General features: G+C 40.2%; 1 protein-coding gene across 1 annotated transcript; it reads right to left on the bottom strand.

Annotated features, from left to right (window-relative positions):
* Window positions 1-29,994: 29,994 nt before the first annotated feature.
* Window positions 29,995-68,468, bottom strand: crb2b (crumbs cell polarity complex component 2b). The gene is made up of 13 exons (XM_017702828.2): window positions 68,323-68,468; window positions 53,881-54,570; window positions 51,791-51,986; window positions 47,522-47,661; window positions 43,068-43,250; window positions 42,817-42,930; window positions 37,011-37,940; window positions 36,358-36,917; window positions 35,355-35,520; window positions 34,147-35,014; window positions 32,976-33,092; window positions 32,706-32,832; window positions 29,995-31,230 (listed from the first exon to the last, which is right to left on the bottom strand). The coding sequence occupies exons 1-13, from the start codon at window positions 68,396-68,398 to the stop codon at window positions 31,009-31,011; spliced, it is 4,389 nt and encodes a 1,462-aa protein (XP_017558317.2). The 5' UTR covers window positions 68,399-68,468; the 3' UTR covers window positions 29,995-31,008.
* Window positions 68,469-72,089: the final 3,621 nt, after the last annotated feature.

Below are 72,089 nucleotides of genomic sequence, written 5' to 3'. Positions count from 1 at the left end.
TGAGGAGAAAATGGTGATGCCACCTCAGAAGGTAGGTATAATATATATATATATATATATATATATATATATATATATATATATATATATATATATATATATATAAATAATAAAACAACAGCAACAACAACAACAACAACAACAACAACCAGTACCTGGAGGAAGGATATAGAAATCTAGAGCTGGTGGGAAGGTGGCCAAAAAGGTACAGAGAGTGGAGAAAGAAACGATTTTCTCTGTTTTATTGCTTTTTAAAGATCCTGTGCCCCCCCCCCCAACAAGCGTTGCTGACACCACACTGCCATCCAGCGGCTGTTAACAGCAGTGCAACTAATTTGCCTTCATGAAATCCAGGCCCAATGAAGAGTCAAGGATGCTATGAATTAATCATGTGTGTTCGCTCAGTATTAACATACGTTTTACATAATATAGCAAGAGCGAGCCCAATCAAAAGATTTGCTTTGTCACCTGCTTCTCCATACCTCATTCAAATGAAGTGATTCCTCGATGGTGACAGACTGAGGTGCTGTCAGAGTCACGAGCTGCCGTCTTTTCTCCGATCTGTTCTTCCTCTTTCCTTCGCCCAACATTTAACAGGCTAATTAAAGATTACAGTGCTTGTTCTGTTATTATCTGCAAAAATGACCTCAACAAAGTGCCGAAGAGCAGCAGATGCTGCTGAAGAGAAATAGTTGGCCGCGACTCATTAAAAGGAGTAAATATATAAAAAAATAAATAAATAAATAAATAAATAATCGCCACCAAGAACAAAGGTCTGAAAATAGAGGAACTCACTGTTGTCACTAAAGTGAAATTCCACCAATATTTCGAAATTTCTGAATAAGTCATTGAGAGCGGTCTGATGGGAGGCGATTCATTACAGAGAAACAGACTCCGATTTATTTACAGTGATGGGAACCAAGGGTCACAATGTCTACTATAACACAGATGTCACCGTTTTATTTACTATCCAAAACTGCCAGTGAATCTACACATGTCTTCTGAGCTTTCAAATGTAATGATGGTTAAAATAAAAGTCAAAAATCTGAAAAAGTTCTCTCTGGGGACCATTTTGCTTTACACCACACTGCGTGTACCTTTCTGCCATGAATTCATTAAAAATAAAATATTCAAATATTTTTTAAGGCTAAAACTTTCACAAAACTATCATAAAACAAATTCTGACTCAGTTTGCATCTTGTTTACACACACACACACACACACACACACACACACACACACACACACACACACACACACACGACATAAGAAAACATGAAAAATGTGGTCTGTGCAAAAGTAATGGCAAGTTTTTTCTTCTGTTTTATTTTTTCTCAACATGTTAAACTCAGCAAATAAATAGAAATTGTGAATCGTGCACTAAAATTAGTAGAAAACTGCCGTGTTCCCTTTAAGCACAACTTGTAATTTGACTTGGAGAAGTCCGGTTTCTGCATAGTATAAAAATATGTTGTCCCATTACCACTTAGAAACCTTATTTGTGAAGACTGCAGATTGATGTATGTGCTGTAGCTCTGCCCAGACATCAGAGTTGAGGATGGGAAGACTGACAGAGCACTCCCATGGCGGCTATTCGGCCACGTGTGTGATGCTGAGAGGAGTGAGGGCTGAGAGGAGAGAGGAGATGAAGAGAGAGAAGGAGAGATAGTGATTTTCGATAGGTCTTACCCACAGCTTCGCATGGCCCGTGGCCTCTCCCCTCCCAAAACCGATCAATCAGCCAAACCTGCTGCCAGCAAGCTCCCACAACACACTCATACTGAAGAGTCCTGCTTGTGTGTGTGAGTGAGAGAGAGAGAAAGAGAGCGAGCGAGCGAGAGAGTGTCCGTGACTGAGTGTGTTTGTGTGTGTGCGCATATGCTTGTGCATTCAATTGTCTGTTCTCTATTAAAACCTGCCAGCAAAGTTGTATCATGTTTCCCAGTTTTATCCTTGTAACTGAATTCAGTTTCTGTAACAGCTTAACATCTTCACCACTGCATAAGTTACAGTTACAGCATGTTAGAATGGAAGGATTTCATTTCAAAATACATTATAAACTACTTCAAAAAACTAAATCTTTGAATGATCTACCTTGTTGGAGTGGGTTTCACACAAGCAAGAAATATCAGTGCTATATTATGATTAACTCCACCTTCTTGAGACACCTGCTGTTATTCTTTTCAAAAACTCACAACATCCAAAACTGTTACAGATGGATAAACAGCATTTTGGAACAAAGTCTTTCAATTTGATATTGTTTCGTACTCATAGCTCATTGAAACCAGTGGAAAGATTGAAAGTGTGGATTCTGAACTTTCACAGTCGAAACCACATCTGTGCAAGTAAGAGATCTTTATTAGGATTTAAATCTGAAGGAAAGTTCATTGTCATTTTTGAGATCAAAAAGTCAGAAGTGCAGACGCAAAAGCAGATGATACTGAATGTCAATTGTTGAAATTCTTTACATTATTAAAACTTGAATTTATCATTGCATAATTACATTTGAATATTACAGCAAAATGACAGTAATAACTTTGTTCTAAGGGCTACAGACTTGGCTTATTACTAAGTTATTAACTGTTAAATCCTGTTATCCAGAATCTATTATGAATTATTCAGTTAGTATTGTAAAACTAAATGATTAAGGTACATAGAGGCTTAGAGCTTAAGATGTTAACAAGCCTTTAGTGAGTTGTCCTGCTTTGAGGTTAGACTGGAAACCATTGTTGTAATGTAACTACTACACTTTAAAAGTTTGTCTTCAGTGTTTAAAAGTTTGGAATTAATGCTTTCAATAGAATAAATCCAATTTGTTCACATACATAAAGTGATACCAAAATCTAATATTCTATACAATTGTCATAATTTATAGGAAATTAATATGGAAAAAACTGAAAAACTAAACAGATGATATCAGAATAAGTTAATTACATTATATTGTTTAATCATTTGTTGTTGCTCCACAAATACCTTAAAAATGTGGGAACAAATCTAAAAATGCCTTTTGCTCTGATTTTTAGAATATTGACATTTAAATTCTGTATGTTATTGAATGTAAATAACAGATTATTTGGATCCTAAGAAGCAGATAATTCAACCAACTTCAGCAAATGGACTTGAGATTGGATCTTCTACAGAAGAAGAATTATACCTGGGTGTATTAACTTGTACACAGTTGTATGCATAAGTTTGGGCACCTCTGGTCAAATGTCTTGATTTTCTTAGTGAAAATAAGATCTACAGAGAATTACATTTGTAGAAGTTAATATACAATTACTGTTTAACATATTGGAACAATTATAAAATAGAAAATTTGGCCTGTTCAAAAGTTATGGCACACTTATATTGCATTTTCTATTTTCCCCCTTCAATGTGTTCGACACAAATGACTGCACACCAAAAGACTGTAGAGCAGGAGAGGAGTGTCCAATCTTCTCCTCAAATGGCTGGAGTGGCTGCAGGTTTCATTCAAGCAAAGCTGGAGATCGCATGATCAGCAGTTTGAAGACAGAAACTAGATTTAACAAGTAGATTCAGGTGTGCTTCAGCTCGGTTTGAGTGAAAACCTGCAGCCACACCAGCCCTCTGAGGATAAAAATGGACACAAGTAATGTGCCAACTTATTTTCACCTAGAAAATCAACAACAACAAAGGTATCATTTGACTAGAGTGTTCAAACTTTTGTTCTAATGGACTAGTGAGTCTGAATGTATAATCTGAATTAAGTGGATTATGAGAAGCAGATAATGCAACCAACTTTTAGAACTGAACTAGGACTATTCCTGCACACTTCCCCTTTCATCCAAAAATAATGCTGTAACAAAAGACAAATGGTGGACAAATTAACCAAAGAACAATAATATATTATATTATATTTAGTTATAATAATTTACATACATCTTTATTAACTCACATAAAAGCTTAAAAGTTTTATTACAACAGTAACAATACACATGCATTTTTACTGATGATGCACAGATGTGGTGAAGTTGTCGTGTAGAGTTAAAATTGGACCCCGCTGCTGTAAAGTATGCGCCAACTTATTTTCACCTAGAAAATCAACAAAGCATATAATTTGACTTGGGTCAAACTATTGCATACATTTTACATTTATGGCACTTGGCTGACGCCCTTATCCAGAGCGACTTACACTTTGGTCATTTTACACAGGTTGGCCAAGGTGGTGTTAGGAGTCTTGCCCAAGGACTGGTATAGTGTAAGTGTACTTGCCCTGGTGGGGGACTGAACCCCAGTCTACAGTGTAGAAGGCAATTGTGTTAACCACTACACTATCCCAACTGCATACAAATACATCTTGCTACATTAATCTACATTCTGTTGTTCAGTTGTTCTATTTAGTAACAAAAGGGATTAACATGACAAACTTTTGAACAGCACTGTACATGCATGCAATATCTTAGTTGGTCACGTTGACCTTATCGTGTGAACTAAATGCTGTGTCCCTCCCTGCACAGCATATGTTCTCAGGCACAGCGAGGAGGCCTCGTGGGATTGGACCCGGTGGCCCCCATGGCACCAGCAGGAGCTCAGATGTACAGCGCCCTGTGCCGGAGGTCCGTGCGGCCGGTGGCTGCGATTATGCAGCTTCATCATTAGTGCACATGCAAGAACAGCTGATCCCTGCACCACCCCCCCCCACCCCCCTTTACACCTAATTAGCCTCATTAACAGGCTCACCTGAACTCAGCACGCAGAACGGCCACCTGGGAGTGCAGACAGGTAAAAAATACCTCACACAGGTACCGCCCACACCTATTATTACACCAGCTGCCCACTGACGCCGTCACGCACACACGGCCACACACACACACACACACACACACTCGCACTCTCTCAAGCTCTGTCTCCACACACACACAAAGATGATGCTGTCCCACTCTACAAAGAGATAGAGAGCACACAGTCACCGTCATATCAGAACCGTGTACCTTTGTGTTTGAGAACATCACATTGTGCGAACGCTTCATGACGAATGTACATACAGAAATGGCCCAAAAAAATAAATAAATAAATAAATAAATAAATAAATAAATAAATAAATAAATCAGTACTGCAATTTTTGGTCATTTCTGTATGTACATTTGTCACGAAATGTCGCACGATGTGGATATCAGGGTGATATTTAGGAGATATAATAAAAACCCACTTGAATAAGGATAAAGCCAAAGGAAACAACAAACTCCTCACAACTGTGTGAGATACTGGTAGAAAACCAAAACTGTCACCATCTGATAAAAAGCTCTTAAACCTTTCATCTTCGAGAGAGAGGAGAAAATCAAGCTCCACTCTTACTTCAGATCTGAAAACATCCACAGGTGTTTGTCCATCATTCCACTGTGAGAAAACAACTCAGCGCTATGGATCCGAAAGGATGTGTTGCTGTCAAGAAGTCATTAGTGAGAAAAGAAAAAAAAACAAAGTTTATTTAAATTTGCACTAGAACACCAAAATTGGCCATCTGAGCTGTAGATTAATGTTCTAATGGACAAAATGAGTCCAAATGTATAATCTGAATTAAGTGGATTATGAGAAGCAGATAATGCAACCATTATTGCTATTGCTGCACACTTCCACTTTCATCCAAAAAATTATGCTGTAATAAAGGCAAATGGTGGACATATTAATCAAAGAATAATAATATTTAGTTATAATTTACATACATCTCTTTATATTAACTCACATGAAAGCTTAAAAAGGTTTTATTACAACAGTGACAATACACATGCACTTTTACTGATGTACAGATGGGGTGAAGTTGTCACGTAGAGTTAGTAAAGTGTGCATAGACAGTGATGTAGAAGTATGGACGTGCTGAAGAAACACAAGAACGCATGTATATGTTAACCTGTATATGCTACCATGGATACATTCACATGGATACATTAAAATCCCTTGGCTGCTAGAGAGACAGGGACTAACGTTGTTTGTGTGTGTGTGTGTGTGTGTGTGTGTGTGTGTGTGTGTGTGTGCGCGTGCACTTGCGTGTACAGTAGGCCCAGCTGCTTGGTGTCTCACACTGTTAGTGTGCTGATATCCCCTGTGGGCCTGCAACACCAAGCACTCCTTGCCGCTCTGTCACCACGACAACCAGCGCCAGATGAGCCTGCAGTGTGTGTGTGTGTGTGTGACTGAGCAAGCATGTCAGTCGTGCTGGCTGACTCTTGTCAGCTCTGCGTTGGGTGCTTAACGGTAATATGTCAATCTCCCTAAATATTATTAAGTCCATAAGAAGCAGAAAGAGCACTGAAAAACCTCCACTTATACAGAAGTACTGCCACTTTAGCACACAGCACTGTGCAGCTGAGAAAATGATATCAAGGCAAAAGATATCAACCTGGGCAGGAAGCATTATTTATGATAAAATCCCTAATTTTAGAATAAATAGCAATAAACAATGCAGTGAGTTTGTGTGCGTTAACCATATTCTTCTAAAAAGATGGCAACAAAAATTTTACTGGCATTTTTTTTTTTTTTTTAGAACATATTTGTAACAAGATGCACAGTTGTAAACAATTTTCTTGCACACATCTGTACAGGCAAGACACGTTTAACTGAAAATTAAACATTACTAATTAAGATATATTTCTATTCAAGTTCTATTCAAGACTGGCTTTCAAAGAAATCTGCAGGGATATATTTTTCCACACGTCTTTGACCTTGGTTGCATTTTCTGCTTCATACAGTTGAACTAATCCCAAACACATTCTGTGATGTTGAGGTCAGCCGTCAGTCCATTGTTGTGAGTGAGAACATCAGCATTGGCTTCGTTTGATGTGCAAAATGTTCTTTTCTGTCCGTTTCCTTTTTTCAGTAAAGACTGACAGCTACACATCCTTTCACACCCAGTGTCAGATGTAAAGCAACAGTAGAGCTTGATTTTTTACTACATCTCAAAGATGTACTGTTTATCGATGGTGGTCTACCAGGTCTTGCACCAAGTCTTGTAAGGAGTCCCATTTTCTTTACATATTTTATTGCCTTTTCCAAACCTGGAGTTTAAAACTCATTTTTTCTTTGACTTCACCTTCCTGATACAAGTGGATTAACTTGTATCTAATCTGTAACATGAATAATTTGTACATACTGGCCAATTAAACTGGAAATTAAAAATGAAAGTAAATTGGTCTAAAGTTGCTGAAGTTGTATATATAATTATTTTTTGCATAACTAAAATTTTAGCTAGAGCTTTCAAATGTTTTATAATTACATCAGGAAAGGACCAAAAGATAGTGCTACAGAATAACTAAAGAAAATCTTGCTTGATTAAAATTAAGAATATTGTGTGAGTGAGAGATATTACTTAAATACACTATCCATACTAAGCAATTTCAGCTCAATGAGTACTTGAATAATTATTAGGATCATTCCTTTTAACTCTACTGTACTATTTCACAGCACAGCGAAGTCACAGAAATAAAGAGCAGAATGTTTTTGCCGAACTTGTCCAGAACTCTGTTCTTTCATAACAATTAAATAATGTGGATTAAAAGTGTAAATGCAGTCTGTTCATGTGCACCACTGATTAATAGATGGACAAAGATAGAAGTGGAGAATAAACACATACGACTTTCTCTCCCACCTAATGCTAAGAACAAAGGTGCTAAAACCGCATGATTGTTGTCATGACAATCTCTCTCTCTCTTTTTTCTCTCTCTAAACACACACATACACACACACACACACACACACACACAGCGTCTCTCCCTTCCTCCCTTCCTCTCCACTCCCATCTCCCTTGATGACGTCTGGAGTTTAATTAAACAGAGTCTCAGTCATCTCACCTGTCAGCTCTGTCTCTTTCTGCCAGCGCTTGCAGGCTGCTGGGTGTCTGGCCCCCTGGGTGAGCGCCTCACTGAGCCTCTCTCTCCCTCTCCAACCGCAGGAGAAGAAGCCCCCTCAGCCTCTCTTGCCTCTGCTCAACCCACACACCCAGCGGGGGTGTACAGCTACGCTTTGGTTTCATGTTTTTTTATTTTTTGTTTTTTTTTGTTTTTTTTTTGTTTCTCCCATTGTGGTAATCATCACTAGCCACACTAGCGTACAGCAGCGCCGTGACGGCCGCTATCATTATCACACTGTCTTTACTGTAGCAACAGGGCCTGTCAGCTTCAGATCTCTCTCTCTCTGCTATCCATCTCTATAATCCACCCCCCTTCTTCCTCTTTCTACTCCCTTTTCTCTCTCCATCTCTCCCCCTTCACTTTCTATTCTCTCTTTCTCTGTTCTCCATCCCTCATTCCCTTCTTTCTTCTCTCTTGCCTTCTCCCACACCCTCTCATCTCTCTCGCTCACCGTCTTTTCTTCAACTTTTCCTCTCACTCCCTCACCCCTCTCTCATCTCTTCTGTTGCATCTCTCTCAATCCCTCCTCTTACCTGTCCCTTTCCTTCTCTTTCTGTTTTCTCTTCTTGCATCCTTTCTTTCAATACCTTTGCTCTCTTCTGTTTCTCTCCGTTCTCTGTACTTTGTCTCCTTCACTCCTATTTGTTCTCTTTTTTTCCTCTCTCTCTCTCTCACTTCCTCTGCTGTCATGGAAAGCGTTGTCTCCTCCACTCATCCACATGCAGTCATCTCTCTCAGTCCTTTGTTCTTTGCGTTCCTGCTTTTCAGGAGGCCTGTGTGAGTGTGTGTGGTGGGGGGGTCAGTCAGGCAGCAGTGGAGGAGACAGGAGTCCCCGGCGAGGAGAAGCTTCTCTCTCTGCCTTAATTGAGACATACTGTCACAGTGACAAACACATTTGCATGGAGAGTGTGTTGCGGGCTTTTTCTTTTTTTTTCGTGGGTTTTGGCGGGGGCGGCGGAGGACTACACACTGTTAATCAGCTGCTCCGTCTCAGCGTACAACTGAGAGGCTGTCCCGTACTGCCTCATCTCCCCAAGCCATGACAGTTATAATGCTGGGAGGAGGGGGGTGGCTGGGGAGGTGGTGAATATGCCTCTGGGTCCTTCTCTTCTTTTTTCTCTCCGTCTTTTCCACGTCCAAGACTGCAGTCAACTCTCAGACATGGCCATCAACTTCTCTTTCCCTTGTCTTCTCCTTCTCTTCTTCAGCTCAGGAAGCATGTGATGTTTTTTCCCCCCGTCCTCCTTCTTCAAACACTCACTTGAAGGCTCTGTTGTAAATATCTGTCCACTGTATGTGAAGCCTCTCAGACGTCCTTCTGCCTTTTGTAATCACACGATGCAAACAGTTTCTTTTAAAGCATGCAACAATTTTAATAGTGCACAATTAGAGATTTATTGTTAATTATGTGCTAAAACAAAGGCAGTCTATAATGCTGAGTCATGTTTATATCATAAGAGGTCCTTCAAACAGATTGCAATACAGTACAGGAAGTGATGAGGGCGATACGGTTTACATTTGTCTGTTTAAGTCATGTCGTGCATATGCATGTGCACTGCTGTCACTCATGTATATTCACTGGCCACTTTATTAGGTTCAATTGCTTCTTAACACAAATAGCTAATCAGCCAATCACATGGCCGCAACTCAAGGCATGTAGAGGTGGTCAAGACACCTTGCTGAAGTGCAGACCGAGGATCAGAACGGGGAAGAAAGGGGATTTAAGTGGCTCTGAACGTGGTGTGGTTGTTGATGCCAGACGGGCTGGTCTGAGTATTTCAGAAACTGCTGATCTACTGGGATTTTCACACACAACCATCTCTAGGGTTTACAGAGAACGGTCCGAAAAAGAGGAAATATCCAGTGAGCGGTCAGTTGTGTGGACAAAAATGCCTTGTTGATGTGAGAGGTCAGAGGAGAATGGACAGACTGGTTCCAAATGATAGAAAGGCAAAAGGAACTCAAATAACCAACCAGAATCTCTGAGGAACGTTTCCAACACCTTGTTGAAAGTGTGCCACAAAGAATTAAGGCAGTTCTGAAGGCGAAAGGGGGTCCAACCTTTTACTAGCAAGGTGTACCTAATAATGTGGCTGGGTGAGTATACTGCTTTACTTTAAGATACTGACATATCTGAACCACACATACGTGCATCTATATACATCTCAGCAGAGTAGCTTACCGTGTTTACTTAAGCAGTCTCATTCTCTTTGCTAGTTTAATGCTACTTAGAATTAAGTTTCTTTCTATGGATGAAAGCGTTCAGGATCAGGCACAGGAAAGAGTATCATCACTTTGGTCTAGCATGAGAGCAAGTCTGTGACTGAACTTCAAATTGCTCCCTACTTCCTATATCGGCGTTGGCAACCCAAACATTAAGAAAAAACATTTTGTCCTTTCAATAAAATTCAAACCATGAATTGTTACGGCTCTTGGGAGCCGTAACAGTTTATGTCCATTTTACCATCTTGCCTGTGAATATGTCTCAGTATGTGCTAATGCACTAGAATATGCTAAAAAATATATATAAACAAAAACACAGGCTTACTTTGCTCTACTATCAGCTATAGTTCAGCTACAGCTGCTTTTCTCACATCTCCGGCAGGCGGAAAGTTTTCCGTAAAAGTAGAATGGACACGAGATGCCTGGACCAAGGTTTGAACCATCATTGTTAAGGTTGACGGTCCGCGGTGCTACTGCTGCGCCACTAGAGCGTGCAAGTAGCAGTAGTCAAGTCACCTCAAGGAAGTTGGGGGAAAAGCATGGGAAACAAGAAGATCATGAGAACACAAAAGACGGGATTATGAGAGGAAAGCTTTTTGCTTCCCCTCACTTGTTTACACTTTAGAGCGAACCCCTTTATCTAGCTTGGTTTTTGTTTTTCCTTTTGTGAGTAATTTGAGGGCAATTACTCTCTTCTCAGCCCTCTTTGTGGTTTTGGGACAGTTTTGTTTACTTTGACTAAGTACTGTACCGGTCACCCCTCTACAACGGCGTGACAAACACTGCCGTTTGCCACAGCTTTATATAGGGAAGGCCACAGGTGTGTCCGGTTAGCCTGATTAGTCCATGGTTCCTCTGCAGGCAGCAGGCGGCGCAGACTGGGCACCTTGCTGCCGTCGCCCTCTGCTGGCAGCAGGCGGCGCAGGCTGAATCCTTACAGGATTCTTGTAAAACGTCTCTCAACGTTTGGCTTTTTATAAGGCTGAAATCAGCTTTGCATTCACCAGTTTCTTGTTCCAATTTTCCCGTTCCACATTAGATGGTGCTTGAGGTGTCAGAATGTAACTGCTGCACCATTTAAGGTGGAACAGAAAATTTGAACGAGAAGCTGACCTCATTTTTGTGACTTCTTAGTGTTTGACAGTTTCTCATTGGAGATTAAACATATCAGGAAACCATATGGAGAGCTTATATATGCTTAATTGCATATATTGTCCATTGTCTCCAAATTATCAATGTATGTCTTAAATCTTTCTCTTTTCTTTTTTGTTAGCTGCTAGCTGAGGTTGTCTGTGTGGCTATGGTGACCAGCAGTCCGCGCACCAACCTTGTTAGATAGGATGTTGTACAGCTATGACTAAATATAAATTACTTCTATTTACATTTAATACATTGTTTGTGTGTAGAGGCCATTATGAATTTGTGCACTACTTAAGGAGTAGGAAGCCATTTGAGATTGGGCCTCTAATTTACCCAGCTTTGTTCATCCTACAGGCTAAAAACGCTGTCTAACACAAAACAAAACTGCTCAGGTATATAACCACACCTTAAAATTGTTATGAACAAGTATGAAATCTGTCTAAGCGAAGAGTGAAAAATACACATGTAACTGCTGCTGAAGAACACGGCTGTTTTGTTATGGCCCAAATACAGTTTTACATTGCTAAAAACATGCATGAACATGAGGGTCTGAACTTCTAATAATTTGAGACAGTGATACAGTGATCTGAATGAATTTCCTCAACAACTGGTGGGCACTTCAGGGGTGTGTCAGTAGAACCCAGTAGAGAGTAGAGATAGAGGCCAGTTCAGAAACTCAAGGCAGCCTAATGCTGTTTTTAAACTTTTAAAACATCATCTAACATAATAATAATGTTTTACTAATCCTTATATTTCACACTCTGTGTGTTTTCGAGTTTACTCGCCTCATTATAGTGCAGTATGAGACATTCTGTTTGATGTAAATAATTTAATAAGTCTAATGCAAAAAAGGCAAGTAATTTTGCATGATGTCATCGTACACATTGTGTATACACACCTTAAAATTTCAGCACCTGCAACTTAAAATACCATGTTCAGTATGCAGTACAGATCTGGTAATGCCAGTAAAAGTAACGTTCTCTGGTGTGCATGTGTGGTGCAAATTGGGGAGAGGACAAATGACCATCTTCTGCTGCATCGCAATAAAAGAGCAGTGGTGGCTAATTAAAATATCTGAATATTTAAGAAAACTTCAAGTTCTGAAAATAGAGCAGACAAAATAAGCTGATTTTGATATATATGTTAAATTCCCTCCACAAATATTGGCATCCCTGGTAAACATGAGCAAAATAGGCTGTAAAAACATTCTTTAGTTATTTTTTAGTTATTCTTTTGATTGTTTATTCAAAATATTAACACAAGTCTAACCTTTATTGGAACACATTGATTGAAAAAAGAAAACAAAATCTCATCATGAAAAAATATTTTCCCAAATCTATGTATGCCACAACAGAACTTCTTAGTAAAATCTAAATTAAGTATATTCCCATCATTATTTTATGATTTAAAGCTCAAGTGAACTTATGTGAAATATTGGTGGTAATACATTAGATATTAGATTTCACTCTTAAGAAGTTTACTTTGTGATTAGGAACACTTACAAAGTCACCATATTTTTATACCCCAGGGAAACAGGAACTCATGGCTTACTAAGTGTTTCTAATCTTACTCTAATCTAATCTTACTAAGTGAACTTCTTCCTATTTCACAGGGGCATAAATATGAGATGCCACACAGGCCAACTTGTGTCTACAAGAAAGACCAGAGAATACAGAAATATGTAACAAAAGGTTGTTGAGGTAAATGAGACAATAATGGCTACAAGAAAATAACTAAACCGTTGAAGAAACCTATTTCCACTCTCAGGGAAATAATTAAGAAGTATAAAGCTGCTGGAGATGTCTATATTGACCCTGTGCACAGAGGACGGTTCAACTGGCCAAAGAGTCTCCAAGGATCACAGACAGATAATTAGAGACATTAGTTGTGGCTTAGAGTCAGAACATGTCCCAAACTACAATCAGACTCCACCTCCGCAAGCAAAAGTTGTTTGGAAGGATTGTCAGAAGGAGGACTTTGTAAGGACCAATAAATGCAAGCACCTACACTCTGACATTACTGGAGCATTCAGTGGGACTGTGTCCTTTGGGCAGACCAAAACAGAGCTTGTTGGTAACAGCAGAGGTAGTTTTGGCCTAAAAACAAAGACAGCCATGGAGAAAAGTATCTAATCCCCTCTGTGAAGTATGGTGGTGGATCTGTGATATAGTGTGTGAAGCTATGTTTCTTCCAAAGGCCTTGAACATGTTGTTCAGATACATAGTGTCATGGATTCCATCAAATACCAGCACTTATTAAATCAAAATCTGACCGCCTCAGCCAGGAAGCTTAAACTGGGCCATGGTTGACTCTCCCAGCAAGACAATGACCCAAAGCACACCCCAAAATCAACACAAAGACTGTTCACTGACTGCAGAATCAAGGTTTTGCAATGACCACCAGGTCCCCTGACCTAAACCCCATACAAAACTTGTGAGGTGAGCTAAAGAGGAGAATCTTCAGAACGTAAAGGATTTAAAGAGATTATGTATGAAGGAATGGTCTCAGACCCTTTGCCATGTGACTCTTTTTTGAATCTTGGCAAAGGGAAACAGCAAGTATTAAATGCCAACAGCTGTGGCACAGTATGGTATTTTATTTGTTTGTTTTTTGAAATATGTAAAATTCAGCAAATAAAGAGTAATTGTGCATTGAAGCATGCGGAAGTGTGTTCTCTGTACAGGATGCACACTTATTTTCACATAGAAAACCAACAAAATTGTCATTTAACAAGGGGCACCCAAACTTTTGCATACTTGCAGCTGTGATCTGCTATAGAAATAATTGTTAGTTAATTTTTCTGCTTTGCTAGCAGGCCTGATGTGAGTCCACATCAACCGCAAGCAACACTAAACTTTGATAGAGGCAGAGGTTCTTTCTTAGGAATTAATAATGTCCAACTTTGTAACTTTTAGTTCAAGATCTTAGAGTTTGATTGTCGTCAGGCCCAACAGTCACAAAAGCCGGGTCATAGCACAGTGCTTGATCACACACTGGCAGAAAGAAGAAGGCCTAATTGCACCAATGCAAAGATTCAAAGCGGGAGGGGGGACGCCCTGCCGTTTAAATGCATTAGCTTTAGCCTGCACTTTCAATAAAAAAAAATAAGGGGGGAAAAAAAATAGATCCAAGACAGATCTGTACCTATTCCCATTGGCAGAGGGTCTGAGGGAGAGCGGTCCCCAAGGGGGCCTCGACTCCTCTGCCATAAGCAGCCTGAATATGCATTAATGAATTCCATTGAAATGCAAAGTCTAGTAGCAGCCATTTGTTCCAAAAAGCTCTTAGGGAAATATGGATTAGAAAGGGGAGCGATACATTATGTGTTTTAAATAGCTTTGAGACATATTTTTTTTCAACCCTTCTCTTGCGCTCACTCACTGCTCTCTCTCTTGACTGAGAAAACCTGCTGTGGTTTCAATATGCATGAACCCCTTTTCATGTTGGGCACTCGCTCCTCTTTGTCTGGCCCTGCAGGTGGCGCGGAGAGGTCAGTCCACTGGCTGGCACAGAGCGCAGCGCAGCTTCCACATGTTTAAGGAGCTCCTAACAAAGCCTGGCGCTGAGTGAAGCTCACTGCAGACACGTCACGCATATTTACCAGGGAAGGCCCGGATTAGTTAACAGTAATCCAGGGTGACGTTCTGAACAAGCACAAACACATCCAGGAGCATGGCTCAAAAAATTACTGCAAATGGACCTGATTAAGAATTCGGAGCAGTTCACTCTTAGTAGTTTAGAAAACATGATGCTAGGCTGTGATGATAGGTTATTTCCCATTCTCACAACTACAAGCCTTACATATTAAGTCCATAGTGGTTACAGAGTAATTTCTTGGAGAACTGCATAATATGTCTTGAATAAGTCTCTAATGAAAGCATGGTGTAATTAAGCAATAGGATATGAGAAGGAGTGCGCTATTGCAAATAACATCGTTGTGGTTTGGTCGCAGGTATCAGCTAAAGGCAAGAACCGTAGATCATCACAGATATTAAGTTATTTGTGATCAGTCTTTTGTAAAATTAAGCAAAAAATGAAATCAAAGCAGCCCCAACTGTATCTAATGTGCTGTAATGTTGGCGGTAGCATATACAGATAGAGTCATAAAACCATCACAACATCAGGTTCATCTTAGCTTTTTAAATATTTGACAGTTTAACCTAAATATTTTTTTCAAACAGTCTGTAAAGTGTTTCGTAACACCTATTGTGTTTGCCAAATTGTACGCTGTTCATTTTTTGGCTAACTCTAGTTTGTTTAATTGTTTTGCAGACTGTAAAGCTCACATAGTAGCAATGACATTTTCAGAATTTTTTATATTTTTATATTTCTCAGTTTTCTCCCCCAGTTTAGTCTTGTTTAGTTCTACCTGCTAACTAGGAATCCTCAATCCTCAACCACATGATATCAAAATACAAGTCACATGAAGCCAGCCAGCACATCTTTTTGAACTGTCACTAACACAATGGCCCTGGACAGCTCATCAGGCTTGGAGGAGAACACTAACTGCCAATCCTGTTACATCAGTTAGCATCAGCTTGTGTTAGGTGGCATCAGGCTGAGCGCTTTGGAGAGAGGGAGGATAATCTCCCCCACTCACAGAGAGCAAGGCCAGTTATACTGTCTTGGACCCCCCTCCATGTATGGCTGTGGCATCACAGGGAATCAAATTCATGATCTCACGATGACCCATTGCTGATTTTGGCATTGTAAAGTTGTAGCATAAAGTCAAATGTTATTTAGCTTAGCAGGATGATACTGTTATTGTGAACAAAATATTGAATACTTCTCAACCAATTAGGCTGCATTGTTGATATTAATTTGATATGAATTATTTTTCACTTGTAGCTCATTGAAATGAGCAGAGAAATTCTATCCATCTACTATACAATTCTCTGTATGTCTTAACTATTGTTACTGACCACATTCAGTAAAAATGTTTTGGACACAGCTTATAGCATGACCATACACCATACACAACAGTCAGTGTACGCTATGGGGCCAAAAATGTTTGCACACCTCTCAACAGCCTTGGGACACCTTAGGGACCACCTGGGATACCATAGCAACCACCTACTATACCATAGCAACCACCCAGCAATACATTAGCAACCTCCTGGAACACCATAGCACCCACCTCGCAATACTTCAGCAACCACAACATCTAACTATTTATATATCTACTATTTTCTATTTTAAATATTTTTTTAATATTTAAATTGCATTTTTTATTTTACTTTTTGCTTTGTAAACGCTGGTATTTCCTTCAGGAAATGCATAATTAGTTACATATGAATAATAAAACAGTTTATACGATAATATTTATTGTACAACCCCCCTAAATCAGTGCACTTGGATTCACACTGACCTGTCTCCACAGTCATGTGAGCAGAATTCCCAATCACAAGCGTTTATGCGTTCTCTGTTGTGATTAATGATGGTGTTGCTCTTACAGCTGTGTACAAAGAAACACTCACTCAGGTGAGCACATACTCCATAAATGCATGTTAAGCAGCTGAGTCTCTAAGGAGGGAGTGGCCAGGATAGTCATTCATGCTGGAGAAGGCCGGTTGTGTGACAGGAGATGCAGTGTTAAAGCCTGCAGCACAAGCTTAATTAAACAGCATTCTCTCTCTCTCTCTCTCTCTCTCGCTCTCTCTCTCTCTCGCTCTCTCTCTCTCTCTCTCTGTCTCTTTCTCTCTCTCGCTCTCTTTCTCCCTCTCTCTCTCTCTCTCTCTCTCTCTCTTTCTCCCTCTCTCTCTCTCGCTCTCTCTCTCTCTCTCTCTCTCTCTCGCTCTCTCTCTCTTTCTCCCTCTCTCTCTCTCTTTCTCTCTCACGCTCTCTTTCTCCCCCTCTCTCTCTCTTTCTCCCTCTCTCACTCTCTCTCTCTCTCTCTCTCTCTCACTCTACCCCCTCTGTTATGGGGGTCCTTAATGAAGCAGTCTCCTCCATCGATCCCGCTGATGGTGGGGTCTCTCTCCTCTGCTGGGCTGGCTGGCAGCCATTTGGCTTCGCTCCGTCAGCTCCGCGCGCCTAATTAGCTCTGTTGTTCTTTTGCCTCCCTGAGATTTCCTCCCTGTTTCAAGTTCAGGAGGGGAAAAAAAAGAGACCGAGGCTGCTTTAAGCCAAGCTCCACCAGATGACGCACCCCACTGCTGCCACTCTTGAAGTGAGGGACGTGTTTGACCCAAGGTTGACCCCAGATTTGCCCCCTCAGTTAACCTCTTGGTTGAAGCAGTGACCCACAGTTTTCGCTGAACTGCTTTCAGAGTGTTTTACCTCAATCTACAGTTAGGCTTGTAGGCATCACTTGGGCCAATGCAGGAAAACAGTTCATATGATGCCTCTTACCTGTGTTAATTGGTTTCATTATAGATATGCTTGTGAGCATACATTTATTACTTCAGAGGTCAGAAGTTTGGTCTGTATACTTTTTTGTAGGGGTGGCAAAACAATCTATTCCAAGATGCATCTGAATCATCATATTTGGATTTTTATATAGGTTTTGCATTGCTACTGTAAAACAAACCCCCGCGCACAGAGACATGATAAGGTAGAATACTTTGGCAAAGCCTTTTTTGGAGGGAGAACAATCTCATTAGTGCACACATGAGTCAGAGACTGGGCACAGTTTTTGTGTATATGAGATAAAAACCACAGTAAGCGTTATCCTACACTCTTAAAAAATGGTGCCATGCATGTTCCTTGCATGATGCCATTTCTAGTTCAGTGGCAAAGAACCTTTACATTATGTTTACATTATCTATAAAATGTTGTTTACGTGCCCAAATCTCTTTGTCAAATGTGATTCTTTAGGAAAGCAAAAGGGTCTTCTATAGCATCCCTAAAAAACCAGTTGTGGCACCATTTTTAATGAGTATACACAATTTCTAGCAAGCTATCAGGCTAATCTAGTAGTATTCAGAGTTTGGTTTGAAATTCAAACATTCAGTGAAATTAACTGCAAATCTGAAGCATACAAAGTGAAAAAATCTGTCACAAGCTTCAAATGTCCACATTTACACTCACTGGCCACAATAGTTCAATTGCTTGTTAACACAAACAACTAATCAGCCAATCACATGGCCGCAACTCACTGCATTCAGGCATGTAGAGGTGGTCAAGACAACATGCTGAAGTGCAGACCGAGCATCAGAATGGGGAGGAAAGGGGATTTAAGTGACTTTGAACGTGGTGTGGTTGTTGGTGCCAGACGGGCTGGTCTGAGTATTTCAGAAACTGCTGATCTACTGGTATTTTCACACATAACCATCTCTAGGGTTTACAGAGAACGGTCTGAAAAAGAGGAAATATCCAGTGAGCGGTCAGTTGTGTGGACGAAAATGCCTTGTTGATGTGAGAGGTCAGAGGAGAATGGGCAGACTGGTTCCAGATGATAGAAAGGCAACAGGAACTCAAATAACCAACCAAAATCTCTGAGGAACGTTTCCAACACCTTATTGAAAGTGTGCCACGAAGAATTAAGGCAGTTCTGCAGGCGAAAGGGGGTCCAGCCTTTTACTAGCAGGTTCTACCTAATAAAGTGGCCAGTAAGTGTAGATACTTACATCATTAACAAATCTTCTGGTGATGTATGGTTAATTATCAACAACATTATGGTGTGGATTAGGGTTAGGAATAGATGTTGGTTTTGCCTTGAGGTTAAGGTTAGTCTTAGAGTTAGGGTTAGGCTTAGATTTAATAAACATTTTCACACTGAACTAGAGAAATGAAACAGACCTATACACCAAAACAAATGTGCAAAGTGTGTAAGGTAACACTACTTTTTATTTTAAAATATGGGGGGAATAATCTTAATCCAGGTCAAGGACAAAAAAAATGGAGATGCATCAAGCATAGTTTTTGGTAAAGTCATCATAGTCTAAGCAAAATTATCTTGGCCCAAGATTCAAAACGGAAGGTGTGATAGAAAATCACATCTGTAGTATTTAGTCATATAAAGTTTGAACACCTCCAGTCAAATTATAATTTCTGCTGAATACATATATGTTGATTCACACGTCCTCTACAGGAAACTGGCTTCAGTTTGCAGCAAAATTTAGTGCTCAATTTAGATGTATTTGCTGCCTTTAACATATTTAAAATTTAAAATGTTGCATAGATTTTGCACAGGCCACAGTTAATTCTGTTTAATTTTTTTCCGCAATGTGTTAAATCCAGCAAATTATTTGTAATTATATATTAAAATGTGCAGAAGTGACTTCTCTGTTGAGGTTGTAAAATTAGTTTACTTAGAAAATCAACAAACCTTTGTATATGACTACGTTTTTTGTGTATCCATGCGTGTGGGCAAGCATGTGTATCCAAAGCCTAAGCGTTCTACTTCTTTGAGCTTCATTTAATTACTTTTGTGTGTGTGTGTGTGTGTGTGTGTGTGTGTGTGTGTGTGTGTGTGTGTGTGTGTGTGTGTGTGTGTGTGTTTCTTGATTACACCTCTTCCAATGAATCCAGCACTGCCTCAGGCTGGGGAGGACCCTGCTCAAATAACCCCACTGAGAATCCCACCTTAAATCATCACTCAAAATTAAAACAATGACAGATTAATTAAGAGTAATTGCAGAAGCCTCTTGAAACAGATTTGTATTTCCAAACTTAAGCTTAAGCGAACGCTTGAAGCCCTGAAGCTAAACGACTGAGTTAAGCAGACAGTCTTCCACTGTGGCTGTTTCAGCAGTTATTTTTTCCCCTCCCAATAACCAGTCTGAGACAGAAACGGTGACGAGAAAATATGCAGGGTTACCTCAGATCAGACAAATTGCAGCCGAGCTGTCCTCGGAGCTTCATTCATACCCACCAAGCCAATTTAGCATCTGGAGAGCAGCCTAATAGCCAGATATACAATTATACGCTGGACTGAGCGCAAACCAATAGTGTCGATGGTGTGCTATGTATGTATTCAAATTCGTAGCGAGATATCTCCATATGTGGGCAAAATGAGAGGCGGACTGGCTGTGGAAGGATAAACAGGCGGCCAGGAGTCTGGTGCTCCAGGATACATAGCGAGCTGCGCTAAGGCTGCGGCTTTATTCAACTTAATTTTAGCAAGATGTAACTCGGAATATTTTACTTTTATTGGCGGAGCTATTCTTTTTTTAACCTCGTCAGTGTCACACCGATCTGGAAAAAAAACACATCTCAGAGAAATGTTCGTTAAATAAGCGTGCGGCTGTAAGACGACAAGGCTCGAGATTCCGCGTAACAAACGAAGGCTTCACTTTTTCGGCCAGCAGGCTTAATAATTCTGACAGAAATGTCATGTGTCCTACAAAAGAAAGCTATCTTAATTCTAAAGTTGGCCACTGGAGGTGAGTGACTCATTTCTGAGAGTTGTTTTTTGAAAGGGTCTCTCAACTCATTAATTAGCCTTCAAGGCATGCTAAAAATATTAGCCCAAAGCAGATCTCTGGTGTATGTGGTGACTTTTGCCTCAGAAAAAGTTAAAGACACTACATTCAGATAAAATAATAACATCTTTTGTTCTGTCTATAAATAATTTAACCTTCACTGGTTCGTTTCTTTCACTGGCGCCTGTGAAGGTGGGTGATTTTGTCTTCAGTGGGAGCTGTAGACTGCACTGATGAGCTATCGCTGCCCTCTCGTGGTGGAGGCCCTGTATTGCACTAATGACCTGGCCTTGCAGGCCTCGGCCTCGTCTGGCTCACCGTAGCCTGCTGGCTAGCGTCTGAAATGGCATAGTCCTGTGAATACGGAATACATCACACTAAAATATGATTTAAAATGATATTTGCGCCGTTTCTACACCCGCTTTCTTCAGAAGAACGGGTCTGGGCCTTCTTAATGAACCCTGCCAGTGATCTTGCACGTCCGTCAACAGAAAAACAGGCCTCTGTTTTACCTCAAACAACATCCTCATATGGATGGGTCATGTCTATACGTTTACAAAATCACTCAATCATCTTCATGTCCGCCTCAGTGTGAGCTCGGAGTGCCGTTTCAGTGCGCCTGTCAGCGCTGACAGTCCGATAGAAAGCCGCCTCTAATCATAGCAGGGTGTCTCAACACAGCGCCACGCTAACACTCAGAGAATGACAACCTGTGCCAACATTTCACATTCTCCCGCCTTATCCCGACATCTCTCTCTCTCTCTCTCCCTCCCTCGCTCTCTCTCTCTCCAGCTCTTTCCAACCCTAAAATCCTCCTCTCGCTCTCTTGCTCTCCCTTGCATTGTTTTTTTTCTTCTTTCTTTCCTTCTCTCCACGCTTGTCTCCTGGCAGCAGGAGCGTTTCTGTCTCTTAGTGTCAATTAAAAGAGTGAACTATCTGCATTTGTCAACATATCATCTCCGGGCCCGCGTGACGCGCCGCTGATTTGTCGGCGATTCCTGACACGGCGGTCTCCCTCATTAGAGAGAGCGCGAGCCATCATGGCTGACATGATACTTACCAGCCAAAAGCCCCCACCGTACCCCCCCCCGCAAACACACACACACACACATACACACACACCCCTCCCACCCCCAGCCTGTCAAGTATGTCACACGCTACAGTGTATCTCCGCACACACACCGACTCACACACACACACACACACACACACACAGTTCAGGGTAACAAAAAGGCATTGCAGACACTGCAGAGGCAGCCCTCAGATTAACCTGAGCGCATACACACTGAAACAAGTCTGATTATTTCCAGCACGGAATTACATTCAGAATAATCACCTGTTTTTGGCAGCCCTGCTGCACAAAATCACACAAACCATTAAAACTTCCAGTTTGTTTCTGGTGGTGTCCGGTAGTCAGTAATGGTAAAGGTGTTTTCCTGATGGGCTGACATCACAGTATAAGTGATTATGATGGTGTAAGAGGTGTTCTGGGACTGATTCCAGATGCATTTGATGATCCCTAATGGGATCTAAAGGTGTCCTACAGGAAACGAATGGCCTCTAATGGTAATCAATAAGCCAATTTCCATTAGAAAGCAAGACCATCAAGTTTTAGTCCAAGTGGTTCTTACGGTCTTTTTTCAGTGGGAAGTTTGGTCAGTAGAGCGTATATAGCAGGTGTGCTTGGTGATGTGATTTAAAGGGTCATTCTCTACCAGAGTTTCTGCAGTTTCTTCTCTGTGGACCACTCACTCCAGCATTTTTCTGCAAATTTTTGTAAGCAGTGCTTACATTTCTGCCATAGCTTAGCCCTAGAGTTGCTAACATGGGCATAACACCAACTACAGAATGATGAATGACTTCAGAGGTCCATAGTGCTTCTTTGGTTTCGTGAGGCCTGTCATACAGCAGCAGCAGCCCTCCAAAATAAAGGAAATGCTAATTGAAGCAGTTTTAAGAGGAACCTTTAAACATTTTTTCTCATGAAACCCAGACAGCATGATTCTCAGTCAGTCAGGGGACTGTATTATATTTACTTTTGTGGTTTTACAAAACTGCATACAACTCTCGTCAACCTCTCGTCAACCCTGCCTGTTATAAACATGCATTGTCAGATCAGCTTGTTTGGGTTCTGTTCAGCTGGCTACTGGCACTTGCTGCACGGTCAGCTGATGTTGGGATGCAGGGTAAGTGGATGATGCAAGACTTACACAGACAGAAACTATATCACTTTTGTGCTATTGACTTGATTTGACAGGTCTTGGTTTACCTCACATTCCTGTATCCTTTCCCACAATAATTTTATCTTTTTAGACAAAGGGTTAACCAAATCAATGAATCATTTAGCAACTTGACAGTAATGTGGCAGGTTTTCATGTCTAATAAGGAGCTAAAAAGCTGCCCCTTCAGATGACTGAATGCCAAAGCTGACGCTAAAGCCAACAATTGAACAGATGCAGCGGTGGAGGAGCACATGAGGTCTTTTAGCAAACTTCAGTGTAACAATAGAAATTACAATGTGTGAGTGAGTTAATATTTATCTGTACTTTCGATTGCAAAAGTGAGCAGACCTGGTTAATCTGACTGATTGAGCTAGTTTAATTAGCTGTAATACTTGGGAGCGATGAGGAGGCAGACGCATGTGCGAAGACAAGTGAGATTTATTATGGGCACATCCAAAGTTGGGGTCAACACAGTCCAGGGTCATAGAGCCAACATGGATCGAACAGGGAAAAGACATGACAAAAAATGAACACAGGGATAAACAAACACCAAACAATCCAAACACTTCAAACAGCACAAACAATACAAAGACCACCAAACAACTAGGGAAAAAACACAGGGCTTAAATACAATAGGGTTAACGAGGATTCACAAGGCACAGGTGGTAAACACAGGTGGTTACAATCAGGGGCGGAGTCTGAAAACAAGGGGGCCGGACGGGGAAGATAAACAAATGCACATGGACAAGTAAACAAAAGCACATGGAAGACTGAAACCAAAAACACAAGCGCATGGATAACTGAGAGGGGCCAATTGTGACATTAGCTAAGCTTTCGTTCTTTGTCGTTAGACATCATATTAAAAGTTAATTATTAGCAAATTAGCAAATAAAGTAACCCAAATAGGTAAACCTAGCTCACTTTAGATCCAGTAGTTATAATTGTTAATAGCTCTGCTTTGAGCTGTGAGTGTGACTTTCCGATTTAGTTTAATCCAAAACTTTTTCACCTTTGGTAATGAAGTACAAACAACACCTCCAGATGATCAGGATAGTGTGTGTTTTAATTAAATTTTCCTCACTAACTCCTCTTCACCATATGTGTTTTTTTACTTGTTTTTGTTTTGTTTGTTTCAGACAATTTTACAGCCACTGCTGTTCTCAGCGCAGGTTTCTGCTGAGGAGTTTAAGTTTTTCCATCGTTTGACAGAGGAAGCATTAGCATTCTGATTGGCTGAAAGGTGTGTCAATCACTATTTTGCAAAAGGTACATTTTTTTACAGTGGTGGTGATAGAAACCAGACATTCAATGAGCTTTCATGCATCTAAATGCTGCCTCACAGAAAGTGATTACATTAAGTGGTTCTGAATAAGTTGCCTGATATCTGAGACAATGTTTTATGATAGTATTGCAATAGGCTTTTAGTCTAAACCATCACTCCACCATTCATGGTGAAGAGGTACATTCAGGGCATTGTAAGGTAAAATAGTACCCGAGGAAAATGTATTTTTTCAGATTTGATCACTATTTTAGCATTATTTATTTTATCAACATTGCATATAAAAACTCAGATGATGTATATTCACTGGTCATTTTAGACAGTAAATGGTTCCTATCACCACCACTGTGAAAAAATAAGAGTTGGTATGATACAATGTATGATTTCAAACAGAACCATCAAACCACTCGGAATGCAAATCTCAGTGATTGAACTATGTATAAATGTAAAAAATTCCTCTTTAAGAATTAAGTGAGTGCATATGCATGCATGTGTCCAACTGTCTGTTATGTGTATTATGTGTGCCCATGCATAGGCCGGAATGTCACCGTGTAAGCGGTGGAATTCCTAACCTCAGAGGGACAAAGACAGAGCTGTCAGAGGGAAAAATTCCAAAATTTTCACTAGGTTCAGACCACAAATCCCATTCATTAAGGAAAAGGTGGCTGTCCAGCTCTGAAGGGCATACAGACAAAGAAATGCAAAAACCCATCAGAACGTCCAGAGAGAGAGAGAGAGAGAGAGAGAGAGAGAGAGAGAGAGAGGGGGGGAGGGAGGCAGGGTCTAAATGGATTAAGATTTTCTGCCCACAATGGCAAAATTCTGGCTGTGTCATCACTTATTCTAATGTTTGTTCTCATAATCTGTGTCAGCATCACCTTTTTAATGTGAGTATGATTTATTGTTATGCCTAAATTAAGCGCCTACATCAGTAGTCAGTGTGGAGCAGCCTTCATTTTTTATTGCTGAGGCTTTAAAAAGTATACAGGTCTGCCTGTCACTATTCTCGGTTGACACCGTTAAAAAAAATCTGAAAACCTACAAAAAACTTAAGTGCTTACCTGCTTACATCTGATCATAATCAGCACTTTCAGTAAAAATAAAAATGAAAATCCAAATGAAAGAACAATAGCAGGTGTGTAAGGCAGCCTGAGGGTCAAGAGATGAAGGACAGTGAAATGAGCTTTAGCTTCATTTCATCATCAAAGGGCATGAAAATTGCAGTGCTGTATAGGAGAAGCAGAACCAAAACTGGTGTCAGAATAGTGGAATGTTTTTCCAAAGACCCTTTTTATTTTCAGGTTTTATTTATTATTTTATTTTTGTTATATTTTAAGTAATAATACCTTTTCTCGCATAGGCTTCCATAGGGGGTAGACCAAGACAATTTGTCTTAGAAATTTGAATATGCTGCTCAATCAGTGATGCAATAAGCTACAACACTTTAGCTATTAAGAACAGAGAGCAAGTATTTTTAAAATTACATGATTGATTTAAAATCCATATTTAAAATAATTACTGGGACTCTTTAATTGCTTCCTACTTGTTTCAATGTGGTGGGCAGTAATGCGTGTACTCCCTCTCAGGTGTAGGTGTACATGTAACTGTACACTAGCTGTCAAGCTAAAAGGTAAAGTGTGGTTGGTTGCAATTTTTTTGTTGGTGAATTTATTAATACACTGTTTCATAGCTCACAATATCCCAAGGGTGACATCATTGAACATACAACCCCAGGTTGGGTAGGGTTAGGTTTTGGGTGAGGTTGGGTAGGGTTAGGTTTTGGGTAAGGTTGGGTAGGATTAGGTTTTGGGTGAGGTTGGGTGGGGTTAGGTTTTGGGTAAGGTTGGGTAGGGTTAGGTTTCGGGTAAGGTTGGGTGGGGTTAGGTTTTGGGTAAGGTTGGGTGAGGGTTAGGTTTTGGGTAAGGTTGGGTGAAGGTTAGGTTTTGGGTAAGGTTGGGTAGGGTTAGGTTTTGGGTAAGGTTGGGTAGGGTTAGGTTTTGGGTAAGGTCGGGTGAGGGTTAGGTTTTGGGTAAGGCTGGGTGGGGTTAGGTTTTGGGTAAGGTTGGGTGAAGGTTAGGTTTTGGGTGAGGTTGGGTAGGGTTAGGTTTTGGGTAAGGTTGGGTGAAGGTTAGGTTTTGGGTAAGGTTGGGTAGGGTAAGGTTGGGTGAAGGTTAGGTTTTGGGTGAGGTTGGATGAGGGTTAGGTTTTGGGTGAGGTTGGGTGAGGGTTAGGTTTTGGGTGAGGTTGGGTGAGGGTTAGGTTTCGGGTGAGGTTGGGTGAAGGTTAGGTTTTGGTTAAGGTTGGGTGAAGGTTAGGTTTTAGGTAAGGTTGGGTGAAGGTTAGGTTTTGGGTAAGGTTGGGTGAAGGTTAGGTTTTGGGTAAGGTTGGGTGAGGGTTAGGTTTTGGGTAAGGTTGGGTGAGGGTTAGGTTTTGGCTAAGGTTGGGTGAAGGTTAGGTTTTGGGTGAGGTTGTGTGAGGGTTAGGTTTTGGGTAAGGTTGGGTGAAGGTTAGGTTTTGGGTAAGGTTGGGTGAAGGTTAGGTTTTAGGTAAGGTTGGGTGAGGGTTAGGTTTTGGGTAAGGTTAGGTTTTGGGTAAGGTTGGGTGAGGGTTAGGTTTTGGGTAAGGTTGTGTGAGGGTTAGGTTTTGGGTAAGGTTGTGTGAGGGTTAGGTTTTGGGTAAGGTTGGGTGAGGGTCAGGTTTTGGGTGAGGTTGGGTGAGGGTTAGGTTTTGGGTAAGGTTGGGTGAGGGTCAGGTTTTGGGTGAGGTCAGGTGAGGGTCAGGTTTTGGGTGAGGTTGGGTGAGGGTTAGGTTTTGGGTGAGGTTGGGTGAGGGTTAGGTTTTGGGTGAGCTTGGGTGAGGGTTAGGTTTTGGGTGAGGTTGGGTGAGGGTTAGGTTTTGGGTGAGCTTGGGTGAGGGTTAGGTTTTGGGTAAGGTTGGGTGAGGGTCAGGTTTTGGGTGAGGTTGGGTGAGGGTTAGGTTTTGGGTGAGGTTGGGTGAGGGTCAGGTTTTGGGTAAGGTTGGGTGAGGGTTAGGTTTTGGGTGAGGTCAGGTGAGGGTCAGGTTTTGGGTGAGGTTGGGTGAGGTCAGGTTTTATGTAATGAAGTTATATATTAACACTGTATCTACTTCATGTACGTAATGTATCAACAGGACGTCTTCAAGATATTTACTTCAGTGTATTCAGATGCTGCACTACTGCTACTTCACTGATTTGTTGTAGACGTGTTACAGATAATCTGTTAGGAGTTTATTCATCATCTACAAAGGACCACTCCAAACAAAGTGTTTCAGAATTTTGTGTTTTAAATGATATGATGAATAATGTTTCATATGAAAAGGGACACGAACTAACAAAGCAGAATAGGTCCATTTCGACTTCAGGTTGACTGTAACACTACCATCTCGCTTTTAAGATTCCTTCTTCAAGAGCATGTAAAGTAAAAGCCCCTCTTACGTTCTGATGGAGTGAGCACCAATGTGTCAGGTTTCTCTGTTCCTGCAGCTAATCTCTTCCCAGAGGTTTTTCCACCAATCTGAGGTGTCCTGCACTATTTTAAGTGTAGTGCTCTGACATGGGAGGCTCTCTCTGAACTGTGTGGAATGTGCTGCATCACACTCCCTTTTAAAGTCAGGTCACTGTGGCTCTGTAGTTAGCGAGGTGTGAAGACTGGAGGGCATAAGAAAAAGGTTTTGTTTAGTGAGGGAAAAATAAGCATTCTCACAATGCGGAGTTGATTAATAATAATAAAATACAAAAATAAGGTACATTATTTGCCTTTTTGGTTGTTCTTGAAAGGCAAATATTATGTCACATTACTAATTCTTGTTGTTGATTTTAATGACTATCTCAATGTCCATCAAATATAAACAGTTGAATTAAAGCTGACAGGAAATAAATGACGACAGTCATGTTGTTTACATGTGAGTAATTTAAGGGTTTCAGATGAGGGCTAATTGCAGCTCGTCTTGAGTCTTTAATCAACTCCAGTCAAAGGAGATTTTCTCTAAAGTTAAACTGTGCTTAAGCTTTTGGACTGTGGCGATGGCCAAGCTGTTCACCTGTTCTGTTCAACTGACAAGAATAATAGTGCAGATTATGTGTCACATTTACAATAATAACATTTTAAAGATATAAACCTATAACCCATTCTACCCAAAATCAAATTTTAAAAATGTACACCAGGAAGGAAAATATGGTAAAAACATACAAAAAATATACAGATATCATCATATCTCACATTATAAATCATGATAGGAAAAGAATCATATACAGAATGTTTCAGTGTATCAACCTGTCCAGCAAATGTCACATATCACATTATATAACATGAAAAAATTCCAGTGTTAATCAGGTAATATTTACAGTGTCTACAGACCAAACCAGTAAGAAAAATAACCACTTCATTATGTGAGCAGCTTCATCCAGTGACCGTCACTATATGGGTGGTACATGAGCTTGAACATGCAGCCATAAACAAATGTTAATCTGTTATGATATTCTGTTAAATTTCACACCATAAGCATAAGATGGACAATCCTGTTGATGGAAATCAAAGTCACAGATTTCATAAAATTACACTGTAAAAGCATGAAAGATGAATTCCACTGATTTTTCAAAACTTCTGCATAATTACTCTATCAAGGTAAACAAAGTCAATCAGAGAGATTAATGTGACAAGCTTACTGAGTCAGAGTTGTTCCCAGGGGTGGTGATAGGAACCAGACGTCTGAAGTGTTAAATGCCTCTAAAGACTCCCTCACAAAATAATGATTACATTAAATGTTTTATAACTACTCTGCCTGATGCCTGAGACATTGTTTTATAATAATTTTAAGAAATATTTTTAAAACACATGTATAGCTACAGGTACATTCAGGGTGTTCTAAGGCAAAGTAGAACCCAATGAAAACTTACCATTATTAACATTAATTGTTAATAAATTAAAATTAAACCACTTTGAATGACTTTGTTTGCATATCTAAAAATAAATTAGGCAGAAAGTATGAAAAAAACTCTTTAAAAGTATTTAAGTAAAAGGCATGTGAACATTAAAAAAAAACCCAGAAACCAATAAGGTAAATAAATACATTTTCCTTGTTGTTGATATTCAGTTAATATTAATTAATAGTCTTTACAAATCACAATTTAAATGAACCCTTTCATCAAATAACATGCCTTGATCACATAATGTATCAACATTCAGCAAAGATGTATAGCATTCTCAAAGTAGGTAAAGACCAGGTTTCCTTTTTTGAATTATTCTGCTATATTATTATTTAAACCAGCTGAACCCAGTATTTTGGCACAAAGGGTTGACATCCAGTGAGTGGCAGGTCAAGCGCCACAAAATACCAAGGATGTAAAAGACTGTGACTCACTTGTCAATGATACACTGACGAACAACTCACAGACTTTGGTATTTAGTAATGACTTGCCCCGGACCACAGCTAACGCAGGTGTCATCTGGTGGGCCAAACAAGATCACAGTAAGGTGACGGTGCTGTTTGGGCCAGTCATGTCTGAGGATGATAATGTATTCAGCATTTCAGACTAATGTACATAGTCTAAATGGTGGTTATAGGCAGGTAGAATTGCAAGATACAGTACTGTCCAAAAGTCAGAGTCACTCTAATTTATTTTAGAGCCAAAATGGTCATTGAGTACAAGCTGCTTTCAGACTGCAAGGATTTTTTTTCACACCTCCAAAGTTCAGTCTCAGTGGCTGATTGCATTTCTGCCTCTCATGATTCAGGTAAACCCAAACACATTCAGTGATGTTGAGGTCTGGGCTCTGGGGCGGTCGGTCCATTCTTCTGAGAACAGCAGCAGCTTCTTTGTTTGATTTGCAAAGTTTCTTTTTTTTCTCGGTAACAACTTCTTGACAGCTACACATCCTTTCAGACTTTTTTCAGACATCTTTTTCTCACAGCAGAAGGACGGACAGAAACACCTGGAGATTTTTTCAGATTTTAAGTAAGAATGGAGCATGATTTTCTCCTGTCTTTCAAAGATGAAAGCTGTACCGTTTATCTGAGGGCAACAGTATGCCAGGTTCCATGGTTGTTAGGAGTTCCATTTTCTCTCTATCTTTTAACAATATAACTCCAGCTTGGGGAAACTCCTGTTTTTTTCCCTTCTTTTCCTTCGCCCTTCCTTATACAAGTACATTATCTTATATCTAGCATCCTCAAAAATATCTCTTGAAAAATGAATAGTGTATCTTTAATGGCCTTTTGACTGGACATTAAAGGATAGTCTCTGATTTTTGCACAGTACTGTGTGCACACAGTGTAAACTACTATTCACAGATTAAACTACAGGACCATGGATTAAACCATAATAAGGCCAAATAAATGACCTGGTTCTTTAAATGAATGGCACTGGAAAATAGGTAAAGAACAACAGTGTGTTTGTAAGTTTTGCCAACTAACTCATTAAGACATTATGAGCTGATTTAGTTAAATATCCTAAACTACATTTTAAACCCACAGAATACTATAAAACACAACGAGCATACATGACAAGCAAGCCTAGAAGAGGAAGGGAAGTAAAAATGAGTATTTTACATAGCATATGTACATCCAGCTTCAGTGGGTATTCCATAGTTCTTTGTTATAGGAAACGTAAACCATTGTTTGTTCAACCATGCTAGTTGAAGACTTTCTTGTGAAGTCTTATGATTTCAGTCAATTACATCCTATGATTTCTGTCACTTAAACATACATCTTATTCTATTCAGGACCCAGATTGCTTGTTCCATCACACCTCGCCAACCATATCTGGTGGCTTTGTCACAAATCGAATTACTTGCGCTAACAGTCCAGAATACTGTTTGGTGTCAAGGAAACACACAGGGTATCTACATTCAATACTTTTTTGAGTCCTTCAAAAGTCAGATGTTAAAGGTCTTACATCAAATCAGTCTCTCCTCAGGAGGCACTTTGAGCACATTGCCCATCTCCAGACGAGCTCCCGCCACCTCCTGCTGGCTGGGGCTGTACGTGCCCTCAGATTGCCGCTTTTTTCGGGCTGTGAGCACCATGCAAACCAGCCCCACAACTGCCAGAAGTGCACCTAGACACATCAGTGGGATCGCCACCACCAACCAGGGAATGCGCTCCCTATGAGGCTGCCTCTGTAAGATAAGAAAGGATAGATATGTTGAGAGCAGGCTTTTTTTTCCATATGAGCATTATATTTACATTGTTCATGCACCAAAGGCAATGCTCACATCACTGGGTTTAATTGGTAGAACTTTATGGCTTAATCTGCAGACAGATCTGATTTTGTTAGAGGTGTGTGAACACAGAAATCAGATTTTTTCCTTATTTCAAATCAGATTTGAGGCACTTCATGTAAATAAAGATTATGTTAGTTATAAGTACACACCCAGTACGTGGCTTTGCGACTGCAGATCAGAATTCAATTTTGTTTACACTGTACTTCACTGCACATATGCATATCTCTATCCTTATCATCCAGTGTCAACAGTATGTCAACAGCAGCTAACTTAATGATAAAATGTGGGCATATGGGTTCTCTCAGGGCATCTGTTCTATCAAGTACTGCCCGACCGATATAAATACTTTGTGAGTGATATCAAAAATTGTATGGGGCTAATAATATTGGCTCCAGTAATACTGGCTGATAAAAGTTTATATTCATTTTATATTTGTAATTTAGATTTTAACATTATACTCCAATAGTTTTACTTAGACAGTGATTCTCTGATTGTTAGTTATCAATTAGGACATTTCTTAAACTCAGTTAAACAACAGAAGCTGTCTAAATAACAGTCTAAAAGTATATATTGTAGCTTTGAGAGTGGAGCTACCCTCTTATTATTCAAAATTTTATTAGATTTCTTCAAGCTATTTATTTTGAGGTTTGGATGCATTTTTTAAAGTCTTTGTAATATGTCCATGATAGTATTTTGTGTTCAGATTCAGGACTTAAACCTATATTGATATCATATAGTTAAACAGAGAGTATTTTATACTGTGCTGACCAGTGGCATAAGTGTCTAAGCTTTTACCCTATCACTAGGAGCAGTGTGTGAAATACTCCCTGCTATTCTGGGTTCCCATGTTTGCTGGCTGCTGACTCTTCCTCATCTGGAAATGCTCTATTCTAGTTTGGTAATGTGCTCTTCCACACATTCTACACATCTCTGTGGCTGATCTGCTAGAGCACCACCAATGCTGCCCCTCTAGTTAGTTAAGACTATAAAAGACAGAAGCTTACTGATTGTGGGTGAAGCAGCTAAACAATGACCTTTCCCGGAATTTGTATTTGCACATCTATTTTTCCCAAATGAACAGCATAAACCCAGACATTTTTGGGACATTCGGATGGTTCAGAGGGTTAAATACTGGGGTCCCGCCCCCCAGGACCCCCTTTAGTTCGCAGACTGATTGGGAGATCTGTGAATTTGAATCCCAGCAGTGCCTTTTGGGCAATCAATACTTTAAGGCAGAAAGATCTGATGTGAGAAAAGGATCAGAATTAAGCAAAAGGCTTGTAATTTGAATGTATCCAAAGAATCCATCATTGCAATGACTTTCGATCCAAAGGGTGTCATGAAAGCTAACTGGAAGGGCTGGTACTCACAGTAGCCTCGCAGTTTTCTCCACTAAAGCCTGGCAAGCAGTCACACAGGTAATGATTCTGTCTGTCCATGCAGGTGGCTCCATTGAGACAGGGGTTGGACTCACACTCATCAATATCCACCTCACATCTAAAAAAAAAGAATGAGTAGTGAGCAAGGTGCCTGTCATTTCAAAATATCACTCTAGAGGTAAATGATCTGTGTTTTGACACTGGTAGGTCTGCAGAAAAGTTTTGGTGACAGGCAGCATATTTAAATAATGTTATACTCACTTTTCTCCAATGTACCCAGGTTTGCAGGTGCAGTTGGCCCCCCAGAGTCCATCCATACAGACCCCTCCATTAGTACACTGCACATCCACTTCACACTGCAGAGGAGGATAACTCCACCTGTTGGCCACACAGACAGACAGGGTTAAAAAAGGGTTATAAGAGCTTCTAGCACACTGACCAATGCCATGCTTTATTACAAAGACAGCACAGTTAGTCTGGTTAATTGGATTGCAGTGCAGTGCAGTATGTTAAGATAAGATAATCCTTTATTAGTCCCACAGCGGGGAAATTCACAACATGTTAAACGTTAAATGAAACTGATTTGTAGTAAAATATTTTGACAGTACTTGGTTACTAAATGGTTTTGCCTGTTCAGACATATTAAATATTAAAAAAAATGTGACACATCATGTATCGTGAAAAATGTATCACAATATTAGATTTTTGTCACGTTGCCCACTGCAGTTTTAAGGTGTGTGGATTGGGTGTGTGCTTTCTTCAGCTGGGTTGAGACAAACGCATGCAAATAAAAGAAAGCAGTAACTGAATTCATTTAGACAGAACAAGGGAAAACAACAACAGTCCTGACTTCTAAGTATTAACTGCTGGGAGGCAAGATCAGCTAATCAGCCACACTGGTCACATTAAGCTTGTGCTATAATAGTTGCAAACGATGAACAAGAAAAGACAAACTGGAACATGAGTTATCTCCTTTGGATAAGTAAAAAAAATGGCAATCTAAGACACTCACATGTGTAGCAAAGCATTTTAATAAAAATAAATGAATAATGCACTAAATCAATAAACTAAATTAAAATAAAAAAAGTTTAAGGTACAAGCACAATGAAGTGCAGGTACATCTAAAACTCTAAAAATCTTTACATCCATCACCTCACTTAATATGTTTACTGGTTACTTCTCTACTGTATCAGTGCAAATAACAGCAAAAACAACAGCAGCAGCAAGGTGTGATAAGTTTGTTTATTTGCATCTCCTTGTAACGGGAGGATGTTTATGTTCATGTGGGTTTGGGTCAGCTCATGTAGAGTGTGATAATATTTCATTCACCCAAAAAAATCTACAGAAATCAATCAGATATTGCGAGATATTAGTCTTTTTACAGTCTTTCAGGACCTTAAAAGTCATGAAGTGTATTCAAGGCTTTACTCACTGACAGCGTGGACCCCTGTAGTCTGGCGGACAGGTGCAGTTGAATCCACCCACTGTGTTCATGCAAGAGCCTCCATGCTCACATGGTTGCTCCTGGCATTCATTCACGTCCTCATCACAATGTGGGCCTTGATAGCCCTTGGCACATTCACAATGGAATTGCCCCAGCAGGTCCCTGCAGGTCCCGTGGGTACAAGGCCCCGAGACGCATTCGTCGATGTCATCTTGGCAGTGTTCACCTCCCCAGCCCGGAGCACAGTCACAGCTGTAATGGTTGAAGAGGTCCACACACACACCATTGTTCAAACATGGCTGTGAAAGACACAAGGGGGTGCCACTGCAGCCCAGTGTGGGCTCTGCCATGCCACCATAGCGGGTAAATTGCGGACCCTGAGACCCTTCCACCTGAAGGCCTTCCACCAGTGGCAGATACACTCCCCCAACCCTCACCTCACCAAGACATCCAGTGAAGTTCTCTGCCAACCACACAGTGGAGTAGTTGAAGAAGTCAAGATTGCCAGCAACCACTCTGCTAAAGCCAGCTGCGCGACCATCCACAATGAGATGCCAGCGTGATGACAAGTGGCGCGCACTCTTTCTGATTTCCACCCGGTGCCACGCTCCATCAGAAACCTCAACATCACTAGTGAAGGCCTGCACATCCAGGGTATTGCTGCTGCGGATCTTGACTAACAAGGAGGAGTTCAGGAGTCCCATGCAGAAGAACTCCAGGCCATTGGAGGCACGTAGAAGGGTCCCGCTCTCCTCACGAGTCCGCAGGTCCACAGAAACCATCGTCACAGAGATGGACAAAGATCCATTAGCTGCATACTTCAAAGCATTGTTCTCAAATGTGGCATTGGCCAAGCCTACGGCAAAAGGGCAGTGATTAGGTTTAGAGCTTAACAAATGGGGATTTGTAAAAACCAATAAGGTTAAGAACGTCACTCTTCCATGGTTACAAAAATTCTCTTGGTACAATTTATGTTAAAATACCTGCACACTACAGTTATATGATATAGGCTATAGCCCTATATACTGCAGACAAAACAATCTGCTGTGAAAAAGATTCATGCCATAATACAGATGTGCATACTTTTCAAACAGTTTTTAGACAGTGATGTGCTTTTTATAAACTTTTAAACCTTTTATATACACACAAATTAGCTCAGTGTATCTAAGCCATTAAACTTTTAACAATGTACTCACATTCATATCCATCAGGCAGGTCCACACACTGGCTCCCCATGACACATGGGTCACTAACACACCACACTCGAGTATCGCATGTCTTGCCAGTGTAGTTCAGGGGACAGGAACACATAAAGTCATTCCATTCGATCAGACATTCTCCTCCATTCATGCAAGGGTTCATCTACAGAGTGAGCAGAGCAGAACACAAGAGTAAAAGGCATAGCTCTCAAGGTCAAATATCATGTGGCACTATAGTGTTTATCCTACTCCAACAATGCTGATTCAGCTTGATATTTAGCAGAGTAGATTTAGATGCACTAGAACATGGTAACCTCTAAACTACATGGCAAACACATGTCCTCCAGGTTCGATAATCCTAGCAGGGGATAAGTTTAATACTACATGTGCAGATTACCTTGGAGCAGATTCTCAACTAAGCTAAGTACTCTGCAAAAATCAAAGACCACCCTTCCATTAGATATAAGACACTTGTACAAGGAAAAGAAAAGTCAAGTGAAAAAGCAGGGGTTTCAAAACTGAAAAAAAAATTACGGAAAGTTGTAGAGACAATGTGGCTTCTTATAACCGTCCAAGACCTGGTAAACCACCAAAACTGTTCGCCATCAGATAAACAGAACTTCAAGCTTGTACCTTTGAAAGATGAAAATCAAGCTTCACACCAAAATGGACTGATGAGTCTAAATTTGTCATTGGGATTATTTTAGTCTGAAGAAATACAACCAACTTTGATAATGTGGAAAAATATCCATGTACATGTCTTTGAAAAACTGAAAGTCTCCTGAAAAGAATGTAAGCTGGAATAAAGGGAAAGCTTTGGTGAAATTTTCTTTTAAATATTGAAAAATTAAGATCTTGGCAAATTTTGAGGGGAAAATTAAGTAAAAGTAACAGCAAGAATAAAACAGCATGGACAGCATGAATTTGATGCATAGCTGTCTGACATTCTTGTTAACTGATAGACACTTAGATTTATTTCTGAACAAAAAATAATACTTACCCTACATGCATGGTCACTGATGCAGTTCTCCAGTAAATTATGTGAAATACTTTGTAAGTAGCTGGAATGTTCCGGTTTTTGGGTGATTTTGTTCACGTACATGTAGAGCTGTGTGTCATCCAACCGCACATCCTGTAGGCACCCTTTGAAGTGGCCACCCCACGGAGTAGTATCGTCTACTTCAGGAAGTCCTCCAAGATATGCCACATCTCCTGCCTCTACTTCAAATCCAGTGAAATTACCAGGACCAAAGAGTAGTTCTGTGGTGTTGAAGTACAAATACCTTTCCTGTATGGCGACAGTAACCATGACCTTCTTCCCATCTGTGATGAACGTGGAACTCCCTCTAATAGAGGAATATACAGCAACATGTACTGTGCCTCTCCTCAGGAACACAGTGAAGTAGGCCTGATTCCCTCGTTTTAGTTGCAAAACTAGGCCATCATATTTCAGGGACCGCAAGAAAAGCGATATAATGATGTTACTGCCATGGCTCTTAGTAACTGGAAATGCAGCAAAGCTTCTGTTACGTTCATGGTTGAATGTCCATGAAGAGTACTCTGAGGAGGAAAGAGATTTTATTCATTTCTGTTAAAATTCAACAACGTATATCAGTTATATCATTTTTAATCAACTGTAGTTTAAAGACTTACCATCGGCACAGATATTTCCGTAAAAGGGCCTGTAACAGTCACACCTGTACTCTGTCCAAAGGTCTACACAGTGGCCTTGCTGGGAGCAAGAATCTGGACGGCACCATTCAGTCTTTTCACAGCCCAGCTGGATGTCCATGGCCTGCTCTGGGGTGATGTCCTGAGGCAAAATTGGCTGGGCATCAATTAGCAGGTCCTCCAAGCAACCAATGAATCCCTTTCTAGCCTTTGTTTTGTCCAGATATTCTTGTGGAAACCCACCAATATACACTTTCTCCAGACCATGTGGGGGGAAAAAGAGGAGCTGATTGTGACCTCCATCCTCAACCATTTCCTCTTTATCCTCTAAAATTAGAACCAGCTTCTCGTCCACAAAAACAGAGACGCTCTGCCAGAGGCCATTGTTAAAATATCCAGGGACCTGAACCATCAATTTTAAGTCCTTAAATTCAGCCATGGCAAAAAGATTTCCGTCATTCATCTCCAGTGAGAAGAAATGTTCTGCGTTTCCCCTGAAGAACAGGACTACATCTGGTAAAGTTGTCCTGAACCTCAACTTAACACTAGGCACTTGAGGTCGTACTTCCCTGCGTGTCCTGTTATTAGGAACCTCCACAAGCACGTAGCCTTCTCTGAAGAAGGAGAATGTGGTGGAGATGTTGCAGTGTTCACCATAGAAACCAGGAGGGCACATGCAGCTGAACTTATGTTGGTCTCCATGAAGTGAAGGCAAACAGGTGGCTCCATTTTGGCAGAGATGATCCACACAGCCAGTCAGAGCAATGTCACAGTCATGGCCACCCCAAGGCAGCTGATCAGGTACAGGGGCCGGGCAATGACAATTGTACTCATCAATGCCGTCCTCACATGTGGCACCATTATGACATGGCTCATTTTCGCATTCGTCAATGTTCATCTCACATAGTACACCTGGAACAGAAATCGAGAGGACAAAGGTCATCAGCGAATACAGTAACTACAGTTTCATGCTATGTAATCCAGAGAAAAGGTAATTCCCTTTACTTTCCTGTCATTAATATTTTACTGAACACATTTAAATATGCATTATGTGTAGATTTTGTGCTGCAAAGATATAGCTGTAATTTTAATCTGGTATGCAAAACATATAGCTGCTGTCGGAAGAAAACCTTGTATCTCCAATTTTGTCATTTTTCAGTTTTTGACATAATTTCAAAAGACCTGTTGCTCTTTACATTGTATGTCAATTTCATGATGAATGGAGCAAAAGAAAGGGCGCAAAATGACTTGGAAAGACTTGTATTAAAACTATATTGTTTTTTCTTTCTCCTGTAAAGTTATAATTTTGTAGATATGATGTTTTCTCCCGACAACAGTGATATGCAAAATTTTATTCTTTAAATTTTTCTTTAACATTTGATCTTGAATCTGACTGATTTTTGTTTTTTTAATGTATTTTTGTTAATCAATAACAATACAATGATTCTGCAAAGTAAAAATATTTTTTAAATATTTACTGTCCCATCATTTACCACACTCAGTATTAGTGAACTCTTAAATTAGAGTTTCTAAAGGGATAGAGTCTTAGACCTGTTTAGGGTTTTAAGGATTTTCTTTTTTTAAATCCTGAGAAAAGCACAAGAAATGTCGGCAGTGCCTTTCTGACAGAACCCTCGCTCTGCAACTCCTACTCTTAAACACTGCGCTTAGCTACGAGATCGGTCTCTAAGCCATAGCTATAAGTGGAACTGAAAAGTTGCATAATGAAGGAACTGTTACCCCCATGACAAAATTAGCAATCAGTCCTGTAATCTTGCCTTATCTAGTAAGACTGTTTTTTACATGAAAGATCACTTTGCTCTACCCAGAAACTACATTTGTGAATCCTCCTGTTTGAGCAGTTCAATATATTTGCATAAAAAAGCAGAACATGCATGTGCTGTATACTTTAAGCCTAATTTTCAGTATAGAAACTACAAATTGTACAAATGTTATCTTTTACAAGTTAAAACTATTAATAAAGTAGTCTTTAGAGTTAATTACATAGTACTGTAATAATAGCAACCTGTACCAGTGCAAAGAAGAGCAATCTAAATGTAGCTTTTAGCACTGATTAACACTGACCTATATGGAATATATTCCTTGTCAAACTTCAAGAATGCACCCTTCATCTGTTGAACATACTGTATCGGTATTATAAGCCTGAACCTCTGCAGGATCTTTTCCAGACATGAGTAGAAGGAGCACTCTGTGCCCTGCTAAGCCCTCCGCCCTTTGCTAATGCAGGCAGGCTGAGCCAGGAGCGCTGCAGAAAGCTTTACCTGTCAGTGAAATCAGCCCACACCAAATCAGTGCCACTGTTAGTCCTCTCATCCTGCCAAACGTCCGAGCGACAGTGATGTTCCTCAACACGGCGAGCTGCAGCGGACACTGACAGAAAAGTGACAGGTCCTGAGGCAGCTGTCCACCAACTCTCCCTCTCTCTCTCTCTCTCTCTCTCTCTCTCTCTCTCTCTCTCTCTCTCCTTCTCACTCTCTATATCACTCTCTTCCCTCTCTCCCTCTCTCACATGTCTTAACACAATTACACAAACATACCCCCCCACACACACATACACACACCCACAAGGGGATGAGTCCGTTACCACTCCCCCATCGCCGAGCTGCCCTGCCTGGGCTAATAATCCACCATGCCTCCCTGTCTCTCTCTCTTTCTCTCTACCTCACTCGCCCTCCCTCCCTCCTTCCCTCCCTCCCATCCCAGCTGGTTCCTGTCAATGCTGACAACAGGAATGCCTGTCTGCCCAGGCTAGCAGCAGTGATGGCTAGCAATATCAGCCTGTGGCAGACTCATTACCGAGAATGTGATTTTAGCCAGGAGATGAGGCAGAGCGAGAATGCCATAAGCGTTGAGTGAGAGAGAGGAACTGACTCTGCTCATGTAATTGATTAAGCCTGTTTTAGTGCTGCAAGATGGTGTAGGAAGAAGCTCGATTGTATCCTGTTACAGTGCATGACTTGGACCATGCACTCTACACAATGCCAGCCTCATCAAACTATAGTGCAATCACAAAATTATAAATGATACGCCCTTCAGTCAAACATAATCATTTCTAAGTGTTCCTTCCTCCATCAAGTGAAAAACTTTCCCTAAACATGTCTGCAGAGAGAACAACAGTGGCTGTAAATTAGTCTAAATTTTAAGACCATAACATGGTGGAAATGTTACTGAGGAATGGGTCGTGCACAACCCATTCTATCCTGATCACCTGGAGGGTGCTGCTGCTTTTATTTTACTCCTAGAGCTGAATAGGTTTTTGATTAAACTCTGTGGGAGACCATATAGCTGCATATATCATTATATCAAGCGGCAGTCGTGGGATGGAGGTTAGGGAACCAGCCCTGTCACCGGAAGGTCGCCAGTTCGATCCCCTTGGCTGACAGTCCATGACCGAAGTGCCCTTGAGCAAGACACCTAACCCCCAATTGCTCCCTGGGCACCGTGGACAGGGCTGCCCACTGCTCTGGGTAAGTGTGCTCACTGCCCCCTAGTGTGTGTGTTCACTAGTGTGCATGTATGTGGGTGTTTCACTGCAGAGATGGGTTAAATGCAGAGGTCTAATTTCACAGTGTGCAAACACAGTGAAAAATGGTTGTAAATTCTATATCAAGAGAAAGTCTTGGTTGGCTCTAAGGTAAGATAAACATTATCTGATTTATGGTATTTAGTAAAAATAATTTTTAATGTGATTAACATTTGAAGATGTTAGTTCATGCACTGCACAGTGCTCACACACGATAAAAACATTGTGTAAAGGTCTGCCTAAACAATTTCAGTGCTTTGATTCATGTAAACACAGTTGTCAGAATCCATTTTTGTTTGCTTTAAATTAGCCTACATTTGTATTTCATCAGTTTCTAAACCTTTGCACTGAAAGCCTTATATATTTAGGTGAAAATGGTTGTTATAATCCTCTGGGTGCTTCTACATTTTCCTTTGCACTACTGAAGGTTTCAGCCTGATAGCACAAGTATTGTGGATGCTACCAAGCAGCCTGTAATAAAAGCTAGATCTACACTCACCGACCATTTTATTAGATTCAGTTGCTTGTTAACATAAATAGCTAATCAACCAATCACACGGCCACAACTCAATGCATTTAGGCATGTAGAGGTGGTCAAGACAACTTGCTGAAGTGCAGACCGAGCATCAGAATGGGGAAGAAAGGGGATTTAAGTGACTTTGAACGTGGCGTGGTTGTTGGTGTCAGACGGGCTGGTCTGAGTATTTCAGAAACTGCTGACCTACTGGGATTTTCACGCACAACCATCTCTAGAGAGGTCAGAGGAGAATGGGCAGAGTGGTTTGAGATGATAGAAAGGCAACAGCAACTCAGATAACCAACCAACATCTCTGAAGAATGTTTCCAACACCTTGTTGAAAGTGTGCCATGAAGAATTAAGGCAGTTCTGAAGGCAAAAGGGGGTCCAACCTTTTACTAGCAAGGTGTACCTAATAAAGTGGCTGGTGAGTGTATGTGCTATGGGAGGGAGGCAAGATTTTCTTAGAATTTTGCAAACGGTCAATTAAGATACATGCCTTAAAACCTCAAAACCACTGAGCACCCTTTTTGCAAAAAAAAGTTTGCATGTTCGACAATACACACTATAATCCAATGCATTCCCATGGTGTTTGATGAGGTTGAGGTTAGGTCTCTGTGCAGGCCGCTGCAATTTCTCCACACCAAACTCATCAAATCATGTCTGTGTGGACCTCACTTTGTACACAGGGGCACAGTCATGCTGAAACAGGAAACAGCCTTCCCCAAACCGTTGCCACAAAGTTGGAAGCATATAAATATCTAAGATGTCTTTATATGCTTTAGGGTTACCTTTTACTGGTAACTCAGGGGCCAAGCCCAAACCCTGAAATACAGCCAAAGGCCATTACCCCTCCTACATCACTTTACTGTTTGAAGCCTTCTCCTAGCTTGGACCAAACCCAGATTCATCCATCAGACTGCTAGATAGTGAAATGTGATTCATCACTCCAGAGAAGACATTTCCACTGCTCCAGGGCCCATAAGATAACAACAGCTTGGAAGGTCTTCTCGACATAGCAACTGAGAAATATGCCTACAAAACTAGAACCCTCTGAAACCTCTTTGTGCAAAGGAGGCCTAGGCAGTTTTGCTAACAGTTAGCATTTCCTCCAGTCTGCGCACACATTTGCTTTGCTTTAGTGCTGATGAGGCCTAAGGAGCTTTCTTTCTAATCTCCTCCATTGCTAAACTTCAAATACACATGCAGTCTAAGGCAAACACTGAAGAAGCCAGCATATGGCACCTGCAGCTGCTATATTCTCCCTCTGCTTTGTCCTGCTAATGTTTGTCTTTATGTTCTACATCTTTAAGACTGTTATTCAGTCCACGTTACAAGTGCACCAGATGTAGTTATTTTTTCATGTATGTTTCTGATGTCATTGTAAAAGAGTTGGCTGTTTCACACTTGCTCGCGTGTAGACTGAGGGAACACCACAGCTAATTCTACGGCCCCCAACCAAGAGGGCAGGAAGAATGAGAGGTAAGATTAGGATTAGAGGGCTCAGTGTGAATCAGGAGATAAGGGTTACGCTAGCAGACAGGCTGGGATAATGGATAGAGCTGTCCTGAAGCATGTCTTTCAGCTCCACTATTCAGCCATTCAGCCACACTGTCTGCATGAAAGAAAGCCAGTGGCACCGTGACTTCCAGAAACCAGGGTTCATTGTCATCTTGTATAAAACTAATCATTGGAGTGAGAACATACAATTTACTGACAGATCTCACCTGTAAACCCTGATGGGCAAATGCACTGATACGCATTGATCAGGTCCTCACAGCTTCCACCATTTTCACACGGCATGGATTCGCACTCGTCTATGTTCACTGAGCAGTTTTCTCCTACAGGATACCATGAAGAGTATTACTGTCAGTTCCCACTTCAAAGAACTGTCTCAACAGGTTATAACAACTTACAAAGTAAGCTGTGACAGGTAAATGAGATCTCGAAGCTGTAGCCAAGCTTTAGTAAAGCTCACCTGTAAAGCCAGACTTGCAGTGGCACAAGAAGCCTGCAGCGTGTTTGTAGCTGAAGTCCACATCCAGCTGGGGCAGGACACCATAGTGACTCTGGTCTGAACGCTGGAAACATTCTCCGCCGTTCTCACAAGGCTGAACTGCACACTCGTCCACGTCCACCTCACAGTTCTCTCCCTCATATCCTAAAGTAAAAGAGAACCATCCGGACGAATTCAGACAAAGTGGCACAAGATAAGTACATTAAGGGAACCTCAGTAAAACAATATACTCATATCATTTGTGGGGATTTTCTTGTTGGTGTCACAGGTCACCATGACAGGATTCTACCAAGGGTCGTTGGTGTTCACAGATTTAACCCCTTAACATTCCATGCTTATTACATACAAAGGTTTATTATTCAATACCTACAGGGACTTTAGTGCAAACTAATAGAGCTTTTCTTAGGTTATAGCAGTGTGTAATAAAACTTTGGGTCTGCCACCAGAGGAGGACAGGTTCTCCTTTCAAGTCTTGGTTCTTATCAAGCTTTCTTTCTTCTGCTTTTGGGGAGTTTTTTACCCAAAACTCATCCCAAAATGTCTCTCAACACACTCAAACCTCATCCAGCTATTAACCCCTTACCCTTACCAATAAAATCATGGCCATGGGTTTTATTACACACATCTATAACTTACAATAGCTCTACCAGTTTGCACTGAAGTCCCTGTAGTTACTGAATAATAAGCCTTAGCATGTAATAAGCCTGAGATTTTAAGGGGTTAAAGAAGGTTGTACAGACTTCTCAATGAGGTTTAGGATACAGTATGACTTACTGTGAGCTAAAAAAATTAACTTTGCTGTGTAACTGAACGCAGCAGGACAACAGATGTTGTGCAGAATTCTCCCCAGAATCCAGCTGCCGGATATGTTCATGGGTGTCATGCAGACATACGGATTTAGATTACATTCACGATTTCTATTGTTTTTATTTGTAAACATATATGGTCAGCCTGAAAATTTAAGATTAATGGTTATTTACAAAAAAACACACAGTCACAGTGATCTGCACCCACACATCTGTGTGATGTGTGTGCATGTGAAGGGGAGCCAGCAGTCAGCACAACACTTGTTGTCTAAAGTAGCGTTCAGCTACACTGTGAAGTTTTGTTTGTTTTTATAGTTTAAGTCTGTGCAATCTTAACCTTTTGAGCAGGTTAAGAGGCGTTTTTTACAGAAAAGATTTGGGTGACTATTGAATTCTAGTGTTTATTAACAGAGTTAGCCACGTAGCTTCAGCATTGAACAAAAAAAGCAACAAAAAAAAACTGAAACGTGTTAATTCAATTTGCTGAATCACTCATTTAATGTATTATAAAAATAACACATCTGCATGCAATAACATGCTTTTATTACATAGGGATGCACAATACATTGTTCTTTAATCATTATTGCAGTATTGACTTCGCAATATTGTATTCACAGAAGTGTACATCATCATCATCGTCGTTAACCATTTAATCTAGATAGGGTTGCGGTAGCAGTTGGGAGAGCAGAGAATCCCAGATGACCCTGTCCCCCGCAACTTCCTCCAGCTCATTCCCAGGGACCCCAAGTCGCTCCCAGGCCAACTTGGAGATGTAATCCCTCCAGCAGGTCCTAGGACAACCCCGGGGTCTTATCCTGGTAGGCCGTGCCTGGTACACCCCCACCGGGAGGCGTCCAGGGGGCATCCGAATCAAATGCCCAAACCACCTCAGCTGGCTCCTCTCAATGCGGAGGAGTAGTGGCTCTACTCCGAGCTCCTCCCGGATGGCCGAGCTCCTCACCCTATCAAATAGAGTGTACCCCGCCACCCTGCAAAGAAACCTCATTCCCACCACTTTTATCCTCCGACAGTCGTTCCCAGCACACCCTCACTATTTGCTTGGGCCTACCGAGTCTGACCATCAGTTTTCCTTGCCATCTGATCCAACTCACCACCAGATGGCGATCAGTTGACAGCTCAGCACCTCTCTTTACCCGAGTGTCCAGAACATATGGTCCCAAGTCAGATGAAATGACAACAAAAGTCGATCATTGACCTGTGACCCAAGGAGCTCTGGTACCATGTACACTTATGAACAGCCTTGTGTTCGAACTTGGTGTTCGTTATGGACAATCCATGCCTGGCACAGAAGTCCAATAACAATTCACCATTCGGGTTTAGATCGGGCAGGCCGTTCTTCCAAATCATGCCTCTCCAGGTCTCCCAGTCATTGCCAACATGAGCATTGAAGTCCCCCAGTAAGACTACAGAGTCTGTAGGTGGGACCCTTTCCAGAACCCCGCCCACTCGCTCCAAGAAGGCCGAATACTCTGACCTGTTGTTTGGTACATAAGCACTCACAACAGTCAGAGTTTTCCTCTCTGCAATTTTAATTTGCATTGAGTCTCTCTCGTCCACCGGAACAGACTCCAACTGCACGGCTGCCAGCCGGGGACTCATGAGTATCCCCATTCCCGCCCAGCACCTCTCACCCTGTGCAACCCCTGAGTAGGAGAGGGACCAACCCCTATCAAGGAGTTTGGATCCAGAGCCAACATTGTGGGTGGAGGTGAGCCCAACTATATTTAGTTGATACCTCTCAACCTCCCGCACAAGCTCCGGCAAACTCCCCCCCAGTGAGGTTACATTCAATGTGCCAAGAGCCAGTTTCTGCCGCAAGGGCCTAGGCTGCCAAGGGCCCCCCTACAATCTCCCACTGCCTGTGCAGCACTGCACCGCTCCCCCATGCTGGACCTTGCAGGTGGTGGGCCCACATGGTCCCTGGGCCAACATGGCCCCCCAGAAGTATACAGTATACATATGTGATCAAAAAATTATTATTTTAACTTAAATTTTAAGAATTTGCATATTAATCTGTCAATTTATTACATAAAAATCAGTTGAATCAAAATTTTGAGGCAGTCTGATAAGCTTTTTGTAAGTTTCTTTTTACAGTGTATTATAGCATTTTAAAACATAAGATATCGCAAAGTGACTTTCCCCAGCACTGTTCAGCCCTAGTGTTAAATTATTTATAAAGCATATACAGTCATATAAAAGTTTGACCCCCAGGTCAAATTACGTTTTGTTGATTTTCTAAGTTAAAATATGTTAACACAGGCTCTACAAAGAACACACTTAAATGTACTGTTTTTTCTGCTCATTTAAATGCACTATTTAGATTTATTAGCAGAATTTAATATATTCAAAATGAAAAACATACAATTTAAAATGTGCCATTAACTTTCACAAAGTCCACATTTTATGTTCTATGTTTTCAATATGCTAAATTCACATGATGAACGCAAATTGTGCTTTAAAATGTGCAGATTTTATCTTAATTTAGAAAATCAACGAAACATGTCATTTGACAAGGGAAGTGCAAACCTTTGCATATGACTGTATGTGTGATCTAATACATGTACTATAGCTTCAGTATCTGTCTCAGACCATAAGCACTATACTACACTCAGTTCCATGCTCGCTTGTGAATTAAACCTTTTTGTGTAATGAAAATGTGTAAAATCCATGTGAAAAATGGAACAAATGGAACGGAATTAAATCAAATAAAATTAAACTTATCTAGACAATCTTTTTAAGACAATCTTATCTATTTAATTTCCCTCTGGGAAGGCTTCTAATGAGCAAGGTATAGTTTAACTGATTTAATTAATTCTTCAATCTAAATGGAAACAGGTTCAGTAATTGAGCAGAGGTAAAAGCACAGGGGAATCAATTTGTATGGAGCAGGATTGCAGCTTTAACAGACGGACCTCTGGAGAGGACAATACTGCATCAGCTTAGATGAGGCTTGATATGATCTCTATCCACAGCTGAGCTGTTTACTGTAAAACTTCAGATCCATGCCACACCATGGTGTATGAATGAATGAATGAATGAATGAACTTTGTCATTGCACATTGTACTCGTACACTTGCACACCGAAATTGAAGTACAAACCCACAAAATTGAAGTACAAGTACAAACTGTATATCACGCAGTAATGTGTTGATTTTCCAACTGTTAATAATCTTTTACTTAGAGTTAGTACAATCTGCTATGAAAGTAGAAAATACTAATTTCAAGTATTCAACTTGCTTTATTTTTTATGTGTTTTACTGACGTTTCTATATATATTGACTTATGCTGGTAATGCTTAATAAGTGTGAAGAAAAGGTAAAAGCACTAAATTGTGCATATGTGTCCCAGGACTGAGGTTATGAACTACTGGTTAAATCTGCAACTGCATGTTTCAGCCTCTAGAGGACAGTGTTTGGTCAAATTTAGTCAAATAAGCAGCACTGGGATCTGGTACTTCACAAATCAGTGGCTTCATAAACAGAGAATCTCAAACAAAACCAAAACCCAGCAATGTTTACATTTATCATCCTGTCAAAACATGAAATAAGCCATGCCGTCATGTCATGATGGTTTTGGTCATGTGATTACCTGGCCAACAGAGACAGGTGTACTGGTTAACTCCTTCCTGACAGGTAGCACCATGCTGGCAAGGGTTAGATGCACATTCAGGAATGTCCTCCTCACAGAAATCCCCAGTAAACCCAGTTCTGCTGCACTCACACTCATAGCTGAAATTTACACAGAAAAGTCAGGTTATATATTGTTACAACATAAAAAAGGCCCATGACAGCAAACCTGATAATTATGGGAATAATGGTCGTATCTGTCTGTCACCAACCGAGACACTTTCATTACAACCGTTATGTTTTTTGGAATTTACAGCTTTTTATTTTTGAGATCTGTTACAACTTTAAGTTTGGTCTGACAAAAAACAATCAAAGAAAAAAAAATATCCATAAAATTCATACTCATTCAAGCAAAAGTTCTGGCACACCAGTCAAATTACACAAATTGTTTATTTTAAATTAAATTAATAGTAGCAAACACAACATCATTGAGCAAAATGTGACAAATTGTAATGCATAATTGCCATTTATTTGCTGAATATTTTATACACTCACCGGCCACTTTATTAGGTACACTGTATGCAAACTGTTGGTTAGCTTTATATTGTAAAAAGGGTGTTCAGAGGTTTCCAGGTTTTAAGGAATGTATCTTAATTGACCGTTTGCAATATTCTAAGAAAATCTTGTCTCCCTCCCATAGCACATACACCTAGCTTTTAGTACAGGCTGCTTGGAAGCATCCACAATACTTGTGCTAACAGGCTAAAACCTTCAGGAGTGCAAAGGAAAATGTAGAAGCACCCAGAGGATTATAACAACCATTTTCACCCACATATACACTCTTTATTAGGTACACCTGTTCAATTGCTTGTTAACACAAATAGCTAATCAGCCAATCACACGGCCTCAACTCAGTGCATTTAGGCATGTAGAGGTGGTCAAGACAACTTGCTGAAGTGCAGACCGAGCATCAGAATGGGGAAGATGGGGATTTAAGGGGCTTTGAACGTGGCGTGGTTGTTGGTGCCAGACGGGCTGGTCTGAGTATTTCAGAAACTGCTGATCTACTGGGATTTTCACACACAACCATCTCTAGGGTTTACAGAGAACGGTCAGAAAAAGAGGAAATATCCAGTGAGCAGTCAGTTGTGTGGATGAAAATGCTTTGTTGATTTGAGAGGTCAGAGGAGAATGGGCAGACTGGTTCCAGATGATAGAAAGGCAACAGGAACTCAAATAACCAACCAGAATCTCTGAGGAACGTTTCCAACACCTTGTTGAAAGTGTGCCATGAAGAATTAAGGCAGTTCTGAAGGCAAAAGGGGGTCAGACCTTTTACTAGCTTTCACTTTTACTAACCTAATAAAGTGGCCGGTGGGTGTATATTGAAAAAAAAACTAAAATGAAATGTGATATGTGTAAATATTTGGGATCCTATTCAGCAGATCCACTTTTGCTTTGTTTTTTTTTTGTTGTTTTTTTACACAGGAGCTTATTTGACTTATAAGGCCTTAATCTAAGTGAGATGGAAAGAATTCCAAAACAAACACAGGGTTCAACATTAATAATTGCCTGAATGCCCAGGGCCATTCAGAACAGAACATCCACTTGCCATTCAGAGCTTCCACCTACAACCAAGGCTCATCAATACTTTTAAAGACCCTACCAGTCTAAAATATCTCGTGTGGTTCTAGATATACTGAGCCTAAATGAGAGTAGAAAGTAGAGGTGGGCCATGAGTGAAGATCTAACAAACTAAAACGTAACTTCCCACGATAATAATTATACAACATAATTAAATGTTCGGTTATCAGTTGGATGTGTGTTCAGTGGCGTGTTAATGAATGAAGCTGATCTCCTGCCAGACAGATTAGTGAAACTGAGTCATGTTCATAAACACTGTGCTAAGGGTGACAAATGAGTCACTCTCAAAGACTTTCTGCATAATCTCTTGAGTCATAACTGAAGCAGAATCAACAACCCCACAAAGCCCAGAGCTAAAGGTGTTAAGCTCTAGCTCTAATTATACAGAACAAAGGGAGGACAAATCACCTGATTCCAAAGGTACAATGTACCTTTTACTAAGATTTTTTTACAGTACTGTAAGAAATTTGAAAAATGGAGAATGGTTTAACATGGTGCTAAAGGATTGTGTAAATTAAGATTAATCCCACAAACAGGGAAATTCCACCTCTGCATTTAACCCATACGTGAAGTGAAACACCACATACACTCACACTAGGGGGCAGTAAGCACACTTGCCCGGAGCGGTGGGCAGCCGTATGCACGGTGCCCAGGGAGCAATTGGGGGTTAGGTGTCTTGCTCAAGGACACCTCAGTCACTGTCAGCTCTGGGGATCGAACCGGCAACCTTCCGGTCACAGGACCAGTTCCCTAACCTCCAGCCCACGACTGTGTAAAGCTCAAAGCTGCCACTGTTTAGGATCTGTAAGGGCATCATTAAAACCCCAATATGCTGCTGGTTATTTTGCGTGTTAAACATGCATTTTGTGCAAAAATAGGCAGGTCTTGCCCTTGTTAAAGCAGAACTCTTGCTTGCAAGTGTGAACCTGTGGATATTAGGTCAAAGTTTTCTACAGGTATAGAACATTTCAGCTAAAGACTAGGCTGAGAGGTACACTTAAAACAATTCAAATACATATTAGATTCACAATGTTCACTAATTTTAACATCACAACTACCTCAAGACAACTTTTGAGCACTTTTAAGCACTGTATGTAAATGAGGTCTGTTCTAATTGGCTGACATGTTTCGTGCCTTATTCAAACAATAATCTGAGCTAAAACACTCCTTATAACTTCCGTGTGAATGGAATATATATATATTATATACACATTTTTTTGTTTAATGACTATATATAGACTTTATGGACTGGGGTGTGAACAGTACATTTTGAAGCTTTAATATTCCATCTTTACATGCTACATAACACCTTTATGTGAAGAAAAGGAGGAAAATTCAGTGGATTATCCATAATAATAATAAAGACATGGTCCCTTTATCTAATGTTTTTGGGAAAATATAATGAGGAATTGTTCATGTTTACATTTAACACATCAATTCAGCTTTTCATATTTCTCAAAGGCTACTGGGGATTTTTTAAAGGGAGTTGTTTACCATATATAGCTATTGTTGGGCATTTTTTGATGTAAACAAGTGTAACCATATACAAGCAGGGCAGTGCACGATTCACCACCATTCACTGCATTCAGCTGTACACACACACGTTTGATAAAGGCTAACATTCTAGTCTGTACTGGCAGTTCTTACACACAGATTTAGAACATGTTCCAGACAGGCTTTGATAAAGGAAACTATAAAACTGCAGTTTCGTTTTCGTAATATAGTCATCACTACAACTTGGTCTTACATGCCAGGATGTCTTGCTGGGACAGCTTGTGAATAAAAATACATTTATTGTTAAATCTTTTGTGTACCATGAAGGAATTCCAACCTTTGAACTTGTAATTTTGGATGTGAGGCAATCTATTGCTGAGCCTCAGGCACAACTCATTCCAGGGCTTCCAAAATTCTTTAAAATATTATTTTCATCAATGTTAAGAATGTTAAGAACCCTGTGGAGCCTTTCAAGAAACCTACCAAGCAGAACACTACCAAGAACAATCTGAGACTGTGCAAGCTTGTATCAATTTAAATTAAAAAACTTTTTTGAAATTAGAAAACTACACTCACCGGCCACTTTATTAGGCACAGTTCAATTGCTTGTTAACACAAATAGCTAATCAGCCAATCACATGGCCGTAACTCAATGCAGTGGCCGGTGAATGTATTTAAAGAATACACCCATTGGCCACTTCATTAAGTCTCCTTGTATCTACACTCATTGTAGTTCTACAATTATAAACTGCAGTCCATCTATTTCTCTGCATACTTGCCACCCTGTTCTTCAATGCTCAGGACCCCCACAGAACCACCACAGAGTACTGACAATGACATCATGGTGGTGTGCTAGTGTGTGTTGTGGTGGTATAAATGGATCAGACACAGCAGTGCTGCTGTAGATATAGATACAAAGAGGTGAACATGCTAAGCTTTATTATTTAGTAACTACAAGGACTTCAATGCAAACTGGTTAAACTCTTCTCAGGTTATAGAAGTGGGTAATAGAACTTTGTGCCTGTCACAGTCCCTAGCCACATAAGGGTTAATGAAGTGGACCATCAGTGTATGATGCATTGTGTATTTTCTGTAGAAAACAAATCTGAGCTATGCTCACTTGCTGTACAGATGTCTATTTAACGACTCTTACCTGTTCACCTTATCGATACATGTACCGTTGTTGAGGCAGGGCACAGTCACACATTCGTCAATGTCCACCTCACAGTTGATGCCCTCAAACCCAGGCAAACACTCACAATTGTACAGCCCCACGTAGTCATGACAGGTGGCACCATTATGACACGGAGCCACCTCACATTCATCTATCTCCACCTCACAGTTCACTCCTGTAATGCAAACCAGCATAATATCAGCAAGTCTCTATTACTTTCTGTATGGTTAAACAGTTAAAGTGTTATCATGAAGTTCAACATTAGTGTATATGTAGTGGTGTGTGGTGTCTGGATAGGTGGCTACACTTCTAAGGAAGCTAGAGGAAACAACCCCCCCCCCCCAAGAAGATATTAAAATAATATGGTTCACATACATTGGACGTTACAGTGCCTCACTTTATAGCTTACATTTTCTTTGTATTATATACACAACACAATACCAGAAAGTTGTGATTGGTATATCCCGTCTAACCTGCATTAAAAGATTTAAACACTATGAACATTACTTTTGGAAATTTACACTTAATTTACACTTATTTCAAATATTTCAAATTTGATGCCTGCAACACTTTTCAAAAAAGTTGGGACGGGACCATGTTTATCCCAGTGTTACCTTTAATTTAAACAACAGGGAATTAATGTTTCTGGAATGACGCAATCTGATCCAGTTTTGATTTTTTTTTTTTGCCATCCTTCTGTTATACGTGATCTTACAGGACCTTCAATATCATATTTTGAGCCTGATACTGCGACACATTTGCAATGGGAGGCAGTTCTGGACTGCAGGTACGCAGATTTATAAATGACTGTTTCTGTTATTCTTTGTATTTTACCTACTGTCTCATTTTTTGGAATTGGATTTGTATTTTTTAGGTGGATATATGGCAAATCATTCTTTTCAGAAATGAGCATATACTTGCGGACACACACTACTACATTATTAGGTATTTAAAGGAAGAATACTGGCTGTTTGGTGAAATCAAGTGTACACAATCCCCCCTTACCCCAGATGTAGTTAGTTAGTCAAGATTGGTTTGGTGTCTGAAATTTGCTTGTTTTTAGACTGGAGGTTTGAGGCTGTACAGCTAACAGCACATGGAATCTTATACATACACTATCTACTAGCAATGTGCAAACTGAATGCCTAATTGATCAAAGAATTGGCTTAAGCTGAGTATTCTCAAATAGTCTTGGACAAAAACATATGAACATGGACAAAAGTGCAGTAACCGTCACCTTAAGTCCTGATTTTTTCTGTGTTTTTATCCATTAGCATGTACCTTGTACAAGTGTAGTAGAAGTAGTAGCACTGAAGCCATAGAGGGCCATGGAGTTGCATGTTTTTTTACTCAAAATTTCTGTCATATGTTATTTTTATCTGTTTTCCTAAGATCTTGAGTTACGAGCAAGATCACAGCACAATGATTGTTGTTTTCTCTTGACCTTAATATTTCTTTTTATTATCACAACATAATGAATGTTATCTCAACAAAAACAATGTCCATAGTGTAGTGATAACTATATAAATAACTTGAGATAATGAGAAAACAGCATTTGTTTTAAGGGATATAGGTTTTTTTATTATTTTACAGTTACCTTAGCCTTAGCCCAGTGTAAAAATAAAGAAGCAAGCTTCAGTCACCAAATCCTAAGGAGAGTAATGATATTTTCAGCCAATGACTGGATTTGACTCATGATCCTGGGTCCATGGTGAGGTATTCTCACATTAATTTGAATAAAATGAAGGAAAATTATTACTATAATCATGTTATTGCACAGCTTAGTGATACTAGAGCGAGTGAGTTGCTGATTGGTGCTGATCATTTGGTGGTGTTTAAACAGTGCAGTTACTTTAGATGGCAGGATTAATAGATCGTCCATTATCACAATGCATTGTCACTCCTCCTCAATGCCCACTGTCACAGTTTTGCATCACAATTTCACAGTGCATTGCTACATCCTTACCAAACAGGTCTTGGCTAAGCCACTACATATGTGGTATTAGGGGAAAATTGTGTTAATTAAATTTGTACTCAAAATATTCCAACAAATCCAACAGCATTCTTACCTGTGAACCCTACCAGACACTCGCAGGTGTAGCGGTCCTTTTCATTTATACACGTCCCGTTGTTCTCGCAGGGTTGTGATGCACACTCATTAATGTCTATCTCACAGTGGTAACCTTGAAACCCAGGCACGCAGAAGCACTGGTAGATGTCAATGCCATCTAGGCAGATGGCACCATTCTGACAAGGCTGGGACAGGCACTCATCAATATCCTGTTCGCAGTGGCTCCCCTGGAAGCCCCGGGCACAGTGGCATTCATAGCCGCTCGGCACCCACGTGCAGGTGGCGTTGTTAAAGCACGGGTCGTCTGAACAGTCCCTCACACGCGTCTGGCAGTCATCGCCGCTGTAGCCACTGGGGCAGTAACAGGAATATCCATTTACTCCATCCACACAGTGGCTCTTAATGCCCGTGCAGGGGTTACTCTCACACTCGCTAATGTTCTGCGTACAGTCAGGGCCTCCAAAGCCCTCAGTGCAAGAGCAGGTGTAGTTTGCTGTACCCGGGATACTGATGCAGTTTGGGCAGCTGACAAGGACACAGACATCATATAGCTCACAGTCTTTACCCACATAAATAAATGGATCATCCGGGCAGTTGCACACATAGTCTGTTCCTGTGTCTTTACATGTGCCTCCGTTTTGACACGGTGAGGACAGACATCTGTCCGCCGTTGCTGTGCAGAATATTCCTATGGAGAAAAAAAAAGATTGTAAAAAACATTTTAGATGACTGCAGTCAAACTAACCCACTTTATTAACAGCACCTACTTGTTTTTTAACCCTGACAAGTCACAGGTATTAATAAAATAACAAAAGCTTGGTGTAATTCTACACTTTTCACAGGTAGGAGAAATTGTATTGTGATTTAAATTGGATGAAAGAATATTGTGCTCAACAGTTTTGCATAAATAAAAAAAATCCTTTGGTGGATCATGCCACTTTGTCACTACAGCATGTAAATTGAATGTAAATGTAAGTTATTAAAAAAAGTAGTAATTAGTATATAATTAATTAATTGGTTATATAATTGCATTTACAACCCCATTTCCTAGAAGTTGGTACGCTGTGCAAAATGTAAATAAAAATAAAATGCAATGATGTGCAAATCATTTAATCCCTATATTTCCTTGAAAACAGTACAAAGACAACATAGCAAATGCTGAAACTAGGAAATGTTATTGTTTTATATATATATATATATATATATATATATATATATATATATACAAAATATAAGTCCATTTTGAGTTTGATGCCAAAAAAGTTGTGACAGGAGCAACAAAAGGTTGGTAAAGTTGTGTTATGCTAAAAAAAAAACCCTGGTGGTAAATTGGCAACAGGTTTGAAATATGTTTGGGTATAAAAGAGCATCCCAGTAATACTGAGTCTTTCAGAAGTAAAAATGAGGAGGGGTTCACCACTCTGTCAAAAACTGTCCAAGCAAATAGCGCAACAATTCAAGAATAACATTTCTCATCATATAATAGCTTTTGCTTTTTATCATCTACAGTACATTATATTATTAAAAGTTTCAGCAAATCAGGAGAAATCTCTATATATAAGGAACAAGGCCAAAAATCAGTATTTCATTTCATTTCATTTCAGGGATGCCAAATTGTTTCAGAGTGCTCTCGTGTCTGTGTGTCCTTCTGGTTCTCTCCTTTTAGTTAAGCTGTCATAGTCAGACCTGCCAGAGTCGTTAGCCACACTCTGTAAATGTTTACATCCCCTGTTTTACGTAGAAACAGACTGAATAAAACTAATTACCTCTCCCTGCTTTTTTCCGAGTATACAATTGCCCACATGTCCGACATCACTGACCGTCGAGCCCTCCTGCTACCCACTTCAGACCAGCTGCCCATGCCCCAGCTACCGCCACCTACCTTGGACTAGCTGCCCACCCTACACTGATGTTTTCATGGACTCCTAGCTATTACTACTACTAATAATACTGCTATTAATATTAGTAATATAATCACTTGTAGGTAGTTTGACCAGAGGAGGATGGGTCCCCCCTGGTGAACCTGGTTCCTCCCAAGGTTTCTTCCTCAGTTCTGAGGGAGTTTTTCGTTGCCACTGTTGCCCCTGGTTTGCTCACCAGGGGTTTTTTACATTTTTTACATTCTTGTTTAAACTTTGTCTTTTCTGGAATTCTGTGAAGCTGCTTTGTGACAACATCCATTGTAAAAAGTGCTATACAAATAAATTTGATTTTGATTCGATTTGATTTCAGTATTTGATTTGTCGCTTTTGTACTGTTTTCAATGAAATACAGCGTTTAAATAATTTGAACATCATTGCATTGCTTTTATTTACATCCCTACTTTTTTGGAAATGGGGTTGTACATGGTATAAGAAAATGACAGTAACTGCACTACCTCTAAAGATTTGCTTAAATGCAGCTTTGCCCTGTGACACTACAATCAACAAAAAATAAAAACAATGGGTCTATTTGACTTTTAGGATAGTGAGAGGAATAGCTCACATTTTGAGGGGTGTAAACAATCTCTTCTAGTATTAAAGTTGAGTTCCACAGATTTAGTGTTTAGTTAATAAAGTCATACGGAGTGGTTTGATGTGAAATAGTTAATTGTGGAGAAATTTAACAACCTGGATTTCTTTACAGTGGTTGTGATACAAACCAGGGAGTTGCGATGTCTACAGCTTAATAACACATCAAATAAGAACGCATGTATCATGTAAAACTCAAACACTGTTCTATGACCTCTACTAGGGTTTACACTGAAACTTGTCTTGAAAAGCGTTTTATTCATACACTCTTCACAGTTTACTATCTCAATGGGTTAAGGGGCTTTGACCCATCCCCCCCCGCTGCTACCCAGGTGGCTATGCCGTATTATCCCCAATGACTTAATCACTTCTACTACATGTCCCATCACTGAAAAGCGCTCTGAGCACCTTCTTCATTATCACAGATCCTCAACACGTGCCTCCTGTCATTCACAAGGCTAAGCAGCATTAAGTAACATTACTTAATGGGTCACCTTTTCAGAGGACAGTAGCAAAAGTAGATCAATGGAAAATCATGGAGCGGTATGCCGAAAATGGCCTATTAAGCCTAGTCTTGAACTAAACTGCAGAGCAAATGACACCTTACAGTTGGATTTTTTTTTTTCAGTTTGGGCTTAGAGTTAATCTGCATCTGGGAAACTGTCCCTAACTGATTATTTCAGACAGCTTCTTTACTACCACCATCTATAGGAAAGATATTTAAAAACAGAAAAGACTGTAAAATAAGATACTGTTAAATGCACGCTCACTATAGCAGCTATTTTCAGACTGTTCTATGCAGTTTTACAATTATAGCTTTTCTCAAGCTTTGGGGATTGGGGGTCATCATCCTCCTTTCTTCATTTCTGGGGGCCAATGACCCCACGAGCCCTAATAAAAGTCACAAGAACACCAACACAGAATACTTTTTAGTTAGGGTTGGGTTTAAACTGGTACTGGGAAACTCAACCCAACTGATTCTTTCAGTTTCTTTACTATAGTCAATTACAAGAAAGGCATTCAAAAACAGAAAATACTATAAAATAAGATAGTAACAATATCTAAATATATAATAATAATACATAATATACAATATATAATATCTATGCTTTCCAGAGTTGGAAGGACCAACCTTGTCAACTGTGCCATGCAGTCAGTTAATAACTAGGGTGGCACATCCTTTAATCTAGACTTATCTGCTTTACTGGCTGTTTGTGTTGTGTGTCTATTAGAGGTGGCACTGATCTGATACTCAGTGTCTGCCAATGCCAACAGAAAATAAAAACAAACAAATCTAAATAAAAAAGGAATCATCAGATATCAGAACGATTATGAAACAAATCTAGATTGAAATACTAGACAGTTGTTTGGAGTGTGATGGTCACAATAATAATCACTTAATGTTAACAATCGGTAGTTATTATATACTCTCCGGCCACTTTATTAGGTTCAATTGCTTGTTAACACAAATAGCTAATCAGCCAACCACATGGCTGCAACTCAATGCATTTAGGCATGTAGAGGTGGTCAAGACAACTTGCTGAAGTGCAGACCGAGCATCAGAACAGGGAAGAAAGGGGATTTAAGTGACTTTGAACGTGGCGTGGTTGTTGGTGCCAGACAGGCTGGTCTGAGTATTTCAGAAACTGCTGATCTACTGGGATTTTCACGCACAGCCATCTCTAGGGTTTACAGAGAACTGTCCGAAAAAGAGGAAATATCCAGTGAGCAGTCAGTTGTGTGGACAAAAATGTCTTGTCGATGTGAGAGGTCAGAGGAGAATGGGCAGACTGGTTCCAGATGATAGAAATGCAACAGTAACTCAAATAACCAACCAATATCTCGGAGGAACGTTTCCAACAATTGCTGGTGATGTTTTTCTTAACTTTTCTGTGTAACTTACATCACAGTTGTCTGAGTTTAACTTATTCATGTGGTTTTCACCTGGTGTCTGGCCAGTTCCATACTGATTTTAACAAGCCCTCATTCACTTGGCCTTGAGGGAGTCCCTGGTGCCATCTTACTTTACTAGCTCAAGTGAAGAATGTTAGATGAGTGGTGTGACACGTTTCCCTTTTCAAATCTGAATATAATGGCAGAAAAATCTGTTTAGCTATTATGAAATAATAAACATAGTAAAGTACTACTAGTACTACAAAGTACTACAACATAGTGCTACTTTAACCCCCTAAAATCTCCAGCTTATTACATTCTCTACAAATTGGTTGAGCAGTTCTTAGGGTTTTGAAGTGTGTAATAAAACCTTGGGCCCGCTGGCAGGCCCAGGCATTTAAGGGCTTGAAAACTTTAAAAACTACTTTAATACTTAACGTTTCAAAACCATAGCATTTAATTTTCTGGGATTTAAGTTGCAAAATAGTCAGTCTCTTATACATTATTGCTGACACAATTTAGTACCTTCCTCTGTTAGCTGGCTAGTTAGTATTCTGAAGGCTACATGGCTAACAAGGGCAACAACAAAGGCACTGCACTGCGGCCCTACACCTAGTTTCTAGACAGATAAAACAATTATTCCACCATAACCAGACAGGGGAAAACACAGGGCTTAAACACATAAGGGTAAATGAGGGACAGGTGGAAACACAGGTGGAGACAATCAGGGGTGGAGTAACCAAAACAAGGGGCCAGACTAGGAAACCAAAACACAACACAAACACATGGACAGGACTGGGAGGGGCCAATCGTGACACCCATTGAGGCCATTCAGAATACAATTTCCATCTGATTGAATGAGGTGGATAATCCTGTAAAATACAAGAATCCGTTAAATAGAAGAATAATAGCCATGTAAATGCCTGAATCCGATTACATTCCCTATTGGAATGTTTAAGTATGTTCTGCATCACAGTAAAAGCAGAGAACTCATTACGTTCAACATGGCAGGAGTAGAAACTGGTCTACAGAGAAGATGTTTGTGCTCTGATCTTTAAAAGATGGCGGTGGGATGGACGTCCAGCTTTTGTGTCTCAGAACACGACGCCTTAATAAGTACATGTGAGGTACACTTTTCTGAGTCTGCCATCATTTTAAAGCAATTAAAAGCACAAGCACTGCTCACTGCTGCTCATCTCACTCTGACTGGACCTCACATGATGTTCGCTGTCATGGCAATGCTTACTCTCAGTGGTACTCCACAGATGCGCATCATTTTGCATCAGATTACTTGTAGCATGCATGTAAACGAAGAGTTTCCATCAGATTGTTGAATAGAGTGAGCATATAAACACCTCAATCTGAATCTGTAATCAGAATGTATTCAATCAGATTGGCAAAAATCAGGCACTGAAGCTAACCTGCTGAGGACACTCAATCTGTGGCTTGATTTTTTACTAAGGTAGCTGCGTTCACAATGCAGTCTAAGGCAGATAGATCTCAGTTCAACTACAGAACCTAATCTCCTCAGTTATCATGTCAAAGAGCTGAATATTGCCTAAAAACACAGCAGACTGGGGTTGTCGGGCAAGCATCAATTATTAAGAGTCCTTGGGCAAGACTCCTAATGCTACTTTTACCTACACCTGTAACATGAATAAACTGTAAGTCGCTCTAGATAAGAGCCTCGGCCAAAACCTTGAACAATTGGCAACCCTAGTTTATGTGAAGCATGCTTTCTCATTGATGTGCACACAGTCTTGTTATTGAATGAGATGTATTCCTATTTTTTTGTTTGTTTGTTTTTTGCTTTTTTTTTGATGCCCACTCACATACAAGTCTGACAAAGTTCTCCTGCCACTAGGGCAGATGTATTCTCTGCCAGTGTGTGTGTCACATATGTTGCACATGTTTGCATGGAGATCTGTCTACATGACTGTGTATAAGACACAGAGGCAGACAGTGAAGCTAATCTGGATGAAAGGAAATTGTCTGCTACAGTTTTCTCTGAAAAGGAAATGTTCACATATCATGCATGTCTTCTGGTAGATGCCAGTTTTCATTACCTCCATTTTCCCTTAAAGTAAGATCATACTGAAAAGCTTTAGTGTGCAGCATCATAACAGATTGATCTCAACCCCCCAAAGAGTGGAGTGGTATGCTGAGGCCTCCAGGACAGGAGCTGTACCCCATCCTGAGAGCGCTCCTCTCAGAGAGTGAGCCTGACTTCTGAGAAATGCACCATAGACCTGTTAGCACGAATGGAGAGAACATAAATATTGTGACGTAAGAGTATAACATACATTGTTTCTTAATGTACAAGTGGCATGTATAGAAATGAATGGTCGGTATGATATTGGATCAATCATGTAATGTATTGAGATCAGTAACAATGACAGTCAAAATCAGTTTATATTCAGCTCCATCTTGACTTTCTCCAAACTCCACTCACTTCTCTGAAATGTGTCTGAAAAGGTGTCATCAGTGACTGCTTTTGTTTTCTCATTTTCTGCCCATTTTCCACAAAATAGTGATTTTCACCATGGCAACCAAATTCCAACAGAGAACCTTGTAAAGTATTAATGAAGGGGATGACCTGCCCCGCCACAAAACAAAAGGTCCAATGGCAATGTACTACTGTAAGAATTTACTCAGCCATACATTGAAAACAACAAAAACAACCAATACCCCAAAATCCTGTTTTGATTAAAAGTCTAAAGCTGTCCTTAATGAACTGAAAGGAGCAGTGAGGCATCTTGCTTAAAGGCATTTGATATACAGCTTTATTTTAGCACAGTAGGAAATCTATTGCATTCAGGCCACTGCTCCAAGTCTCTACTGTTCATTTGGGCCACTGATGAGCCACACTTGGGCCACTGCTCACTGGTTGTATTTCCATTCTTATTAAAATCTTTTATTTCTGCTTTAATCCAGGTCAGGAGTGAGAACTAAACTTCATTAGATCAGTTATGATATTAAAGGAGAACTGCATGATTTCTAGAGAAAATGACTGAGCCAAAATCGTTTACAGTGGTGGTGATGGGAACCAGATGTCTGAAGAGTTTAATGCCTCTAAAAGCTACATCACATAAGGGTATTACATGAACTGGTTATAAAAGATAGCCAATGCCAGATAAAGCTTTACAATAGTTCTTAGATTTTATTCTGGCCTAACATGTTTTTGTTTGACAGATATTTTTTTAGGAAAAATAGACCCCAAACAAAAATTCTATTTTCAGATTTTCTACTATTTTACTACTATTATCAACATTACATATAAAACACAGACATGGTCATTTTGGATACTAAATAAAATGACTGTGTTTGTGTTGTAGGCATTGCAACTGCTGGTTCCTATCACCACCACTGTAAAGAAGTCTCTACAATAAATTTCTCAGCAATGCACCATTTTACATCAAACCACCTGAATGACTTTGTTTACATCTCAGTGACCGAACAACGCACAATTTATAATTTCCCTCTTGACCTTCATCTTTGAAGTGCATTATAGTCATATAGCTTGGCACAGCTGTTTAGTCACAGTAGAACAGACTGACTGTGCTGTGGGCTTTTCCAGAGTAGTCGGTATAGACATAACACTTTATCATACATCCCACAATGACTGAAACCTGAAATTCACTTTTTTAGTTTTTCCTGATTGTTCTGTGCTTCCCAAGAACCTGTGGTTCACAAGAACGTTTTAACACATTTATATTTAAAAGAACCAATTACATCTACTTTCAGCACTTTTGAGCTACTTTCTATTTCCATCCACAGTCAATTGTTGTATTGTCTTCAGTGTGACTCGTTAACACCTCTCCTCAAACCCCAAGACAGTCTGTACTCTTCACACTCTTCCCAAGAACACAATGCATACTGGAGCTTTTCAGTTTGTAACATCAGTCTTCAAACCATATCTCTGTACACAATTTCACATGTGGTTGGCAACTGTTATTGTAATATTAGTCTTTACAATACTGTAGGCTGTAACCAATCAGTGAATTTACTGTATTGCTGTGGCCAACATAGAAATTCTGGGCCAATGCGGATATTTTTTCATGCTCGTATCTGTTGATGCTGATGCTAATGTCAATAATAAACATTTATTGTATGTAAAATTGGGACTAGATCTACCTGGATTAGCATTAAAGGTAAATTATATAGTAATATAATACCTACAGTATATAGAAAAGGTTGGGGTCCCCACAAATCAGGATTTTGGAAGCATCAAAATCTTGTTTTTGTTGAGTGTTTCTTGAGAGTTGAAGTGAAAATAAGTTAATACGTCCTCTACAGAGAACACATTACTGCACATTATAATACACAATTACTGATTATTTGCTGACTTTAATATATCGTGAAAAAAATACAACCTAAAACATGGCCTGTGCAAAAGTTCTGGCACATTTTACCAGTTTGTTAAAGTCAGCAAATAAGTAGGTGTTATGCTCTAACATTAGAAGAAAAAAATGTCAGTTTTCAGTTTGTTTGCCGTTGAGGATTTTCACTTAGAAAGTCAACAAAACTTCATTTTACGGGGGATACCCAAACTTTTGCACACGTGTGTTTTTGGAGGGTTGCCAATGCAAGAAAATAAATAAAAAGCAAACATTTTATAACAGTAGCCAAACATCAAGTAAACATTCTGTTCTTTCTGCACACAGTAAACGTGTAAACAAATATCCCTCAGAAATACTGGTGACATTTAATCAACTGCCCAATGATGAACATTTCTAACAATTGTCTGCTGATACTGATATCATTCTAATACTGTGCATTCGGCGTCGTCCATCCTTCTACATAAATGTGCAGTCCATGATACATTCTTAAAAATAAACGTGCTAAAAAAAGGTTGTTTGGAGCAAAATCAAGAGCCTGCTATTTTCCCTAAAGAACTTTTAATGAAAATCTTAAAAACGTGAAAAACTTGCATTCCAAGTACTGCAAAGGTAACCAGTTAAACCAGTTACAGTTTTTTTTCTGGAGCCATGTGTCCAAGTCAAGTATCATTTATTTTTAAGTAATCACCTTTATTTTTAAGAGGGTACTGGAACAGACCCAATACCCATCTTTTTTGTGGCAGTGATCCTGCCTCCACCTCCTAGTGTTTTAATTCAAGCAAAGGGGTCAGAGTGGCCTTTAACCTACAAATGCTTTCACTGTTTTAATCTGCACAACTTGGATCAAACTCAGATGGCCTTTGGCCCCCTGTGATCCCTCAGAGTGCAGAGTGCAGCATCAGAGCCTTTGTGTGAGAATGAGTGTGTAGCATGATCAGTATGGAACCCTCGGAGCCTTCAATGCCCTCAGAGAAGGTCTGATATATTTCTGGAAACTAAGAATTACATGTCTGTAATTTTTTGCATTGACATTTTGCATTATTTTAACATGACTGTGAAATCTAACAACTGTGGAAAATCACCTTATACACTCACTGGCCACTTTATTAGATAATAAAAGGTTGGACCCCTTTTGCCTTCAGAACTGCCTTAATTCTTCGTGGCACACTTTCAACAAGGTGTTGTAAATGTTCCTCAGAGATTTTGGTTGGTTATTTGAGTTCCTGTTGCCTTTCTATCATCTGGAACCAGTCTGTCCATTCTCCTCTGACCTCTCACATCAACATGGTTGTGTGTGAAAATCCCAGTAGATCAGCAGTTTCTGAAATACTCAGACCAGCCCGCCAGGCACCAACATCCATGCCATGAACTTGCACTTCAGCTAGTTGTCTTGACCACCTCTACATGCCTAAATGCATTGAGTTGTGGCCGTGTGATTGGCTGATTAGCTATTTGTGTTAACAAGCAATTGAACATACCTAATAAAGTGGCCGGTGAGTGTATAACTATGATCATCTGAAATAACTGCAATCATGCCAAATCAATGAGGTTAGGTGATTATGTAGTAATTGCAACAGGCCTACTACATGCCTTCTGGAAGTTCTAGATAAATCACTGACTGAAATAAAGATCAAAAAATAAATCCTGCAGCTGCTAGTGAAAAGTGGCATCATCATAGCATTTTTCTTCTCTCATTTTCTGACCAAGTTTGGACATTTATGATGTAAACAGAAAGCTGAGCTCTATAAATCACAGTTCACCACTGATCCTGATATATGAATGGTTCAGAACTGAAAACGTCACTAGCTGGTACAAAGAGGCTCTAAAATAAGGGAGGCACTTCTAGAGAGAATCTGAGTAAAGAGGAGGAAACACACCAAAGAGGACAATCTGACATCACATGTGTTACATGCTACACTTTCCAATAAAAATCTAATTTCTACACTGTTACAGATGAGCACCAACTCTGTAATTAACTTAACGTGTGGGTGGAAGCCAGCTATGGATATACATGACAAATCCACAGGCAGCTGTGTTCATACTCATAACTCTTAATTGGACCTGTCAGCGATACTTAAAGCATTCCTGTGGTGATGGCCTAGCCTCCATTGCTGTAGCACTTCATATATCAGCAACATCCACTGATCTCTGTCCTGCTATGCTATCACAAGAGCCATAAATTGAGGCCAAGAGAAGCAGCTAGATACCTAAAGCCCTCCTGTTGTACCGTTTTACTAATAAAATCTCTGCTGTGAGTTTACTGTGGGAGCCTAAATGAAATGAATATAAAAATAACATTCAATTTTGTAGTTTAATTTAATTTTGTTGCTGTTGCTGATGTTTTTTTTTGTCAGTTGGTCAGTAACAATGCTGGATAGATCCCCATTGCCTCCAACTTTTTTCAACCTCATCTCTATCTACTATAATTAATGCAGATCATTTGGATGCATTCCCTTGGACAGAAAAAAAAATCTTTAACTTCAAATTCACTTACACTCACCGTTCCTCAGAGATTGTGGTTGGTTATTTGCGTTACTGTTGCCTTCTGGAACCATCATCTGGAACCTGATGATCTCAAATAACCAACCAAAATCTCTGAGGAACGTTTCCAACACCTTGTTGAAAGTGTGCCATGAAGAATTAAGGCAGTTCTGAAGACGAAAGGGGGTCCAACTTTTTACTAGCATGGGTACCTAATAAAGTGGCTGGTGAGTGTATTTCTAATGTTTACACTCTATAATAAATGCATATTAAGACTTTAACATGTTGGAGCCTCTTTTTTCATGCTGCTTTTTTCCCCTAAAATTATGTAGCACAATGTATTCATCCTATCGTCACACTGCCTTTTCTCATATGCATGTGGTGTACATTGTACAATAAACTTCCCCAAAGTGTGAAATTCTCAAACCGATGTTGTACAGTAGATTTATAACAAGACATTCACCTGTTCTGATGCTCACTTCCTGGTGCATCGTCATGATTCTCACCTCTCGACATGAACTTTGTGTGACTTTTAAGCCACAATACATAGTTGTTATTTTACTGTTATTTACTGTTACTGTGGTGCATTAAATTACTGTTAAAGTAGCACACCTAGTAGCCAGTAATCCACAGGTAATTTTACAGTGAAGTTTTGATAGTGTATAGTAAAATCAGCCTTACTGAATGAATTCAGTTCAGCTGGTTAAACTGGACTTAAATGAACACTGTGTAGTAGTTAATTCAGCTCTGGGGACTTTCATGTTTCTTCAAACAGCCAGTATTGATAAAGATTCCACCTTATCGGAATAGTGCAACAACAGTGCCGAATGATACAATGCAGGGCGCTCTGGCACAGAACCCCTTGAAAAAGCTCTCCAGTCACTATTCAACCTAAAGACAAAAGAACGGCGTGGCAAGAGTCTTGCTGGTTACCATGGAGAAGCTCAACTATGGCCCCCTCGTGGAGTGAGCGCTGCCTGCCTGGAACTCCCCACACTTCAGCCTTCCCACAAACGCAGCAATGAGCAAAGAAATAGGTCACTGCCTCATTAAGGAGGAGCCCACCAAATGACTGTTCCCCCAAACACTTATCCCCCACCAGAGACACTGAGAATTATTCCCTCAGACGGAAAAAATAACGCTGACATACAAGAGTTTTTCAGAAAGTCATGATGAACTCTAACAACTAGTTGTCATACTGAAAGTAGAAGTGGGCCATTTGTAGGGGTGGGCTTTTTGTATGGGTGGGCAACATGTCAATATCATGTGCTTTTCTGAGCATATCGTCAGTACTTAAAGAACCTGTTTCATAGCAAAGAGAGCATAATCAGTCCTGTTTAAGTGGATTTAGTGCGGCGCATTATGTGAAACGTGAAAAATCACTGCATTCATAGCTTTTATAGGATTTTTACACGGCGCACTACTGTTTCTTTTTCCACTGTTCCACTCCAATCAAAGTTTAGAACACCTATACCATGCCACGGTGCATACTGTGTATCATGAAAATGTCTTGAAGCATTGTGATGTATGCAAAAGTGTGGCACACATTACTTTGACTTCTGTTGTATTTTTTTTTTTTCAAAAATAAGTTAACACATCTTCACAGAGAACACACTTCTGCACATTTGAATGCACAATTACTCTTTATTTACTGAATTTAGCATACTGAGCATAGCAAAAACTAAGACATAAATGATATGGCCTGTGCAAAAGTTATGACACATTTTATACTGTGTGTTTTATTTTTTTTGTTTATCTTTAAAATTTGTAGATAAAAACCTCATTAAAGGTTGTCCTCAGTACAGGATGTGTTAACTTATCTTCTCTTAAAATATCAACAAAACATGTCACCAAACTTTTTCATATGCCTGTTGATTTGTGTCATATAAACCACCCCTTTGTTTTTTTTGTATTTTCTTTAAATGTTAATAAAACATATTCAAAAGTGTTAAAACAATCAAAGAAAACAACAAAGAAAATCCTGGTTAATTGGTTATTTAAAAATGGTTAAAAATAAAATGATAAGATAAGATAAGACAGTGCCATCTAATCTAAAGTACTTGGGAGTTACTAGGGAGTTCATGCAGTCACTATAGAGTGGTTGTTGCTTACTGGCTCTATTTAACTGGTCTAAATCTGTATTATAGGTGAAATTGTGTAACTAAATTTACTGACGCTGTCCATGACATACCCATGAAAAAGGTCAGTGATCTCTATCCGATCGAAAAAAGTAAACTTGTGGCCCACATTGCAAACTGTTGAATGCTATTGGATTTACTACTAGATTAAAGCTGGTTTAAGGTTCACGCAGCTCTCTGTGATAAAACGTTCTGTCCAGTAAGTGAAGCTGGGGAGCTGATGCTCATTGACTGAGTGCGGTGTGCAGGATGTGCTGTATGGGCCGAGTGTGTATCTCTCACAGCGGGGGAGCTTTTCAGATTATCGGCCATTCTAAACAACCTGACCGCCAGCTGGCTCCACTTGCGCTCCATCATGTGGCTAATTCCCAATTACTGCACCACACCTCTCCTCTACTTTAACACAGTGCAGACGGTGCTGCCTAATTCTGCCTACAAATACAACTACAACCCCCCAACATTCATTCATTCATTATTATGTCTCTCTTCAACAACTTCCTTTTCTCACTTCAACGCTACAGCCCATTCACTCTGCATCTCTGCATTATGTCTCAAAACATACACACACACACACACACACACACACACACCTGCCAAACACAGCTGGTCATTCACAAAAATAAATATGCATGAAGAGTAAACCGTCAGCCACTAAAGAGCTATTCAAACAGTCATATTAGGCTTATAACAGACATGCAATCAGAAGACATAAAGAATCTACATTCAGCTAAAATATGAATGAGAATATATTATCAAACTCAAAATATTTATTCCTCTCTTAAAGGGCCGATATCATAGGAAACTGAATTTCCCTTCATTTTTAAAATAAGGGCTGGACGTAAACACTGTATATAAAAATGAATTAACTGAATAATAATTAAAAAACTGAATAATGTACAAGAGACAGGCTGGACATGGGCCCTTTAAAACACTTCAGTGACAGAAAACCAACCCTAAAGTTCTGTAGGCCCTCGTCTGTCACCTTTCTTCATGCTGACTATAAGAACACGTTTATCCAGATGCTTACTGCTCTACATCTCTACCACTCAGTCACTTAGACAGCAGCGCTCAACTTTACCCCATCTGAACATCATCATCACGGCCAGCAGCGCGATGGTCCTGCGGGGTCTTAAACGCTCTCTGCAGAACTCCATATCCTCGGACGGCCCTTCTCTTCCAGTCCTACACGTAAGAACTCTCACAGTGTTTCCTCAGCATCCTTCATTGAGGAGAAGTTGTGAGTGAGTGTGTATGAGTGTGTGTGGTGAGGCGATGGTATTTACTCCGCGGGGGCTCGACACAAAACATGGACTGGAATCTTCTGGAACTGCCGTTAAAAGGAGCTGGAGTGATTTTCGGCCCTCTGAGCAGCCCATCCGTCAGCAGCAGCTATCAGTTCTCTTTTTTCTCTGTCTTCAAAACACACCCCCCCTTTTTTCACTCGCTGTCTGATTCATACTATAGTTTTCTTCATATACTCTCCTTTCAGAGACCTTCTCTGTGTAAATTAGCCTCTCTGTCACTCCACCACCCACTCACACTTTCTCTCTTTCTCTTTCTCACTGCTAGGACCACCAAATTCTCTCTCTCTCTCTCTCTCTCTCTCTCTCTCTCTCTCTCTCTCACACACACACACACACACACACACACCACTAAGACAGCCAGATTCTCTTTTTCTGCTCCCCCCTCCCCCACACTATTTTTCTCCTCACAAAGACAACCAGATTCTCTCTTTCTCTGTTCTCTCTCTCTCTCTCTCTCTCTCTCTCTCTCTCTCTCTCTAGACTGCTACAGTAACCAGATGGGTACATTCTGACCCCTTTCAAATGATCAACAAACCAGTGTCAGCTGTACTGCCTGTCACAGGAATCTGATAGGAGCAACACCACAAGTATTAATCATTGTCCATGTGCAAAAGTTTTTATTTAGCTTGGTTTATGTAGAAAAAGTCTCTCTTTCATATTGCTGTTATTAGTAGACAGCACACCAAGCTCCTACAGGCACTAAACAGCATTCCTTTAGTTGTAAGATTTGTGGTTTTATTTGTTATTTTGTAAAAAGGATGATCTAAACTCTTTTTAGCAAGTAGCTAGAGGACACTCCACCTCCCCCACATCAGGCCTCAGAGCAGTCCAGGCCAGATTTGGCATTTGTGTGGTGAGTCACAGTCTGACTGGCTGAGTCTATTGTAAACTCGGGGCTTATCCCCCATTGCCCTATCGCCTTGTCACCCGTCCCGTTCACGCCGCTGGGCCTCTGCTGGACCGTGCCAGGCCAAAGCCACAGCACGCTGGGACTGGAGCGACCACGGTTTAATTAAGCCACCAGGTACGGGCCAGCTGTATAAAGATAGATATCCTCCATTCAATCAGCAGACCTTCTGGGCTCCCAGGCCTAAAGGGGCCAGGCTTCACTCTGCATTCCTGAGTGGCAGTTTGTTAGACTCCAGTGGGGTGGTTCTCTTTTCAGAGGGTTCTTAATGGACATGAGGAGCGCCAGACATTTTATTCAAATTAGAGGAGTATGAAAGGTTGAAAACATGTTCATAAATGTGCTCCAGATGTTTTAGATGAAAAGGCCATTATGCCATACATTATGATGTGACTGCACATGTTTTTAGATCCACACAACAGCTACAAATATGATTGTTGGTGGTTTTATCTGTAGGTAGGTTTCTCATAGTCAGTCATTTTGCTTAGTACAAAATATACTGTATCTTAAAATATGCAGTTACATATTCTGTAGGTTCAGTCTGTGCTGTCGCAGAGAGAAGCAGGATAACACTCACCAGGCCAGCACTCACTGCTTATCCTGAAGGCCAGCCTTGTCAGCTGTGAACCCCTGTGGTGTGTAATAACGATGTTAGGAGATGATAGACGGGGTTATGGAGGCACCTCCACATCAACCTCCCAAAAAAAAACACTGACCCAGACTAACCCTAGTCATGATTGGGGTTGTCTCGATACCAGGATTTTGACTTTGATACTGATATCATGTGTAATACAATCACAATGATACCAGAACTCTGGCAAAAAAGCCAATGTTTACAGGATTGAACCAAAAGAAAATACATTCAAGTTCTTGCCACAGCTGTCACACAGAATGTCACTGATACTCAATTTCAGTACAAAAAATTAAAGAAGTAATTAAACGACTCATTCAGTGCGTTCTGAAAGCAAGATCAACATGCAGTTTAACCTAACATTCGTCACACATAATTTATAGGTTATGTTGATTGTTTTATGAGCATAGGGTCACACATGTTAGCGCGTAAAATAAATTGCTTCACCAGTATGGTTTAGATATTGACACTGTTTCTAAATGGTAACTCTTCAGGAGAAGACAAGACACATTCTTAACTTCTAATGTAAGTTAATGTAAAGAGATTTTATTCCAAGCCACGCTGGAGCATTTCTACTGGTCCGTTTATCATAGAATTTTATATTTTAAATAAAAGATGAGTGTCTTAGCATGCAGTTTGAGGCAGAAAACAACATCAACAGGGTGGTAATGTACACTCACCGGCCACTTTATTAGGTAGTAAAAGGTTGGACCCCCTTTTGCCTTCAGAACTGTCTTAATTCTTTGTGACACACTTTCAACAAGGTGTTGGAAACGTTCCTCAGAGATTTTGATTGGTTATTTGAGTTCCTGTTGCCGTTCTATCATCATCACCTCTCACATCAACAACAATCGTCCACACAACTGACCGCTCACTGGATGTTTCCTCTTTTTCGGACCGTTCTCTGTAAATCCTAGAGATGGTTGTGTGTGAAAATCCCAGTAGATCAGCAGTTTCTGAAATACTCAGACCAGCCCGTCTGGCACCAACAACCACGCCACGTTCAAAGTCACTTAAATCCCCTTTCTTCCCTGTTCTGATGCTCGGTCTGCACTTCAGCAAGTTGTCTTGACCACCTCTAGATGCCTAAATGCATTGATTTGCGGCCATGTGATTGGCTGATTAGCTATTTGTGTTAACAAGCAATTGAACATGTACCTAATAAAGTGGCCAGTGAGTAAATATAAATATAGAATTAAAATTATTAAAGGTTAGAGTATTAAATTGTTTGCCACTGTTATTGAAAAAGCATCATAATTTCATTTTATCATGCAACACACCTCCAAATACAGGTTAGCATGCACAAAACTCAAAAGAAGCAATAAAGTCCCAGCTTATTATAAACTTAGATCACTGTCAAGCAAACTTTTATATGCAGTTGTTGAAAGTGCTGTGACGAAAAACTCATTGACTTCATGAAATTTCTGCCTTGTTAGATCTGACCATGTCAAAAATAGAAGCGTCTAGGAGCAACAACAGCTCTGCCACAAAGCTGTAGATCGTGCAAACTCACAGAGAGGTGCCACTGAGCGCTGAAGTGCATAGTACATAAAAATTGCATGTCCTCTGTTACATCACTCACTACAGAGCTCCAAACTGCCTCTGGAAGGAACATCAGCACAAGAACTGCACGTTGGGGGCTCTTTGAAATAGTACAATTCCAAGCATCGGGCGGAGTGATGTAAAGCACACCACCACTGGACTGAGGAGCAGTGGAAACATGTTTTCTTGAGTGATGAATCACATTTCACTTCCTGGCAGTCTGATGAATGAATCTGGGTTTGCCAGATGCGAGAAGAACGCTACTTACTGGAATGTTTAGTGTCAACAGTGAAATTTGGGGGTGGAGGGATTATGGTCTGCTATTCTTCAGTGTTTAGGCTCATCTGCGTAGTTCCAGTGCAGGGTAAAGTTAATGCTACAGCATTCAAAGACACTTTAGACAATTATCTTCTCCCAACTTTGTGGCAGCAGTTTGGCAAAAGTCCATTCCTGTTCCAGCA

The sequence above is a fragment of the Pygocentrus nattereri genome, chromosome 28, assembly GCF_015220715.1.
Source record: "Pygocentrus nattereri isolate fPygNat1 chromosome 28, fPygNat1.pri, whole genome shotgun sequence".
NCBI lineage: Eukaryota > Metazoa > Chordata > Actinopteri > Characiformes > Serrasalmidae > Pygocentrus > Pygocentrus nattereri.
Note: the sequence above shows the minus strand (reverse complement) of the source record. Positions and strands in the feature narration are given on the sequence as shown.

Coding starts and splice junctions, on each gene's coding strand:
- crb2b (XM_017702828.2), bottom strand. CDS start 68,398: ATGGAGTTCTGCAGAGAGCGTTTAAGACCCCGCAGGACCATCGCGCTG. Junction 42,931..43,067: donor CTGCAAGTCTGGCTTTACAG/GTGAGCTTTACT, acceptor GGTATCCTGTAG/GAGAAAACTGCTCAGTGAAC. Junction 35,521..36,357: donor TCAGTGACCATGCATGTAGG/GTAAGTATTATT, acceptor CTCACTCTGTAG/ATGAACCCTTGCATGAATGG.